A 72,089-nucleotide genomic window follows, 5' to 3' on the forward strand; every position below is an offset into this window, starting at 1 on the left:
TCCTTGAAAAGCGGAATTTCAATTATTAAGCTTTTCATTAAACATGCACTTTTGATTCTGAGCATCTTGCTGTGAAAAGGTTTGACTGCTACATTAAAACAATTGCTAAGTAAAGCACACACGCACACACTTATGTCTGCCTTATACAATACAGCAGGAGCGACAGGAGCAAGAACGCTCGAAGTGGCCTTTGTAAGCTCGACAGAACCGCCCGGCCCGTTTCCCAAGCAGGTTCCACATATGCTTACCCTGCAGTCTCCCACATTGCCCAAGCACTCGGCTCCCTGGCACGTTGACAGCTTCGTGATCTCTTAGGCAAAAGCACATCCTCAAAGTCTCAGGGAAGATCTTTCCCCTGTATCCTTTAGAAATTAAAAACTGGATGCCTTGGCAGCCCCGCTCCTTTCTCCTGGATCCTTGGTTACTGGCTGTGCTGGCTTCTGCAGGCACCTAGATGGGCCTGCTCACCCTAGACCATGCTCTTCACCTTCACCGACACTCTCCACATGACCCTCCGCCTCAAGACTAGGGGCCGTTTTAATGACCACAAAGGCCTCGCCATGGCTCTTATAACCCTGTGCTGGAGGGGGGCTGAGGAGTGAGATGGTGTCCAGGTCATTGCTTTCTCCCCTTGGGTCACTATGGACTAAAGGTCCACCGGGCTGCTTCCAGTCCATTAGCCCATATCCCTACAACAGCACAAACGCAAAGCTGCCTCAGCCTGTCAGACTCCCTCTTCTCTTCAACCCACTGATGAGGGGCTTCCTCGGGGCTGTCCACCTCCTTCCAACCCACCAAGAGGTGTACATATTTTTGTAGATATTAGACAAATTTCCTAGGCTCAATCATTGTGAAGGGCAGAAGACAAGAGCTCTAGGGACTCTTTTCCCCTTAGTTACCTTTGTCTATCCAACATCACATCTTGTTGATTATAAATGATTTTTTTATTTTTGGCAGCCAGTGCTCCTCCCCACACTTTATGGGGCTCCCTGCAGCAGCACGGAGCTCAATGTTCCCTGTATTTGGGGGTGTGTAGAAGTACTATTGAAGTGTACATCCTGCTTGGCTATCAGTATGTGACACCTTTGATGTGCTAAAAATAAGCAGCAGGCACTACAATGGGGTTGACTTTTGTGGTCTAAGGAGGAAACAATCTACCTGGCAGGGCTGGATGTGATATCGGGGTTTCTGTCATTTTCCTACCAGGATGCCTAGGCAGGTGCCTGGGGTGCTCAGTTGTCTCCTTTCTCATAAAATCAAAACAGGTCACCAAACAAACAAATAACACCTCCCACCACCACTGGGTATCAGAAGGAGTCAGCTGACTCTAGACATGTACAGCTGAGAGCACTTCATTTTAACAGCAAGCCTTCTGTTCTTTTTGAAAGACAAGTTTAGTTACTTTGTATCTATAAAGGGCTATAAGGGAATGGAGGCTGGTCAACGTATGTATTTAACTACATATTAAAATGAGAACTCCGTTTACTGCCCACTATCTCACATATTACCAATTGAAACTATAACCAGGACAAGGCTGGAGTTACCAAACACAGCCCAACTTCTCTTAATACAAATCCCTACTTCGTTAAAACTAGAAAATATAGGAGGGGGTAATGAACTAAACAGAACACTAGGATAACTGGGAAAATAGGAGCAAGCAGGGCAAACGCCAGTAAAGTCCCCGTGTGCACAAAGAAAAACCCAGGACTCTGTTTTCTACAGGTACATAAAATAGTCCTCATCAATGAAAACCGATTTTCACTACCTTCCCTAATGCCCCCAAGAAAAACATACTAATACATTAAATAAATGGATTAAAATACATAATTTGAGTCAATGTAACTAAGAAATGAAAATGAGCCTAAATAGCCTATTTAATGTCCAACCATTGTAATGGATGGATGGATGGATGGATCTACAGATGGTCGGTCTGAGGGACAGGTTGACCACCAATGATACATAAGTTGCTGCTCTGTTTAAAATGACCCATATAGAGAATATTAACTGTTCAGAAAGGTGAAGTCCATAAGACTACAAGGGGAATGATATTTGGCCATTTTTAACAATATCCTGGATTGCACAACCTTTTTTTTGTTGACCGCAGCCACAAAGCAGAGTCTGCCATTTGCTAGAAGTTACACCCGTTAAGGATATCATTTGGAATGTCCTAATGTTGCAAGGAATCTGTTATATTTAAAGGAAAAAGTTATTTTCATCTAATCCCTCCGCCCAGCCGAGGAGATCTGCGATGCATCAGAGCTGCCCCACCACGTTTGGGAGTGCGGACAGCTCTCTGCGGTCTCTGGCAGCAGCCCGAGAATTGAGCTCAAGGGGGATTGCTTTAAAACTAGCTTTCTCTTTATTTTTGTTGTTGTTTCTCCAAATCCTCAGCTTGCAGCAGCATCTGCTATCTGGGCTCCGATGGTCCAAACAGATGTGTCATTACCTCATGTGATGAGCAAGGCCTTGAACAAAGCGCCTGCTCCTCCTTGGCAGGTAGTCCTGGATGCTCTGTTTAAACCCAGTTGTAAAAATAGCCGGAGTCCACCAGGGAGTGGGAACTAATGAGAGGCAACTTCTCTGCGAACTTGGTGAGGGCGATAATGGGCTCCGTCTGAGTGCCCGGGTTTATTAGTATTTCCATTTCAGCAAAATGTGCCTTTGACACAGCTTTCCAATTATCACTGAATTTATCAAGCCCGTCTTACTTGATGTTGATCTTCTTGGTGAAGCAAATCAGGACATGACTTCAATTTTTCTAAATGCACAGTGAGTGTGAAGCGTGAGTCGTCAGACTGTGGTGTCTCCAGTCTTTGTGTCCTTCGGCATAAAGTCAGCGAGCAAGCAGGGCCCCGCACACTAATACCAGTCACAAGAGAAATTCTGCACTAAGGGCACTGTACTTAGTGCTAGGGATGCTCTTCTCTTCCAGAGAAGGGACAGTAAATGAGAACAGGGATAATGTTTCACTTTAACTGTTGAGGAAATAATCTGTTCCCACCACCATTCTCCCCTCTCGGGGTATAAGCCTCTCCCACAAAGTGGCCCAATATTTCCAGCCTTTTGGAAGCAGAGTAGTCGAACCTGAGCAATATGAGAAAATGGTTTGTTCTCTGTAGGCAATGGACCATGTGGTTTAGATACATTTTCACATTTAAATTTCATACAACCTAAGTTATATATTACGATCCAAATTTTACTAATGTGGAAACTACGCGTTCCCATCTAGCAGTCGGCAAAGAAATATTAAAATTCTGTTATATCTAACTGTAAATTGCATTTTCTTTCTACCATGCCATCAAACAGGAAAATAACTTTTGGTATTATAACTAACAACCTCTAAGACCCAAATTTTTTCTCCATAAACTGATTATTTTCTAGACTGAGTGAAAAGATAAACATGCATACGGACACATGTATACACACAGGTAAAAAACACAGGCCCACACACATGCACACACTCACATTGCTAAGCATAGGTCTGCAGCATGAGTGATCAATAGACAATATATTGTAGCTATATTCATTTTTATAGTATTCGTAACTTATTAATAATTATCAGCCACTGAACAAATCCATCCTGACAAAGGGTTATCTGAAGCTAAAATAAGTGGCCTAGAAAGAGCATTCTTTACCACAAATAATACCTTAATGATGCTCTCTTTGGCCACTTGGCTATTGAGAACATGAGCTTTGGGGACTCGGGGTATTCCCTGTAGAGGGCTCACTGTATACATCACTGCATTGTATTGTTGGCCTTCACACTGACACAGCACCACCAGGGGCCTTAGGCACGGAGGCCCCTTCTGCACATGTTAACAGAGGTTGTGTTGGTTGATGGTACAGTGGATAATTTATTTTCTGCTTGGTTTCTCTAGCCTTGTGGTTTTGATTGGGGGCTCTAAAGCAATTTGGTTGCTGTACAATCTTGAACAAGTTATTTATCCATGCTATCCTGAAACTCCTCTTTTATAAATTGATGAAAAAAAATCACTTGCCCATAAAAAAAGTCTAACATTATAATACCTCAAACATAACCAGTGTTCAATAAATGTTAGCTATTATTTTTGTTTACTAATATTACTATCACTACTGATATTAATTTTTTTAAATTTCAATGATATCTCTTCCTCCTACAGCTGTGGAAATTTCAAAGAAGGTCAAATACTTATAAATTTTTTAAATAGCCTACAAAGACAGAGAAATGAAGATTTTTCTATTATGGCAGACATAATTGAGATAAAATTGTTTGTAATGTTTTAAAATTATATATCCTGTGGCAAAAGGCAGAGTCAAAGCCCTGAACATTGCTAGAGGCAACAGACAAAAGTGCATAATGACACATATTCAGTAAGGAGAATTATTTAAAGCTTTGTATATGCACATTTTCTCTTCAGTTGGCCAGGAAAGGAGTCCTGTGGGCTGGGGTGGGAGGGAGGAAGGGAGGAAGGGAGGAAGGGAGGAAGGGAGGGAGGGAGGGAGGAAGGAAGGAAGGAAGGAAGGAAGGAAGGAAGGAAGGAAGGAAGGAAGGAAGGAAGGAAGGAAGGAAGGAAGGAAGGAAGGAAGGAAGGAAGGAACTTCTCTATTTTTCTTCATATTTCTTTGGTGTCTGTTTGACAATGTGTTTTGAATAATTTGCAGCTGTATCTTCTAGAACTTTAAAACTACAAGGTGTCCAAATAATAATTCCATTTAAAATGGTCTTTTATCCATTTTGAGTTTACTTTTGTGTATGGTGTAACTTGGTGGTCTAGTTTCATTTTTTTTGCATGTACCTGTCTGACTTTCCCAACACCATTTATTGAAGAGACTGTCTTTACTCCATTGTATGTTCTTGCCTCCTTTATCAAATATTAATTGAGCATAACGGCTTGGGTCAATTTCTGGGTTCTCTGTTCTGTTCCATTGATCTATATATCTATTCTTGTGTCAGTACCAGGGTGTTTTGATTGCAGTGGCTTTGTAGTATAACTTGATATCTGGTATTGTGATCCCTCCAACTTTGTTCTTCTTTCTCAGGATTGCCATGGCTATTCGGGGTGTTTTTTGGTTCCATATAAATTTTTGAAGTGTTTGTTCTAGATCTGTGAAATATGCTGTTGGTATTTTAATAGGGATTGCATTGACTTTATAGATTGCTTTGGATAGTATGGACATTTTAAAAGTAAACTCAAACTGGATAGAAGACTTAAATGTAAGACATGAAACCATAAAAATCCTAGAGGAAAACAGGCAGCAAAATCTCAGACACCACTCTTAGCAATATGTTTGCTGATACATCTCCTAGGGCAAGAGAAACTAAGGAGAAAATAAACAAATGGGACCACATCAAAATAAAAAGCTTCTGCACACCAAAAGAAGCCATCAACAAAATGAAAAGGGAGTCCACTGTATGGGAGAATATATTTGCCAATGACACATCTGATAAAGGGTTAATATCCAAAATATATAAGGAACACATACAACTTAACAAAAGGAAGACAAACAATCCAATTAAAAAATAGGCAAAGGACCACTTCTCCAAAGAGGACATACAGATGGCCAAGAGGCATTTGAAAAAATGCTCAGTCACTAATCATCAGAGATGCAAATTAAAACCACAATGAGATACCACCTCACAGTTGTCAGAATGGCTCCATCAACAAGTCAACGAACTACAAGTGCTGGCGAGGGTGTGGAGAAAGGGGAACCCTAGTGCACTGCTGGTGGGAATGCAGACTGGGGCAGCCACTATGGAAAGCAGTATGGAGGTTCCTCAAAAGATTAAAAATTCACCTTCCATTTGACCCAATGATCCCACTTCTCCATACCCTAAGAAACCAGAAACACCAATCACAAAGAATTTATGCTCCCCTATGTTCATAGCAGTGCAATTTACAATAGCTAAGATCTGGAAATAGCCCAAGTGCCCATCAGTAGATGAGTAGATAGAAAAGTTGTGGCACATTCACACCATGGGATACTATGCAGCTGTAAGAAAGAAGGATCTTTTATCCTCTGGCACAGCATGGAGGGAACTAGAAAGTATTATGCTAAGTGAAATAAGCCAGTTAGAGAAAGACAAGTACCACATGATTGTACTAAAATGTGGACTATAATAAACAAAGTAAACTGATGAACAAAACAGATCCAGACACACAGAAGCATGGAACAGACTGAGGCATCTCAGAAGGAAGGTGGGGAGGGGAGAGCAGGTGGGGAGAGATTAATCAAAGAACTTATATGTTTATGGGCATAACCCATCGACACAGACACTGGTCTGGGGAAGGCCTGGGGGTGGGGTGGATGTGAGGTGGAGGGGATCAATGGGGGTAAAAAAGGAACATCTGTAATATTTTCAACAATAAACATAAACTTAATAAAAAATAAACTGGTCTTTTAATAAAATATGACATAGCTGAAGCCCAAGGAACCGACTGATTTTCCAAAGTTATTTGTTTACAAGATAGAAAGGCAAAGAAAGAAACACTTAGCAGGGTGAAGAGATCTGGAGTGAGTTATTTTTAAGTGACTTTCAAAGTCATATGTAGATATTCGTTTCCTCATTATCAGAGCAAAGGGTGACACATATAATCAGTTTAAACATAAATTATGATACACTGCTGAGATTTTTGAAGTTAAATTGAGAAAAATACAGTGTTTTTCAGATTGAGATAATATGAACTTCCTTCACTACCAATAACTCCATTCAATGCAGGGAACAGTGTGAAGCCAATGTTTTAGTTTTGGTTTTGTAATATCTCTGGGGCAGGTTTTCTTCCACAGACAGTAATTAGAAATATTGTGGAAATCTGTCAGTGGCCAGCAGGCAATTTCACACTTCAAAAAGATTTTTTATTTAAAAAAATGAGATAATTTCCCCCTATTGAATATACCCAGTTTTTCCTTTTTGAGCCAAGTGGTGTGCAGAGTTATGAACATGGAGCATAATCACAATTTCTAAAAATGACTGTCTTAAGTTAAGCAAATCATACAAAGCACTTGTTTTTCCTCATCATGATATGCAAAGAAAAAACTGTCAGCTTCCACTAAAATAAATAAGAGAAAATTGACAAATAGTGTGTTTTTACAAAGATCCTGAAAGAAAGAAATGGTGCCACCAATTTCTATTTCATGATGAATTTTGTTTGATTTGATTTTGCACTTAAATCACACACCTATAATTTGTGGAATTTGTCATCTCAGAGAATAGAACATTTTGTCACTCAGTTTCAGCACACCAGATTTACCCTCTATGCTGGTTCATTCACTGTAAGCTTTTTCCTTAATGCAATAATAAAAAACATACTTATTTAATGTATATATTCATATTTGTATAAGTACAGCGTGCCTCTTCCTCTAAGGATTACACAGAATTTCAAACCTTAGTTCGGTCATGGATCTCGCTCATTATGAGGGAAAATTTTAAAGCAAAAATTTGTACTCAATTCAAAACAAAAATGTAAGACATTTCACATTAAATGATCCATTTCACCTTATCCAAGAAATTTAAAAGAAAAATGCAGATTAAATAAGTAGAAAGGATAAACACAGTAGGAATGAATAAAAGAATGAGAGATGGTTGAGGAAATATAAATCTTACAGTCAAAATTACGAAGGAGCCCGGCTGGGCGTGGCTCAGCGGTTGAGCATTGACCTAGGATCCAGGAGATAGGGGTTCGATTCCGGTCAGGGCACATGCCCGGGTTGTGGGCTCAAGTCCCGGTTGGAGTTGCGCAGGAGGCAGCCGATCAATGACTCTCATCATTGATGCTTCTATCTCTCTCTCTCTCCCCCTCTCCCTTCCTCTCTCTGAAATCAATAAAGACATATTTTAAAAAAGGGAAAACAGGGAAGGAGAAAAGGCCTGGCTGACCTTGTGGTGACAAATGCATGGATACAGGACAAGTTCTCTAATAGTCAATAACACAAGGAATAACAAACCTGGAGAGAAAGACAGCTGTTGAGCTTTATCTCTTTTAGTATTTGATGGTGGCAGAAAACATTCCTTTTTCTTGCAGCTTGCTGGTATCATTATGAAAATAATTTACCAGTTATCACACAGGGCATTTTCTTTGTGAAAAGAGCCTGACTCCTTAGACCTTTTTTACCAGCAAACTTTGATTTTTTTTCTGTCCCTGGGCTCTCTCAGGTACTACATGTGGCCAGTTCTTGTCTGTCCAGTTCCTCTCCTCCCCACACCTCTGTCTTCCATAAACGGGTGCCCTCCTTCAGGGAGCGAGGACTCCTTCCTGACATCACACCACATTCAATTACAGCCTATAAGCTACCAGGAGTTCCCTTTAGAAGTGAACATGAGCTAAAGTAAACTTGTCATGATATAATGGAAAGGTCACAAACATATTCAAATTCCAGTTCCAGACCTTGCCATCTGTGCAACTGTGGACTAGCTATTCAACCTGAGTTCCATTTTTTCATATCTGAAAATTAAGCATTGACATAAAAATATATATGAAGCTATAGACCAATATACATTCTATGATGTATAACATCATGCAGTTTCTTAATCAGTAGTAATAGCTACTAAAATTGCTATTAGTATTACCAATCCAAACAATACCATTAATAACAAAATTTTCTTGGTCATCAATAAAAGAGGATATTTTTGTTTAACTGCCAGAATTAAATGATATAATATATGCACCACACCTGAAATTATTAGTTACTTAATGAGTTTTTTATTTGTAATTATGTTATAGCTACTATTAATATTGCTTTCCAGTCATATTTCTCTAAAAATATACTTTCTTCTGCAAAAACACTCCTTTTGGGAGGGAAAAAAAAATGTAGGCAAAATCTTTTGCTGCCTCTTCAATACTCCTTCCATTTATTGAGAATCCAATATCAATACTACCCAGTGTCCCTTGCTTTTCAACTTTACTAAAAAAATTAACCATATTCATATTTCATTTTAATACCCAAAATAATGACTTTCACATGCATCGTGTCTTATGATGGTCTCAATGTAACAGGCGGTTATATTAATATGTTGAGACTGCGTAATTAAATACCACAGACTTGGTGGCATAAAACAACAGACATTTATTTTCTTAAAGTTGTAGAGGCCAGAAATGTAAAGTCAAGGTGTAGGCAGGACCACGTTCCCTCTGGATGCTCTAGGGGAGAACCTTCCTTGCCCCGCTCCAGGCTTTCTTTGGCTTGTGGCTACATAACTCTAATCTCTGCCCCTTTCATCTGACTTTCCTCCAGGTCTACATTTTCTCCTCTTGTCTCTTGCAAGGGCACTTGTTATTGGAGTTTGGGCCCATCTGAATAATCCAGGACAACCTCACCTCAAGATGTTTAACTTAATGATATGTGGAAAGACTCTAATTCCAAACAAGGTCACATTCACAGATTCTGGGAGATAACAAAATAGATATGTTGGGGGCCACCATGCAAAGCACTATAGCAGGTCAGGTAACAATGTAGTAGAGGGAACCAGATCCTCATAGAAGTGTCATGAACTCTCCTAGTTTAAGGTAACATGGTCAGTAAATGGTCAAAATGGGGCTAGAACCCAGGGTTTAATGCTCCTGTGATACTCATTACTGGATACTCATGAGAACTGGGAAAAGGCTGTGATCCGAATCCACAAAAAATGTTGTTTAACTCGACCTTTGTCCAAAGTGGTATTTTGCAACCTAACTCTGTAAGATGTTACAGAAAAGTCATGGAGAATGAGCTCTAAGTTCTAACAAGCTTGTAACAGGTGAGTTAAGTGATTTCCTTTATTTCAGAATGCAGAGTCTTTGACAGGCTACAGTACACTTACTAATATAAATGAAAACAAAAATCCTAGATTGTACATAGCATTTCCAAAACCTACTTAACCCTAGAATCGTGGTTGCTTTCTAGAATATCTTCTAAGACTGGTTTTTGTAGCACAAAATTTTCAGACAAGTTGGTATAACCTAAAAAAATAATACAAAATTATAGGATTTTAATGTCTGAAATTTGGGGCCAGGTAGGAAACAGAAGTCCAGAGAGAAGATGTATGAGGGGCGAACATCCAACTAGAGATAATACAACAAATATTCACTGATCACTTTCTGTGGGTTAGTCAAGCGCTATATTCTGAATAATTAATATAACCTCTGTGCTCTCTGTCTTCTTGTAGCTTACAGTGTGGGTAGAAAAACAGTCATTAAGCAATTAATTTGAAGAAGTATGATGAACTATATGCCAGTAAAGCTACACTGTGATATGGGTGTACATATGGGGAACATTGCTGCTCATGGGACCGAGGAAGCAGCGTTTGAGCCGACCCCTGGGCAAAGAACAGGATATAATAAAGTGAAAGGGAAAAAGAATTAATTCCTGTTTGCCAAGATTCAGAGCTCAGAAAGGCATCTAGACTCTAAGCCATCTTCAGGGAGAACAAATTTAATGTTACTCTTGATTTAGGAGATGTTAACAAATCTTTAAAAAAGTAAGATTTCACACTCAGTGTCAGTGTAAGTGATGACTGAGGCCGAACCTTCACTCCATCTCTGGACCATCGCCCTTCCTGGCTGCCATGCCATCTCAGTCTTCACTTCTGTGCTTCAGATAATCCCGTTCCCTGTTCCCAAACCTTGCCCCTATTTTATCCGCTCCCATTCCTCTCTTCCTGTGGTGGAATACAGTGGCTTAAGTCAAACAGTAGGCTTTTATAAAAATTACTAAGAATTTGCATTACAATTTGCACTCAGTACTATCATTGCAATTGTCATGTCCATACAAATTGTTATAAACAGCAGCAAGGAAGGGCCTACTTTTCCGAAAGAATTCTACGGTTATAGGCATTCTGTTAGTAGGTTTTCCTTAGGGGTTGCGAGGTTAAAACGTGACAGCAAAAGTTAAGGTATGAAAGGTTGAGAACTCACAACTAACTCAGAAGGAGATTAAGTAACTTTTTTCTAAGTCGAATTGTAAATATATAAGTTAATCAGATCTGAGATTAAATCTATCATTATTTCATGATTTTTAAAATTTTTTAACATAGCCCAGTATGCCTTCCTTTTACATCTGCCCCTCCACCCTTCCGACGCTGTCCTCTCCTCTCTGGTCACGCCAGCATGGGTTACTGCTGCTATTTTGCCCTCCCAGATTCATATATACTGCTGCTGAGCAATTTTCACTTTCCTACTTTAGTATATGCCAAGAATTGACATCAATAAGAAGAACTTCGGGCCAAAAATACTGTTCCCTAATGAAATACATACTCAAATGATATTTCCCAAAAATTCTCAGCTTGGAAAACCAAGAAAAATGTGAAGTAATTTATGGAAAGGAGACTCTCTAGTACTTGACATTGAACATTTTTATTATAAATGCATATGGGCCATATGTTATAACGATATTTCAATGTCCATGCAGAGAAACCACAGTATCTACTAGGATAGAAGTTGAAAAGAGGGATAAGTTGTCTTTGCATCTTTTAAAAATTCTTTAGAATCTCTAGAGAGAATATATACAGTCCAAGTAGATTGGGGTTGATTTAGTTGGACTCTTACATCTATATATTTTCTCAAACTTTTATGCTGCAAGTAAGGCCCTTCTATTCATATCTCCAAGAGGTTACTAAGTAATGTAGAGAGCACGATTCTTTCACATACAAACCTTAATGGATACAAACATGTTCCTGCCTATCAAAGCATCACTCAGAAAATTTATAACCTATGTTAATATGTTTGTGTCAATACAAACAGTAATCATCTAAAGTGCAAAAGATACAACTTCTTCATGAGCATCATAGTGAAACAGGATTTGGTAAGGTTTTTTGAATTTGAATTCTATCAAACCAACCTTGCATCTACTTGATGACATGCTAGCTAGCAGGTGGCATTGGAAGAACACTGGCTTAGGTTCTAGTAATGATTTCATGGTGGATCACTTTGAGAGAGTCTTCAAACTCTGAGATTCTAGTTTATCATCTCAAGTTTATGGTGTTATGCAGTTTTTGCCAAGATTCCTTTCTTCTATCAATTTCAATCAATTTATAAACATAAAAGTGTTTTGACATAACTGATGACTGCTCACCACTTGCATCAGAATTACCTAGCATAGTTGTTAATTTAAAAATAGCAAATTTTTCAGCCCCACTCAAACACATTAAGTTGGAGTCTTGAGAAGTGGGTTCCAAAAATCTAAATTTTTATATAAACACTCCAGGGGATTCTTTCCTATAGTGTGATAACTACTAATATATAGTGGATTATTTTGATAGTTATATAGCATTCCATCAGTATTATGTTTATTTTATAAATCAAATAAACAGTAAAAAGAATAGCTTTCATTTGTACAGAGACTCATAATTACAACTTCAAAGTTATTTTCTCCATGCCAGAGACTCTTTTCAACTTCATAGGAGAAGAGAAATTTCAAAGAAGAAACAGGCCACAGATCCTTCTGAAGTCCATTAGGGATGTTTGTATTAGCAAATTAGGAACAAATGTTATTAGAATAATAGAAACTCAGGTGAGAAATATTCTGTTCGTAGAATCTGATCTTAACGTAGTTGTTGCCAAAGAAAACAAGACTTTGAAGCTAGTCTAAAACAAGTGATCCACTTTAATAACCCATTCTGGTGCAAACCAGAATGGATTTCTGCATAGTGTGAGATAAAGAAAATAATTAGTGAACATGAACAAGCACAGAATATCCTATTTGATTAAAATTTTTACCAACTTTATAGTGAATCAATAGATCTCCCAAATATATTCATATTAATACTAGTTTGCTTTGCATGCATTTTATGCCTAGCAGATGAATAAAGTTGTCATATCCTAATCTGTGAAATTAGGCAATAGTTCCCCCTAGTGTTCTCGTCTTTGCTCTGAGCAAACAAGTCCATTACATGCCAACCAACCTTAGGACTCTTAACTGCCATGAAATATTGGGGAACTCATAAGTCAAGTATTTGGTCATAGTCTTTGATTTTCAAAGTCCCATAATAAAATAAATAAGTAATAAGCATGCACCCACGAACAGGGGTATACAAGGAACATGATATAATATCTGGTTTATGCACATGCTGGGGAGGAGGAGGGAGACTGATAAAACCTGAACACATATGGAGTCAGAGCTCCACAGGGGGCACCAATAAGAGAACTGGCTGATTTGGTTCAGCTGATGCAAGGGTAAGGCCATGAAGTCAAAAGGAGCTATGGTTGTATGAAATATCATACCTGCTTAACCCACACACACAGCACAAATGCAGGGAACGCATATCCAAGTACACAGGCTTGTGCTGAAAGGGAGCCTGTGCAATCTGGGAATAAAAGGGCTGAGACGGCTCTGCTAGATGAGAAAGACGCGTGCTTCATGCACTTCAATTATCTTTCCTAGGCACCCCACCCTCCCTCTGAAAGACCTGGGCCCTAGAATGGGAAGCTGTTTCCCTTCTTGACAGATACAGAGATTCGAGGATATTGAAGACTCAGTGCAGAGATTAACATACTAGAAGATTCTGGTACTGGTGTGAGCTCCAGCTCCCAAATGCATACTTCACCAAAAGCTCCTGAGCAGACTCAGGTGATGATGGGCAGCATGGCATCCAGGGACTAGAGCACGTGCCTCCCCAAATGTCCCTTCTGCAGGACAAGTTCCACGGCTGAGCACTCCCAGCCCAAAGGGGCCGTGCTCCTGGCACTGACCACCGAAAGCCCATCTGGCTGCAGCAGCACTTGGAGCAGCAGCATGGCGGTGGCAGCCTCAGTCAGAAGCAGCCTTCCCAGAGGCCAAAGGAGTGCCCGAGCACCCACAGCTGCTTAGCGGTGGAAGCCTTCGGGAGTGGATCCTTCTGCATCTCCGCCACAAGGCCATCAAGCACAGGTCCCTTCCCACCCCCCTCAGTACTACCTGGATCTGAAGCATGGGGACAGCTGCACACAGAGGCCATGGCACCTACCCAGGTGTATGTACCAGCTGGCTTTGTGCGGAGCCAGCCCACCAGTATCCTGGGGTGCAATTAGAGCTTTGTGTCCTTCTGGCTCCAAGGGCACCATACCCTGCACAGAGGTGAGTGCTCCTTTCAGGGACCTAAATATGAGAAGTGCAGCAGCTGAAAGGGATACCTGATCGGCCACCTGCAGCTCCGCACCCGGGAGAGGCCCTTCCTCCGTGCAAGTGCAGCCTAAGCTTCATATTCCAGAAAAGTTTGGTCAAGACCAGCAGAAGCACACCAGGAAGGCCAAGAAGGACATCAGTTGCTCTCCCAGCCTCCTGGACTACAGGCCAAGCCTGACCAATAGGGGCCCCCTAGGCAAAGCTACTTTGTAGGCCTCCCCATCCTCAGGGACCTCAATGTGGGGGAGGGGTCTAGCTCCTGGACATTCAGCCTGTCACCAAAAACTGCCATGAGCATCACAGAGCACCCAGAGAACCACAGTGTCCTTTACAGACATCCCCACACCTCACATCAGAATTGGAAATGCTGGGTCCCAAGGTAATAACCAAACTGTGGTTACCCATGACTCAAGGCCTATGCCAGCTGACTGAGAACCTGAGGGTCACCAAAGCATCTGTGCTTTGTTTTTTGTACAAATTGTTCATTAAAATGATTGAGGTAAATATGAAAAAAAAAACACCAAAAAGACAAGAAACAACTCCCCCTACCTATCCCCTTCCAGGAAGTGCTCACTGGTGACCTGTGACAATCAATGATAGCAGCTTTGGTGGACCCTCTAAAGGGCCATTTTCATCTTCAGAGCTCCCCGTGGTGGGGCCAGGCTGTCAGGCCTGTGCAACGGCCCGGCCCTGCTTCCTTTACCTCGCCGCCCTAAGTATTCATTTCTAAGGCTCTCCTTGGACAACATCTGCACATTTAACTTCATCTCAGGGTCTGCTTCAGGCAATGAGGCAGGTCACCATCGGGCAGGGAGGAACTCGACATCGGTGTAGGGAAACACAGGACGTGGTAGGAAAACACAGGACGTGCCCTGGCATGAGGTGTTGATCCAGTTATTAAAAATCACTTGTGAAGCAGAACAATATGCCAGCGAAAAGGAATGTACAATTTATCCCTTGTTTGAAACATGCTTGGAGGAAATATAGTACACCCCCCGCCCCCACCATCCACAGTTTTGTTTTCTGGCAAGGTTTCAGTTATCCTCGGTCAACCCCAGTCCAAAACGACTGAAAGGAAAATTCCAGAAATAAAACATTCATAAGTTTTTAACTGCTCACCGTTCCGAGGAGCATGAGGCCATGGCACTCCACCTGCCCAGGACGCGGCCCATCCCTTTGCCCGGCGTCCCCTGGCTGTACACGCTCCCTGCCTGGTCGCCACTCAGCAGCCACCTCCGTCCTCAGAGCCACCGCCTCGGGCCCGCAGTGCTTGTGTTCAGCGGACCCGCACTTTGCTCTGCAAGGGCCCCAAAGCGATGCCTGCGACTGGAGATGCCAGAACGAATCTTCCGTCCGCGGGACTGTGAAGAGGGAACAAGCAGCTCCAGCTAATTTGCTGTCCTGCCGCGCACTGCCAAAGTTTCGGCTACAGTGCATGGCACGTGTTTAGTTAAGTGGAAAGGGCGTTACGATTGCGGGAGGAAGGCAAACCCAGAGGCTGTGCTCTGATCGCCGCAACTGGCTGCACCTGAAGGCGCTGGGCCTGCGCAGAGACGTGGGCCAGGGGCCTGAACCGAGGGGCCCCGGCCCTGTGCCGCACGTGAGGGCGGTCCCGCAGGTTCAGGCAGAGGTTTGGACTGAAAAATAGAAAAATTACTGGAGAGGGACCACACCCACGTAACTGTTATTACAGTATATTGTTAGAATTGTCCTATTTTATTATTAGTTATTGTTGTTAATCTCTTACTGTGCCTAATCTATAAGTAAAGCTTTATCGTAAGTGTGTATGTCCAGGAAAAAGCATAGTATATATAGGGTTCGGTATTATCTGCAGTTTCAGGCACCCACTGCGGTTTGGATCATACCCCCCACAAATAAGGGGAAACCATGGTAGTGAATTTAGGGAAAATAGCATTGGGTGTACTAAACTCACTGTGTACTTGTGCTTCACAAGCAGGTAACAAACAGCTGGGGTCAATTAAGAGGCACCTGATTCAAGTGAAACCGCCATCCCCGCGCTCCGCCATCACAGTACACCAAAAGCAGCAATGCCTTGGAGGAAATTTTTGTCGGCACTGAGAATTTATAAGATGCAGGAGTGCGGGTTTCTCCAGCACTGTTAGTGGCCTGAGGAATTCAGAGGTGAAGGTCCCAATCATATCTGCATTTTGCCTTCCTCAGGGAGGCTTTCCCTAATCCTGTCTCAGCCAGCAGACCTAACTAGGGGCTCTATCACCCTGGTTTATTTTATTTCTACCGCTTTTCCCTATCTGAAGTATCTTAGCCGCCCAGATTCCCTGAGAATATCAGTTCCATGAGAGATATAGGTTTTATTTTCTTGTTCATAGCTACATTTTAAGTGTATACATCAGTGTCTACGGAATAGCAATGCTCATCACATGTTTTGGGGCACTGTGTAAATTAGATTAAGAAAATAATATAGGCAGTTAAAATGTAAAACATAGTGTATTCATCTTTCATTCCCCAGAGCTAGTAATTAATTTAATGATGTTTTGCTTTATCCCTTATTTGTAATTTACAGAAGTAAGTTGTATGCTTCAATAGCATTTTATATTGCACACCCTCACACAAAATAATATATTACTGCACAACAGTTATGCTTATGTTATCTGTTCATGTTATGCAGATGGGATAAGTTAACATGCAAATTCTATAAGGATTGAAGATAGCATTTTATTTTGCACTACCCAGAAATTGTGTCTCTGGCATTAAAGACTAGATATTCAGAAACCTTATATTTTTATTAGAATATTTATTATTCCCCATTATCGCTCACTTACATAACTATAATTTCTACTACTGCTCTCAGACAAACCAGCCTTCAACTGTGACACTGGGGGAGGAAATGTAGCTATATGCTTTTGCTGCTTAGAATTACAATGACTGAAAAACTCCAAGCAACATATCTATTAAATAAAATTCTTATTGTTACATTAAAAAGCTATAGCTACAGTGTATCAGTCTTAGAAAAATGCCATTCTTACCTTGTGGAAATAAGGGAAATGCAACACAAGAAAATAGAAAGAGATGAATATGAAAATGTGTGCTTTTAGTTGGAAATTTGAACAGAAAAGTCTCTCCTGATATAAAATAATGGATTTTGTATTGGGGAAGGGGAGCACTGTTACAGCCTTTAATGCAAAAACAGATTCCATAATGTGGACAGGCATCCACTGAATGAATTATAAAGCAACATTAACAGAGTGATAAAAAAGTAACTTCAGACAAAACAGACCACAAAAAGATTTCCATGTCCTCAGGTTATGCCAGGCAACAACCTTGAATTTAATGGATGGTGCATAATTTTCTGTATGTTGAATTGTATATGTTCCATGTTTAGCAAAAAGTATACGTGTGGGATGGCTATGGAATGTAACCTTCATATAAAAACAAAAGGACAGGTTCAGAGAGCCTCCAGGCTGGTGAACACGTGAAGATTTGGGGAGAGTGGTGTGTTTGGAGGGGGTATGGAAGCTACATGCCCTTTCCCCATACCTTGCCCTATGCACTTCTACCATCTGGTTATTTGTGAGTTATATCCTTTTATAACAAGCCCATAATCCAGTATGTAAAATGTTTCTCTAAATTCTATGAGCTGCTCTAGCAAATTAATCAAACCCAAAGAGGGGGTCATTGGAACTCTGATCTACAGCCCATGAGTCAGGAACACTGGTACAATCTGGACTTGAAATTGGAATCAGAAGAGGGGTGCACAGTCTTGTGGACTAAACCCTTAACCTGTGGAATCTGAAGCTATCTCCAGGTAAGTAGTGAGGATTGAGTTGAATTATACGACACCCGTCTGATGCCCAAAGTACTGCTTGTTTGGTGTGGGAACCCATACCACCGAGCTTGAAATTAGGATCAAAAGTTTACAGTTGTCTTTTCATTTTATTTTATAAGAATTTAAGAATAGAATTTGGTTCTATGTGAATTTACAACTTATACATTAGACTACCCAATATTAGATCTTATATTTATTTTGGGCTTGTGAATGGTTTTCAGATAAAAGTATATATAATATTTTTTCAAATATACATATTTGAATATAATAAACTACAAAGTCCCAACGTCAAGTTCAGATAGCAAAGAATACCACATTTGCTTAATCTATTGTTTCTCAAAATTTCATTCAACAGATATTGAAAGATATCCTAACAGAAAATGAGAATTGGGGGAAACAGTTTGGATCACAAAGGATACGGTGATTCTATTCTACAAGCCATGGTTAAGTTAAAAACAAAGACACTCTTAATTTGTAAGATGCTGAACACTCCATACTATTTCTTCTCAGTTTATAGCTTGAGCTCTTTTGTATTTTCCTGCTCCCTAATTGTTGACAGTAGGTTCCATCATCAGCCCACTTCTCTTTGCATGGTCTTCCCTTAGAATATCTTATATTTTCCTGTTGTGAATTAACACCTGTATATTAATATAATATGATGCCTGGTAAAACCTTGAAAAATAGGCCAGCCACTTCTGTTTCTATATGCGAAGAGGCCAAATGACCCCTAATCAGAATGTTTATTATTATTATACAAAAAATTATTTGAATGGTCTCCATTAATTACATAAAGATTAGCCAACTAGGAATTCATTGCCCTCATAAATGTTTGTTAAAGTTATGTATCTCATTTGGATATATATTTATTTATATATATATATATTATACACACATATATATTATAAACAGCACTCAAAACATTGCATTGAAAGATATGTATGTTATATGAAGTTTGATATTAAAAATAAAGAGATCTAAGGTTAAACTTTTGGCTAAAGTTCTTTCAGTTGCAAGTACCAGTAACTAAGTGGAGGTAGCACAGTTAGGATCATTATTGAAAGGATATTGGGTAACTTCACCGAATCCATGTAGCAGCTGATGTATTAAGCTTCAGAAGGGTAAACGCAAGAGTCATTTTAGAGCTCTTAGCTGTCCAAAGTCCTATACTTTCTCTTCGTGGAAAGGTCAGAGGCCTGCATTAGTCAAAAGTCATACCCAGATACTGCTCAGCAGAGCAAAACTCCACACCCCTGAGAGAAAGAATACGGTGGGCTCTGCTTGATTCAGGTGTTCCCTGCTAGAAGCAGCAGCTGGGCTGGTAAGGGTCATGTGCACAAACAAGGCTACCCCTGTAGGTCTGGTTGGTGACTCTCAGATTCAAGAGATTTAGCATAACAATGCTAAAGCTCTTCTTTGTTACTTGTATATTGATGCACCTATAAATCTCTACTGGAGCTAGCCTAGTGACACTTTCACAGTAGACCTATGTTAAATCCATATTGCTTCCCTTGCTTCCACTTTGTCCTAAAGACCTGTAACATATCACACAATCATTACTCAGCACAGAACTTGGGAATGCTTATTGTGCTGTTTTCATTTTAGAAAGTTCTCAAAATCAGTTAAAGTTAACATAATACAACAGTGGTATTTGATACCACTGTTATTCAAAAACTGTTGAGTTTATTTTTCAGGTTTAAGTAAGTTACACGCATTGGAGTAGGCGCCTTATAAAATTATTTAAATAATGCTATCAAAGTGACAGGCAGTGAAATTGAGCTCAACTGTTATGAAAAGAGTGTGTTCTTTGTTTTATTGTGTTCCAAACGGTTCTAATTGTACTCATTCAGGTCTCTCTGCCTCTTTTCAGGAATCACATAAATTGTGTGGGATATGAATGAAGTCTGCGACATATGACTTAAAATATGCAAATACTTCGAAAAATTTTAAAGTAGCTTATTTCTTTGGCTTTCATGCTTTTAAGAACCTAAATTTGTTCAGGAATATATTTATTTTTTATAAAAAGTGATGTCACACCATAGCTAGAATCAAACATAAGCATAGCCTGATCGGAAAACACTTTATTGCCACATTCTCTAAAGATTATACAAAATTAGACAGCTAGTTCATGAACACCAAGTACACTTCCAGTACTAAAGGTAAGTGCGAAAGCTTATTCTTGCTTCCCCCATCTTCCCCAGCTCACCACACTGTATATTTTCAAAGTGAAATGGTTTGATTTGAATTGCAAATCTTATCACATATAGTTTTTATTCTTTTTTTTTTATCTGGATGAGTGACAGTCGAATATAAGAGTTAACAAACCTTATCAAGTTTTAAATCCATTTCTGGTATTGAAAGCTAACAGAGCTGAAAGCTGAATGGGAGAAAGCTCGGCTCCTGTATTCATTCTTTTATTTGTGTCCTGAAAGGGCCTTATGGAAGGAACCTGATAGAAATGTCGTGGCAGCACTAAACAGATCGAAGGCCAAGGCGGGAAAACAAAAGGTTGGCTCTGCTGCGCCTTTTGTCATTTCGTACAGAATGGATAGTGCTTTCAGAACGAGGGCCCGAGGCTGTGCCTGCCCTTTAATTTCTCAGACCCTGAGAAGATGCAAGTCCATCCCTCAAGGGTCTACTGAAAAAGCCTTTAAAGAGACTCCGTGTTCCAAGAACACGCATGCCTTGTACAGATGAAACAGAATGGGGGGAAGTCTAAACGGAGGAGGCACATATCCCTGAACGTGGAAATGTCCAACTCCGCCCGCGAGCTCATCTGGAAGGTTGTCAGCGTGGCCGTGCTGAAACTTATTTTCTGTGGTTTGTTGTGCTTCGTCTCCCTGGGCATGAACATGGGGTTCATCTTTAAATTTGGTGTGAAGTACACTGATAATCTGGGTGTGCCAGGAGTTTACAACTAGCTACATTGCTAATATATGGCAAACAAGTAAAAATAGTACATTCTGGAAAGTTCCTAGAAAATTTAGCGATTTATTTCTCATTTGAGGCCACAGAGTCCTGTGAAAAAGCAGGGTCTTTCAAGAGATGGAGTCTGGAGTTCCCACCTTCACTTCCTCTCTAACTTTCTACCTTAGGCACAGTAGTCAACCTTTGGGTCTCAGTTTCTGCCCTTGTTAAATGAGGACAGTAATGTGGAAAATATTGGGCCCTCTGGAGGATTAATTGAAATAATATAGGTAAAACATCAGCAGAAATTAGACTCTCAGCAGGGATTAATTTCCTTCTACCCACTGAAGTTAATTGGGCTCTAATAGGGACGGTTGCATTTTTTGACAGCTTATCTTTAATGACAATAATTATAGAAAGTTAATTAATGTCCTTTAGAATAATTAAAAATGATCAATCATTTCTTTTTACATAGTAATATTTGTTAGTGATTAAGTAAAAATAAAGATTTGGAGCTTAATTCTTAGGCAGATAAATAAATGCACGTTATACCTCAGCCTTTCTTTTATCAGTGACGTTGTAAGGGGAAGAATACGCTGAAATGCCCTTGTCCTACAATAGGATACTATCTGAGAATACAGCATTATTTTGCCTTAGAGTGTAGCACTGCCATTGACAATAAAATGATAAAATATTTTAGACTGAGGAAACAGGACTACTATAGGTTTAACCTAGAGCTAAGAAAATAAAGTAAATGCTGTAGATGTTATCTCTATAATTTAAATAAAATAATACCTGTGAACAGGTAACTATATACCCCTATTTTCCTGGGACAATCCTGGGTTACATTTGAAACTCCAATGCTATCATTAATAGGGTCTGCTTCACTTTTAAAAGAGAACTGTTAATACAATTGTCAGAAATAAATGTATTTTTCTGTTACAAGCTGATTTGGGGAAAAACTTTTCTGACTCAAAATCCAGATGCAATAAAAGAAAATATTGATAATTCGCCTACTTTTTAAAAAAGCATTACATGGAAAAACACCATGAACAAGGCCAAAAGAAAAATAAAAACCAGAAAAGAAATATGTGCAGCATAAAAGACTAACATAAAATGACTCTTAAAAACTGATGAAAAAAGACCAAATTCTTAACTAACTACAATGGCAAAGAAATGAATAGTTTATGGAAAAATATATATACACAAAACACCCTTCAATACATTAAAAGATGCTCAATTTCATTCTTATGAAGAAAAATACAAATGAAACCTACCACAAGAGACCACCTTCACCTAAGAAATGAGTGAAAATTCAAAAGCCCGAGGCCAGGCTGTGCTGAGGAAGCTGCGGGAGGCAGGCGCTCACACGCGCTGCTGGGGGGCAGGTGGCACAGGCCGCTCCGGGCTTAACCGAATGTACAACTCCACAAACTTAAAACACCACCTGAGCACACCTACTCGCTGAGGCAGCATTTGCCATAACAAAAGATGGGAAACAACCTAACAAACGGATATCTATGGAAAAGTAAACAAACATGCGGAAACTCCGTTAACCGCTATCGAATGGTTTCCAAGATACAATGCCAAGCGAAAAACATAAAGTCTGAAGCAACTAGTGCTTCAGGCTCCACTGTCTTGTAAGGAAAATAAAAAATAAAAAAGGCAATGTATGCACTTGCTATTTGTGTGGAAAGAAACCTAAGAAGAATAAATCAGGACAATAAAAATAATTGAGAAAGTGGGAGGAAGTGGTATTAATGGGATGGTGCTCAGAGTGAGAATTCGTCGAGCATAACTTTTAATTCGGTTTTGACTTTTGAGCCGTGTTAATGTTTTACATATTCAAACATAAAATCATAAAGGTTAAAATAATCCACGACAAATTGCATCTTAGCAAAAAGAAATAAACCTAACTTTATTTCAAATTAGTAACATGCGCAAAAAATAGAATGAATCCAGTAACTTTTGGACACAGTCCTCTGATAATACACACTTATTGGTAGATATTCTAAGCACAAAAATCATCACAAAGGAATTCCTTGCCTGGTTTGTTTATTGTTATGGTATAGAGGTAAACATACTGCCATCCTCAGGAACCAGGGACTTGGTGTCAAAGAAAGAAGGCACAAAGATGTCATGTGAAAGATGAGGAAGAGCTCTGTGTGTGTGTGTGTGTGTGTGTCTCTGTGTGTGTGTGGGTGCGCGTGTGAGCGCCTTTGCGCGTGTTCTAGCTCTTTCAACTGGAAGGACCTAGAAGCAATGACGCATTAGCAATATGTTCATCTAGAGCTCAGGTCTTGATTTTTAAGTACCATTTCCTATGAAAGGGAACTAAAACTCCATAAAGAATGGGCTGGTTTCAGCCTGGAGTCTATCAGTTTGAGTTTGCATCTTAGGTACACATTTTCAGCTGTGTGACCTTGAATGCAATTTCCTTTATGATAGAAATAGGAATCCTTGCAATAGATAATTCTTAAATAACCTTTACTATGGGCCAGGCACAGTCCTCAGATCATTTCTGTTGCTGCATTGGCTTCTTGTTAAGAAAATCAGTAACAGAAATGCAGAAATTAATTACACATTAAAAATGATATATTTTACTTATATATTAAAATGACATATTTTACTTATATATTTAAATATATAACATAATTTAAAGAACATTTAAAATCATGACAGATAATACATTTATTTCCTTAAACTTCAAAGAGATTTTGCAAATCAAGAAAATACTATTAATGTCATTGAGGTAAAATGGCCAAGAAGATGAAGGAATTTTACATAAAATAAATTAAAATGATTAAACAAGTCAGGGGAAAGTTTAAACTGACTGAAAATCAAAGAAATACAATCAAAAAGGGGGTATAATGTGTCATTTTCAACTTAACAAATATTAACACAAAATAAAAATTAAAAGCTAGTTAGTGTTAAAGAGGGTTGATGTTAACAGCATGCTGTGTATTAGGCAGGACTCTAAATTGGTACAAACTTCCAAACAATTCATATGGGGACTTCAACAATGTGTATAACTTTGACTAAAAAATTCCATTTCTTAGAATTTATCCTAAGTAAATAATCATGGTTTGTACAAAGACACAGTTACAAGGGTGTTTTCCCCAGTATTGTTTATATTATCAAAAAACTGTAAACGGCCCTAATGTTCCACAGTAAAGTTGAATTAATCATTAAACATCAATACAGTAGAACACCATGCAGCCATCCCCAGTTACAGTCACTGTACATTTTTACATTTTAAAATATATTAAATTTCTAAAATATAACTCTATTCTTAAAATGTGTTTTATAATAATAGAAAAACACTAGAAATCTATATCACAAAATGAAAAGTACTTATCTCTAGATCATAGTTTTAAGACTACTTCTTTTGGAGCATGTGCACTTTAAAAAATTTTTATAGTATTCCTTTTATTGTAATGCATGTATAAATTCTGACATGATGAAGTTAGGAAGATACAAAAATAGATTCAAATTACTACATACTATTTTGGAAGCAAGATCACCTTCAGAAAGATACACTGAGGCTCTAACACTTCCTCTTCTTAATTATAATACAGTTAACTTGCTCAATGAACTTGAACTTCGTATTACAGCATCCTTTCCGAGAGCTGCCTTCACTGAGGAAACGCAACTGAGGAACTCGAAACCAGTTTTCAGGTTTTATAAGGAGAACTCACTCTATTTGAGATGGTTTTGAGCCAAACAAAACTGTTCCTGAAGATTAGAGAAACCATTTTGGAATGCTATTTTCCAAATCCTACAATCATACTGTGTCACTGTGCTGGCATCATTAGAAATGTTCTTTATCTAATGTGCCAGTCTTGTGAATGAGCAAATAATGAGCTTCGAAATGAGAGAAAAGAGCATACCCCACTTCCCTAGCGTTTTGAAAAACTACTCTTGCGAGATTGGATGAATGTAGCTCAGTATAATGAAAGTTTGTACCCAGAATAAGCGTTTGTTTGTTTGTTAGCTGAAGAAATTTGCATTGCCTGATTATGGAGGATTTCAAAAGGATGGAAGAATTGGAAAAACAAATATAAACAAAAGGTGCGATAAACAGCAGTGTAACAAGCTGGGCTGGGGAGACTCAGATAGAGCCAAAGGGCTTGGGGGAGATCAGGTCTTAGCATCTTCAGTGATTATATAAAACCAATAATAAATAGGGCAGAACTGAAACCTTCTAAGAATATTTAGATTTTAAAAATATTTTCAAATAAATTTGTAACAGAAATATATGCTACCATCTGCTTCTCTTATCCTACAGCTTAACTTTTTTTGTTGTTGATCCTCACTGGAGGATATTTTTTCCATTGATTTTTAGAGAGAGAGGAAGGAAGGGAGGGAGAGATGCAGGGAGGGTGGGAGGGAGGGAGGGAGTAACATCAGTGTGAGAAAGACACATCGACTGGTTGCCTCCCGCATGCACCCCGACCACAGCCAGGGAACAAACCTGCAACCCAGGTATATGCCCTTGACTGGGAATCAGACCCGTAGCCCTTTGGTCCACAGGCCACAGGGCCACAGGTCAACCACTGAGCCACACTGGCCAGGGCTTAACATTTCTTCATCGTCTTTGTTATGAAGCAAAACAGAGGCAAATGTAAATGAAGCAATTTAAATTTTAATGTTTTATTACGCTTAAATCTTGAAATACTCTTAAGCTTATCTGTGGTTCCAAAGCCACCCAGTATTTTAATGAAGGCTTTAATAATTTTAATAATGCCTACAGGTTTCAAACTACCCAAATTACCAAAACAGTGAGTAGCAGCATTTTGGGCAAGTTCAACATATGACTACTGATGCTTTTTCAAACTATCCAACTAGTGATATTTTTTGACTTTTGAATTAAAGCCAGAGTGGACTTTTAGATAATCTTGGAGAAACCAAAAGGCTACAGCCTAGAAGACTGACACCTCTTGGTCTATGAGAAGATGAATAACTTCCCCAAGAGTGAGGGTGGCAATGAGAGCATAAATCACAGCGTCCGTACGCGGCCGGGTTCCTACATTCTGGGCCCTCCACTCAGTCCTGGTACCATCCCTGCTCCTCCCAGCATCGCAGCCAACCCCCTGCCCCAAGGAAATGATCTGCTCATGGGGAGCCATGTACAATATTTTTCAAATGAAGTTTCTTCTAACATGAAATACGGTATTTTGATCCATCTTTCAGATGCAAAGAAGTTGAAATACATTCCAACATTTCCTTCTCCAAGTTAAAATGTTTAACCTGTTTCAGTGATCCTGTGTAATGGGTGAAAATAGGATTGGCCTCCTCGAAATACAGATCTACATGATAGGGCAGGAAATTCATCCTGGAAAAGGTTTTCCCCAAGAAACACCAACAAACTCCCCAAAGTTCAGAGTCAGGTAGATCTGGTAGGAGGTGTTTATAGCACGGGACATGTCACTTCCTCACTTGGGACACATTGGGAAAATTACCTGATCTCTTGGTGTCTCGGGTTCTTTATCAACAAAATAAGAATGGCAACCGTATTAGTTTTATATAGCTGTGAAACAAATTGCCACAAACGTGGCAGCTTAAAACAACACCCATTTAGTACATTATCTGGCACATGTTATATGATAAATAAATGTAGACAGTTATTTTTATTATTATTAAAGATTTACTTAGATCTAGGTACTGAATAAAGAAGTAATAAAAAAAAACAAAAAAAACCTGATCGGTCACAGTGCTTAAGCATGATTCATGTAATCAAAGATGTGGTGAGAGATTTATTTTCTAAAACAGGAGTTCAGAAACTCTTTCTCTGAAGGGCCAGATAGTATAGTAAATGCTTTAGGCTCAGTGGGCCATATGGTTTTTATCGCAGCTCCTTAGCTCTGCTGTGGTTGAAGCAAGAAAGCAGCCTTAGTAAATTCACAAATGAATAAGGGTGGCCGTGTTCCAACAAAACTTTATTTGCAAAAGCAGATTAGATTCATCCCTAAGACCGTGGGTTGCCCCATCCCTCTTCTAAAAGAAGAGATAACAGGGAATGTCTTCCCAGTTCCTGATTTTATCTGTACTAATTGATCTTTTTTGGAAAAGCTACCCTACCGATACATGTACAGCACATAATCAATTATCTAAAGCAGTGTGGATTTTGTAATTCATGCTTCTATCATAATTAGTTTTGGGGAAATGATTTTTGAGGAGGAAAAAAAAGAACATGAGAAGCTCAGAGATGTTAGTGGTACTCCTTTTACTGGCCAGAAATAAATTACCAGATTCCACTGAGGCATTTCCCGCCACCTAGAAGCTGTAGGTGAGAAGTTGCCTTTTATATGTCTCCCTGAGGGGTTGTGACTATAATTCACTGGGACAAATTGACATCTAAAGAAGAAATTACATCCCAAACAGAACAGAAGCCATGCCCTCATTCCATTAGAATCATCTGCACAAAAGTATTGTGGGGTCCAGGTCATGACTCCTTGAATTCTCTTGTCTGTAATGAACTCTCTGATTGGATGATGTTGTTAAAATCAAAATTAGTAACCCAGAAAAAAGATCACTTCATTTTGTTTTACTCTATTTATATTGACTTACAAATATGGCACAGCGTTGATTTTATACAATTGATTTGACTAACTGAAATTATCTGACTAGGTTTTTTTCCGCTTCTTTCTTAGCATTCAACGAAGTCAAAAGCAGAGTAGGGATAATAAAAAATGAAGTGAGCATTTAATTTAATTTAGTCAAATGTCTGCAATTGGGGCTAAATTCCATCATCTTTAAAAATCACTATAAAAAGTATATTAGTTTGTTCTGAAAGAATATATAACTTTTAATTGACAGGGCATTTAAAGTAGAACTCTCTCTTAGGACTTCTTATGTGTTGTTAATTGTAGAAAAAAGGAACTTTTTAAAAAAAATCGTGGGTCTTTTTCCCAATACATATGTTGATTGATATGTACACTGTTAAAATATACCTGTAAACATTTTAATCATAGATATAGCAGATTTTTATTTATGTCCTTCATTTATTCTAAAACTGTTATTCTTATAATAGCATATATAATTAAAATTATTTTCTCTCAACCATAAATAAAACAATACAACTGCCCTAACCATCACAGTTCTCGAAATGGGGAACAGTCTTTTGGTATGAGCACTGAAAAGTCTAAAAAAATGACAGTGGGGAATGAAAAATAATCCTAGGAAGTGAGACTTTGTAGGCAAAGACCAAAACTCTATTTCCATTTATTTTTCTAACAAACAGAAACAAAGATATACTGACAATGGATCAGGTATCGGGAAAACAAAGGGAAAACCCAGATTGGTGACAGAATGCAAGCATTGTAGAAACATTTAGGCTGATTCCACTACCTTTTTTCTTTTTTTTTACCTCTGACACAAATAAAATGCATCACAAGCAATCCCTCTAACCCTTTAGCTACATATCCAAAAACTGTAGAGATCCTTTGAAAAATGATATGAAGTGTCTTGTGCAATGCAGCAACTTGAAAAAGACAGCTGTTTCAAAATATTCCTTTTATTCTAAGCTAAAAAATAAAATAATGGGCTGAGCAGTTTCAATTGAACGGAACCCCCGGGAGACTTTGCTGAAGGAGGCCCCTCCATGGAGGGTGCGCACACAGCAACCCCTTCTGGGGTACACGCCTGCCAGGAGTGCCCAGCCTCTGAAATTCCTGCACCCAATTTGAATCCAGCCTCATTCTCCACGGCTCATTTACCAGTTCCTGTGCAGGGCTATTCATGTTCCTTGGGAAAAAGTGAAGGTGAATATTGTCTTTACAAAGGCCAAAGCCAGACAAAAAGGGATTTCTACTGTTGCTGCTACACTTCAGACCCCACGGCTCCCCTTCAGGCCATCTTCCCAACCTGGAGCTCAGCATCTGCATCCCTTCTTTCAAACTCGCAGCGACCAATGTCAAAATAGGATAGAGCTTCAAAGGAGGCAAAGGGGCCAGCGTCCTGGGTCTGAGGTTCTACGTGAAGAATATGTAGCGTATTTAGCGCTGCTTCAACTTTCCTATACTAGTTCTTGTTTGTTGGCTACTTGCAGAATCTCATTGGCTTTAATTGATGAAGAATTTGCTTTATTACTAAAGATAGCTCTCCATATCATAATAAGTAAATGCAGTTCAATCAATGGCTGCTTTTGGCAAAGCTACATTGTAGTGTTAAAAGTCAGGAGGGTGTGTACAATTTGGGGTGCATGGTGTCTAGAAGGGAACTGCAAGGAGACTTCTGAGAACTTGGCAACATTCTGTTTCTTGAGCAGAGTGCAGACATCACAGGTGTGCTCTGAGAAAAGGTTATCATTCTGAACATGTGGATTTGTGCAATTTCAGCCTTTATGTTTTACCTAAATAGTTTATGTATAAAACTGTTATATATTTAAATATTTTATATTATGTATAATTTGTTATATATAACATAAACACATGTATACAATGTTACATGTATAGTTTTAACCATACAAATAGTATATATAAATATCTACCAATATAGGTAGATAACAGATAGATAGATAGATAGATAGATAGATAGATAGATAGATAGATAGATAGATAGACAGATAGATATAGATAGATGATAGATTGATAGATGATAGATGATAGATAGATAGATGATATAGATGATAGATAGATAGATAGATAGATAGATAGATAGATAGATAGATAGATAGATAGATAGACAGATAGACAGAATGACAGATAGATATAGATAGATGATAGATAGATGATAGATAGATGATAGATAGATAGATAGATAGATAGATAGATAGATAGATAGATAGATAGATAGATAGATGATAGATAATTTCTCCAAGCACAGACAAGTCCCTTTCACTCTGATTTTGCATATGTATTTTTTGATGCAGCATAGTACAACTCATAAATGTATATAATGATCATATCTACATTAGAGATTATAACTTCTCTCACAAAAAAATTAGCCACCTGTCTCATTTAAAGCTAATAGCCTTCATTTTATTAACTCACTCAGTCATTCTGACTGAGTTAGAAACTGAGGTAGTAAGCAGCAGAAGGGGACATTAAGATTGAAGTAGCTACTGAACTGGGGCAGCAATGAGACGGTTGATGCACAGAAGGCCCCTGCGAGAGACTTCTCTAGATTTCAGGACAAATATGCCAAAACACTCAACATTTCTCCCAGAAAGTGGTAGTTATGGAAATACAATTATTTGCAAAGAATGTTTAACTTCTAGATAACAAAAAGCAGTTATAATGTTAGTTGGGATGCCTGTGTATCCCTATATTCTATTCAATTTCTATAACACTTAAAATTTCTTAAAATATGGAATAAAATTATTCAGATCTTATAACTCATTCTTTTCTGAAATATAACAAAAGGAGATGTGTACAATATGCGCTGCAAAATGAAACAATTGCTTAAACTTAAAATAAAAAAATGTTCTTTATTACTTAATTTATATCATTGAATGTAGAACATCCAGAATCATAGTTACAAAATATATATATATACACACACACATATATATACACACTGCAAATGTACTTGCTAATTGAATACATTTATTCCTTTAACATGAGAATGAAATATAATGAAACCATCATGGATGGAAATGTGAATAAAAAGTAAAACTATAGCTCTAAAACTTTATATATTTAATTTGGGGGGGGGGGACACGCAGTCTGCGTTAATCCAACATTGAACAAAGAGTGCTATTGTGCTTAATAAATATTTTACTTAAAGAAATTTTCTTTTAAAATTCTCATTCATGTTGAAAGTTAACTTGGTGTTTTCATGACAATAAGCCTATACATGAGTTCAAGTCTCCAATAGTGAGCAAACTCCTAGGCTACCTGAAAGTAAAGATGCCCCAGTGTGGTCTGCAATGGAAATGCATTTCTGTGCTTTGCTTCTGGTAAAATAATGCATGTGGCAATGTGGATAGGAGGTAGCAAACATTTACTACCTTTGGGTGAACAAAACTCAATAAATAATGTATTTTAAATCAATCTATAAAGATGGTATGAATTGAATCATAATTTAAATAAAATATGGAAGACATTTAAATGCGAAAACATTTACTGAGTACTCACAAATTGTCAGGGACCTCACTGGTCATTTTGCATGGGTCACAATTTGTTCTCACAATGAGCTATGAGTTTGGCACTGTAATCTTTCCCATATTCTACATAAGAAAAGTGACAGAAAATTAGGTATTTTTCCATGTTTACAAAGCTCGAAATTTTTAGTGTCTGGATGAACCCAGGCAGTCTGACTTACAGCTTTTGCTTTCCACTGTATTTCATGTTTGCAGACTTTGCTATGACAAAATCAAGCATTTGATAAACTATCTCAGCATATTACACACTCAGCAATTGAAATGCTCTAGAACAATTTTGTCTGATTTCATGTTTTTGGTTACAGACTTAATCACGAAGGAACCTAGAGACAGAATTCAGCAGCTATCTCGTAAAAACTGTAAAATAACACAACCAAATATTTTATTTACATCAATTTTACTTTTAAAAATAATATGTTGAAAAGGAAAACAAATAACTGAAAGTACACAGTTTCTAGATTTTAACTCTGTAGAAAGAAAATAAAGAGGGAAGACATAGAAAAGCCCAAGCTATCCCCTAATTCCACAAGAACTAAATTAAGGAGAATATCAATAACCTTAACATATGAAAGACATTCCATCTTTAAAAAAAAAGCTGTCGCCCGGCCGGGCCTGGCTCAGCGGTTGAGCGTCGATCTAGGATCCATGCAATCAGGGTTTGATTCCCGGTCAGGGCACATGCCAGGGTTGTGGGCTCGATCAATGACTCTCATCATTGATGTTTCTATCTCTCTCTCTCTCCCTCTCCTTTCCTCTCTCTGAAAACAATAAAGATATACTTAAAAAAAAAAAAAAAAAAGGCTGTCAAAACAACGACCAGGCGGACGGAGCCACCCTCACAGTGCCGGGGAACCACCTTCTGCTTGCCCGTGTGCAGTTTTCTGAACTTCATTTTTGTGCCTCAGCCATCTTTCCCTTTATGTTTGCTGAATTCTTTCTCGGGAGACTATTTGGTTTTCCCCCAGTTCTCCAGACATGCATAATTGAAACACGCAAAACCCCCGCACCAGGCTCCATTCCGCTTTGCCATAAACTGATCTCAGTTTCTGCTACTTGTGGCTTCCCGAAAACCATCGACACCCAACTGCTCTCACTCCTTCACTTTCATTTCCCCGGCAGCCCGGACGGCATTGGCTTCTCACCCACTGCCATTGACGCCTTCGCAGTGGATATAAAAATCTCAAGATGTTCACACACAAACAAAAACTTGGCCAATTAATGGGGGTAGTGAAAGATTTGAAAAAAAAAAAAAAATCAGCCTTAAATATGCTACAAAGAATACGTTGTAACAGTTTTGTTGATGGTTGCCCCTTAGAGCACCTTCACATTTTAGAAATACTTGAAACATTTTCAAAAGTAGTTTTCTCCTTTGCAACCTTAACCGACAACAATTTGATTCCTCTATTTATAATCAAGGGATTTTTCCATGGAGTCAGATGAAACGTCTCACAGTTATCATTACTGCTCTTGTCTTAATTGGAGAATAAATGCAAGGTTGTGGTCACGTGTCATTTTACAACCTCATCTCTTCTGTTCTGAAATGTTCTTGGATACAGTTGAAAGAAAAGGACAGCATATGGTCCATTAGTTTAAATGAGGTGGGGGAAGAGCAGCGCGGCTTATTAATGATAATAATTTATACTTCCCTTTGTATCTATATGCTGTTGCCTTGATGCGAATTTGGCAGGCCTCACAGTCAAATGAAGTTTTAAGGTTAAAGGTTGAAATATGACACAGGGTTTTTGGGACAAAAAGCAAAGCAAAGGAAAACCGTCCACGCTGGGTCTTCATGAACTCCCTATCTGTACTTCGCAACACAGTTCATCAGCCCTCAAGTAACATTTCTCGTATGAACTCGCAAATATCCAACGCCGCAGTGTGATCTGCAGTGGAAAAGCATTTCCATTATATTTATAAATTATATTTTGGGATTTATGTACTTCATCTTATTTTAGTTAAATGGTTGCTCCAAGTTTTATTAATTTAAAATGAAAATTTGGTATTTTCTACTGGGTATTTGGAGGCAAACTGTCTTTCAGATATGAGGAGACAGTTATGGGTGGCTGGCTCCATAGGTTGTCTGCACCTCTTGGCCAACAATTCTTGTTTTTATTGATTTTAGAGAGCGAAGAAGGGAGAGGGAGAGAGAGAGATAGAAACATCATGATGAGAGTCAATGATCGGCTGCCTCCTGCACCCCCCCCCCCCCCCAGGGATCGAGCCCGCAACCTGGGCATGTGTCCTGATTGGGAATTGATCTGGGGACCTCTTGGATCATGGGTTGACACTCAACCACTTAAAAATAGTAACTAAGTAGGTGTTTACAGACCGCCTTGGAGCATGCACATTTCAATGTCCTTATATCCTCATGTACATACAATACATGAAAGAATCTGTTCTTTAGCATTGTCCTCAATTTTTTATTCTCTATTAAAAGCTATAATTAAATTATCACGCTTACTGTCAATGCTGTTTCCTAACAGTCCACTCCAACATCGGTTCTTATGAAAACATTGTTGCACAAATGTCACCTGGAAAAGACCTGGGGTCCTTCAAACTAGTGTTGCTATTTTAGCAGTGGGATACTTGTTTTTCTAATGAAAAAATAAATATTATAAAGAACCCCACCCAGGTTGAGGTGGGAGGAGAAAACCCACAACTCTGCCACTCCTCACCACCCCTCCACAATGCTCCCTGCAGATGCCCGGGGGAGCTTCCCAAAGACCCGACAACCCTGGGAACTTGTTTTGAAACCTACTAGTTCATAAACAATGAGAATGCATCCATCCTTTACAGAATTAAAAACTGTTCTCAAGAATTAATTGGAAAAAAATAAAACATCACCAGGTCTTACGAGAATTTTTTTATTCTCTTAAAAATTTTCATTGTAAGTGGAAATATAAGGAAGTGTTTTGTCAGTGCAAAAAAAAAAAAAAGACTTGTCCAATAATATGGAACTGTGGTCCCTGACCCAGCAAGCCTGAGCAGCAGACTAATTTGCCTGTTTACTGTGCTCTGAACAATCTCTGTTTGTGTACTATAAAATAAAATGTGTGCATTTCCCGCAGCTGGGAAAGAGTGTGTGTCCTTCGGAAGAGCTGGCAGTGCAACTGAGTGTTCTAAGTATTAAAACTATAAATCCCTCTTTTCCCAGCTTTGTATTTAGGTGAGATGTAGAGGCCAAAAATATTGAAGTGGATTAGAACGCCTTACTGGAAAGCCCAAAAGATATAAATCATTCTTAGCTAAGTGTGACATTTGGAGGATACACTACAAATGTGTCAGCTCCTTTCGAGAGTAATAGAAGTGTGACCAATTTGAAAGAACGAAGACAACGATATGGGCCCTAATTTCTCCTTGGCTTGCAAATCGGTTCAGTTTTGCTGTTCCTCCTGGATTAGGAACGACGTCTCCCAGTAGCACAAGATTAAATGGCCTATCCAGGGTCAGTTAATAATGTGAACAGTAGCACAGTATCCTGTGCTTAAAACATAGAAAGCAGTTTGAATTATAAAAAATAGACTTATGAACAAGTTTATGAAAACTAAAATATATGGATCATGGGCCCTTCTGTAATTTTAACAACCTGTTCCTCATTCCATGTAATAAGTAATTCCTTTGTCAAGTTGGAAGTCTAAAATATCTGGGTGCTAATTTGTAGATTGATGGCAATAAACATGGCAAAGCACTTGGTAACAAGAGCAGTTATAAAATGTGGAATATTATAAATTGTTGACAGAAACATAAGCCTGGGAAATAAACTGTAATTACAGCGCAGCTCAGCTACGCATTAACTTTATTGATTCTGTGTAGCATGTACAAATTTAAAACGAACTTAGAATTGGGAAAATCATACAGTAACTCCATTTCCTTCAAAATAGTCACCCTGATTACAAGTACTATGAACCAAAATGCGGGTTAGACTTGCATTTTCCATGTAATTACCATCATTTTGTGAATTTTGAGATTTTTAAGGTGCATTTCAGCAGGAAAAAAAATAATTAAACCACAGCTTTGTATACAGAGAGTTCAATACTAGCAGGTGAAAAGGAAAAGAATTTTTAATTTTCATTTTCGCTATTCTCAAAAAAAAAATGGAATGTCAATTAGATTACAACACAGGTATGATTAAGAGTTCATTAACATCTGCTGAGGTAGTAAGGATATGAAACAATCACTACATTTAGAGTCAAGAGACACAGATTTAGTTCTAACTCAGCTACTGACTAGTAGGATTTTGGCAAGACAACGAAGTCCCTGTAGAATGAGAAAGGCAATGTCTGCTCAACTTGTCTCAGAAGATTGTGAAAATTAGAGTAAGAACTATAGTGATAGACATCAATACAATGGTCTTATAAACTGTTATAGACTTTAATGGTTATTAAAAATGAAAACTTGAAATAATTAATAGAGACATATGATAAGTCACCCTCATTGTTACTTTAATATTTATTTCATATTACACATAACACCCAGAGAGCAATTAACTGTGTGCCACACACTATTCTAAGTGCTTAACATTAATTAACTTATTAATGTGATAAGGGTCTACCTTTATCTCTATTTCACAAATGAAGGAACTAAGGCAGAGAGTGGATGAGTGACTTGCTAAAGCCCAGCCTCTGGTAAGTGACGGAGCTAAGTTCTAAACACATGTGCACTGACACAGGGTCTATGCTCAGAGCATCTGTATCTGGCCTGCATCTCTTAGGAGGTAACTTTTAAGAGGAAACCTGAGAATAAGAAGAGAATGGTGAGGAGAATTAGGGGCAGAACATCAACCAGACACAAATATCCTGAGATGGGGAAGATATTCATATACAATTTATAAATTATATGAACTTGTAAACATCCTCAGTCTTGAACTTTTTCTAATCTTAAATAAAGAGGGGACAGGATCTAGCTTCACTTTGTAAGCAGTTTGGAAGACATCACTCCAACAACAACAACAAACAACAACAACAACAAAAAGCTGGATAAAGTGACATTCCGGGACTTCTAGGAGTCATCAGAGAATTGAGGTTATAGGGCAAACTGCCACCCTGGAGTCTGGAGGGACAGGCTTACCCAGAGAGACATGACCAAGCTTGACTTACCTAGACTGGAAAACCAGTGAACTATGGACTAGTAGGAATACTTCACTGGTAATTTTTTATGAATTTCTGGAGACCAACCATAAAGTAGCTTGAGAGTGAAAAACTCCTAAGGAATATAGGCTTAGGAGCTCCACAATTTTGTTGGCTTTACCTCCAGTAACCCCACTAGGTGAATATCTGAGAAAGACTCCTTCTGGCTTGGGCAGAGGTAAGAGAGTAATCATCTGGAATCTTCGTAACAAAGGCATACTCTCCAAGAAGAAGACTTGTCTGGAGCCTTCTCCCAGGCAAAGAAAAGCCAACCTCCCACTCTAGCTCCCTCTAGGCTTCCTATCTCATCCAAGGGAAAAAGAAAATTAAGGAAACATCATTAACTGGGAGGGCGTGAGGTCTCAAATAGATAGACTGAAATTCTGAAGTCAGAAAAGGGTATATGGGGGTCAGGTGGGGAAAGCTATCCCACTGAAGAAACACTTGTCAAGATCACAGTTCTGAGACACAGGCATACTTAAGAACTGAGATATAATAGAAAGATTATCTAATGCCTTTTTTCCCCAAACTTTACCACCACACTAACAAGATCCAGTATAAAAACAGTGGATTAGAGATGAAGGAGCTTCAGTCACACTGATGAGGAATGCTTAGGGAAGCCCAAAGTCAAGAGGGGACACATAAAGAAGAATATGCACTCATTCAACACCTCTAGTACCTATAACTACAGCAAACACTAAACATGATCTAATCTCTAGCCACAGTAACAAAAAAAAACCATACTGAAGGTCTATTTACCTCAGTTCCTATTATCCAATGCAACATTTCAGGCTCTCAACAAAAAATTTTAAGATATGCAAAAAAGCAAGTAAAAAGGCAGTCTAAAGAGACAAAGCAATCATTAGAAATAGACTCAGAGAATGATACAAATGTTCAAATTATCATACAGAAAATTTAAAATAACTATGATTAATATGCTAAGGGCTCTAAAGGAAAAAGATGACAATATGACAGAACAGATGTGTAATGTACGTAGAGAGATGGAAACTCTAAGGAAGAATCATTAAAATGCTAGAAATCAAAAGCACTATAACAGAAATGAAGAGTGCTCTTGGGAGGCTCATCAGCAGACTTGACATGGCTGAGGAAGGAGTCAGGAGCTTAAAGATAGGTCAGTAGAAATACATTAAAAGTAAACAGATGGAAAAAGATATACCATGATAATACTAATCAAAAAAAAGCTGGAGCCTGGCTGGGTGGCTCAGTTAGTTAGAGGACCATCTTATACATCAAAAAGATTATGGATTTGATTCCAGGTGAGGGCACATACCTAGGTTGCAGGTTGGATTCCCGGCCTGCATGTGTACAGAAGGCAGCCATCAATGTTTCTCTCTCCATCTCCCTCTCTCTCCTTTACTCTCTGCCAAGGGGAAAAAAAAAAAAAAAATCAATAAAGGTATTCTTGAGTGAAGATTTTAAAAAAATGTTGGAGAGGGTGACATCAGCATCATGGTGGCATGTCATTCCTTTTTCACTCTCTCTCCTTTTGTTTACAACTAATCAAACATCCAAAACTGTAGAGGGGGAAATTGGCTCTGCACAGTGCACCAGGACATGGAGAGAGCCACCCATCTGTGCACCAGAAAGTGGGTGGAAGGGACAATGGCTGAGGCGGAGTCAGTATGGCCTCACTAGCTGTGAACACAGCCATAGGTACGGTCTTTCTTTTTCTGTTCAAAGTGAGAAATGTAAAACACAGAAAAGGCAATAAGGTGTCTAGTTACCGTGTAAACACAGGTTTTATGACAAAGAAGATTTTGGCTGCTTGTCCGAAGCATTCTGAAATTCCAAGCTTATAACAGTTTGTCCTGATAATTTAATCATAATATATTTGGAGAAATTCCCGATCACTTTGCAGTGACTGAAAATTTCATGCAGATAAAATTCTTAAGACAACTTTAAGAAATTAACTTATGGGTAGAAATGGAATGTGTTTTGCAGGACTACAGATGAAAAAACAAAACCTAAGAACTGACAGGTATTATATTTTAAGTTAGATGTTTTTCCTTCCAAGGTCATATTTATCTGGATCATAAAATAAAATTATGGAATTTTAAGAGAGCCAAATTTAAATTTAAAAAAATAATCTGAATTTTTAAGCCCTCTAGTAATTATCATTAATATCTGTGTGTAAAAATAAACATTGCTCTGAAATATATCTAAGTGCTAGAAAGACCAAAAGAGTAGTTTTAGTGGTATAACTGAGGATTATGTGTTCTAGGGGACTTAACAAAAGTTGCTATAAAATATCTGTGTGTGCATTTAAGTTTCATATTGAGAAAGCGTGAAAATATTTTTGTTACTATTTTATCTTAACTAATGGATTTTCAGCCCTTCAGCATGAAAAAAATTGAAATAAATTGTTTTTATGAGAGTGATAAAAATTGTTTTAAGAGACCTAAGTTGGAATCCTCACTGCCATAATTACTCTGAGTCCACTCATCCCTCACCATACCATATCCATCCATTTTCCTTAAAGGACCTAAGGATGGATTCATATACTATACACCTTCCTCACTGTCTGTCCCTTCCACTCCTGTTGATAAAACAGAAAGCTCAACCCCAAAGCACAGTGAGAACTTCTCTGAACCAGGAGGCTAGGTCAGGTCCCTGAAAAAACTCACCGTTTCTATTTGCTGTGAGGTAGTAAGTTGTTTCTGCCCATCACACAGAAGTTCCCCCCTTCCTTATTTGGAGATTTTTCATGAGGGACCTAAGACCTCTGGTAGTCTGTTCTGAGGCTCTACGAACAACCATCACTGTGACTTGGACACTGGGTTAGGCAACAGACATTTAATGAGTTAACGTTAGATACTTAAAAACAACAGAATCCCTAATATCTAGCACATTTGAGATCAGTCATTGGTAAGATCATTGCAAAAGGAAGCTAAATCTGGAAATCATAAAAAAGCAATATAGTCATAACTAAAATATTTAATTTTAACTTAAACCATAGACATGCTCGCTCATTCTCCATGGTAGGAATAAGGCCATTTATTTAGGAACAGGACTACAATGTTCAATTTCTCATCACTTTCCTCGCATCAATTACATGCAAAATGTACCATCTATTTTGCAAGTCTGGGTTTCTTTAAAAATAAACCAAAACTTATAAAAAGAAACACAAGGCAATTTGAATGCAAAGGCCTTCTAGTACTTTCCAATCCCTATCCCTCAGCAATCTTATAAATTTTCAGATACATAATTTTACTGCAACTAATTTATATTTCATCTTCTGAATCATGCCGCTTAGTTTTCTGCTCACTCTCATCTTCCACTGATTTCTGCAATATTCAGTTACATTTCCTTAATACAACAGATGCAAATGGTACAGAGTTTTTACAAGATACTACTGAGTCACGTCAGCACACAGCTAGAGCGGTAGCAGCAGAAATGCTGAGCTTTCAGTGCGCTCACGGAGACAACGCCAAGCTTCAGTTAATCGAGCTGTTGGGTAAGGGTAAGCCATTTAAGCTAAATTCTATTGCTCTTATCAAAGTCATCAGTTTATGCAAAGATTTGAAAAGGGCTTAAATTGTGTGCAATATGATCAGATATCCTAGGGCAGAACTTGATCCATTTTTCAAACTCTGGATTAAAGTAACTATTGTGTGTGGGGTTTGGGTTTGTTTGTTTTTTTTAGTTTTGAATTGAAGGAGGGAGAGGGGATGTGTAGTGGGGGGGGAAGAATATAAAATAGAAAAAAATGTTAAGTCCCATCTCCATCCTTTACAAGCCTTGGGAATAATAAAATTAAAAGAATGACCTATCTCCCAAAATTGAAATGAAAAAGATACAATACATGCTAAAGTATGTTTTAATCTTCCAAATATTGTCTGTATACTTTTTGAAAATATTATTATTCTGCTGTTTTGTCTGTTACTTAAATTCCCTAGCAGAATATAGGAAATGGTTGTTTAGAAATATTTATATCAATAAAGCTAATAAATAATTTGAAATACGGTACTCTCTACACATGAAAATTATTCCATAGAAAGACAAAATTTTGAAGCCAAATCCTAAAACATATTTAGTATAAACATTGCCAGAAATATTTTTAATGAGCATTGTTATTACAGCAAAATATAAGAAATAAGCAAAACTCACTATGCCCATACAAGGGTATGGCTTTTGGTTATTTGGAATTTACAACTGAATTAACCATTCCATATTTGAGTCATAACATTTACATTATTTCTCTGCCAACATTGGATTTATGCTCCTTCACCATAAGAGGGACATTCATTTCCATTGCATTATGTATGTTGGTAAACTCTAAAGCACAGAAATCAAGTAAACAGTGCTTCCATTGTAAGTCTTTTATCACATATCTGTACATCAGATTTCAAAATCCAAGGGCTCATGTTGAGATTGGCTAATAACCAAAACACTCACTGTCAAATTAACTGTTCCCATCTGAGGTGATAAATGGAGAGTTCATAACTATAAACCATGGCAGATGAAAAATAGCTCATTGACATCTGTTCTTAACATCTGGCTTTTTAATGGATGCGCCAAAGCAAATGGGATACGCAATTCTATTTTGCCCCCCAAAAATTAGGCTTTGTGATCATTCATGTCTGAATCATATGCCCTACGAAATGAAAGGGTTTAGTGTTATATTAACAAAGGCCCAGCATTCAGGTCCACGCACATTTTACACCTATCCTTTATTCAGCAATAACTCACTACCAGCAACATCACCAGATGATATTGCTACAAGCCCTCTTCCCCAGGAAAAACAAAACAAAGGCCACTCTTTTCTACTCCCTGTCTCCAGCTCTTCAGGAGAAACACTGTCTTGTTAATTTAAAATAAATAATAAGGCTCTAACTGGTTTTCTCAGCGGTTAGAGCATCTGCCCTCGGAGTGAAGGGTCTCCCGTTCGACTCCAGTCAAGAGCACATATCTGGGTTGCAGGCTCGATCCCCAGCCCTGATCATGCAGGAGGCAACCAATCGATGTGTCTCTCTCACATCAGTGTTTCTCTCTCTCACTTTCTCTCTCTCTCACTATCTCTGAAAAGCAATGGTAAAAAATATCCTCTGGTAAGGATTAAAAATATAAATAAAATAATAAAATAATAAGAAAAAAATACAGGTATACACACAAATATAGGTCCTCAAAGAGTTACTTTTTGGAAAACATCTTTAAGCCAATTATATATTTGTTTCCAGCAAACACTAAGAAGTGATTTTTCATAAGTTTTTAAAATTCACTTAAAATAAAACAAAAATGTCTACTGGGTGACTTTACTGCAATATTTATTACAGATGCAACAAAGTGATAAACAGATGTATGAAAATAAAAACTAGTTAAAGAAAGTGTTGAAAATGATTACATTGGTGACCAACGTGCCTGTGTAGGGAAAACACTCAATGAGTGTGAAGACAATCCTTAAGGAACCCAAAACAACACTTGGTTTATATGGCTCATTCATAAAGTGACTAATTCATGTAAAAATAATTTACATAAAATTTTGTGCAGAGGTTCAATGAATCAGATTGTCCCCAGTGTGCATAATGATGTCTGCATCCTTAGAAAATGGACTACAGAGCAGTCAAACCACAACTCTGTTCTCACTTTTAGGTGTATGATGATGGCGGGATTGTCAAAGTGGCCGATAGCTTGGGGTCTTCACTTGTCCTGCTTCAGTGAGACTGACTTGAGTTCAATGGAGTTATTGATGTATTAATAACTTGCAGTCCATACAACTTGCCAGACCCCATGCAAGTACCTAAGAATGCAGTAAGTGAATTTTCAGGGCCCTGGGCCTGATAGTTAAGCAAACTAACAATTGCCCGTGGTGTGTTCATTGATAGTAAGAGGAAGTACCCTGTCCTCAGTGAAGGACTAGCTCACCCAAACTTAGTCTTCCTCAAGGAGCGGACTGCTAAGCTGGAAATGGAAACAGAAGTAAAAACCAGGCAAGGAATGAAGTGATGCATGTCCAAGGTGGAGGGAAGACACAGGGATCAATCAGACAGCTAGAAGAACAACAGAAGTGGATACGGCAGACGCATCGCATGGCGAGGAGGAAGCGCCATACGAAGCAAAGCCAGGAAAGGAAGCAGGGTGTAGGGGACACGTAAGACCTTGAACACCACGTTAAGAATTTTAGACTTTATCAAAAAAGGAAATCAAAGATTTTAGCAGGAAATTTACAAGATAAGACTTGTGGGTGAGAGTGATTACTGAGGCTGCATGGCAAGGGGATAGGAGAGGGAAAGCGTGGAGGCAATGACGATCTTCGAGAACCACAATACTTTAGTAACACTTTTATTACCGCATGGGTGTGGACCCAGTCCCTTCTTGAGCTTAAATTAACTTGGCAAACTGGGTGTTACATTAATCTGTTTTGTGTCCCTCACTGGTTTTTTTATAGGGGGGAAAAATTGTCAGTCTACAGAAAAGTACTGCCTAAAGTTTATACAACTGTAACTCTCATTTTTTTCTCCTTAGGAGGCCTTATAAGAAATTTCCTTTCGGACTGCTGTATCCATTAGCTATTGCTGACAAACAAGCCACTTCAAAATTCAGGGATTTAAGCAACAATAATTTATTATAGCTCGCAAGTCACGAGACTGCGAATAGAGTGATTTGGGCCATGATCTCCCTCTTGCTTCTAGGGCGTCTCACACCCTCCTATTTGGACTACGGGGCTATCAAGGGCATGTCTTCTCATGGCAATGACAGATGTGCAAGGTAGAGCAAGTCCAATCACAAAAGCACGTTTCAACCCTTTGCTTATATTATGTATGTTGACATGCCATTGACCAGGGTCAAGGGTCAGCGAAGAATGTCAGCCCAGAGAGAAAAGGCTCTACAAAGTTAGCTGGTGAGGGGTATGGCCATGGGGACCATGAAGCACGAGGTGGAGAACTGGGGTTAATGATGCAATCCAGTACAGCTTAGCTCCAGAAAAAGGAGCTTGTCTTGTTTAGCACGTGAACACATTCACTGTAATAACTAATTATTATTGCCTTGGCCACTATAAAATGCAGAGGCATAGTTTTGTAGCCATCACCACTAATTGTGTGATATAGTTGATCCCATTTTAATCATCGGTGCTTAGCATAGTCTCTGGTATATACAAGATACTCATCTTAGTTTTTAAATGTTGTTAAAATTTTCTTGCACTTTACCAAGGTAAATATAAGTTAATAAATATATAAAACTCCAAATCACTGCTGAAGCCTAAAGAAAAAATTTAAATAAATGCAAAGAAATAATATTAATTTATTTTACTATCTGTTACTTTTTTTTTTAATAATACCACCCACTTTATTTGGGTCATTGTTAGCATTAAATGAGAAAGTGATAAAACATTTAGCATAGAGCCTGGCATATGATCAATAGTAGAATGTTAAGAGATAGAAAGAAACTCAGAGGCAATAGTGTCCCAGCCAATACAAAATATATATTTATCCTTACGACTTTTACTCCTTTCTGTACAGAGCATAATGTATTATGAAGTACACAAAAATTTACTTTTTAATTACTTTTAAAATGACTTTTAATTGGCTTATTACTCTTTACATCCACATATGCTATTTTTTTACTATAAGAATAAGAAAGCAGAGTATCATATACATTTTTTTATTTGAAAGAAATATAACAAAAAAAATTTTATTATTTATCTTATTTACTCTATTTTTTAAAAACGAAAATAAGGAAAGAAAAGAGTACTGAAAACTACAAGAAAGAAGGAATGACTATAAAAAATAGAGTGGTTGTGAAGATAATTATTTGGTACCTTTGTTGGCATTTAATTGAATATGCAATAATAAGTATTTTGTATTAATTTCTTTCCCAATATCTGTTCAGATGTGGCAATGATAGAAAGATCAGATTACATTATGTTATACTTTGAAAAAATTGCTTTTGAAATTAGATTCTCTAACATTAGTAACTGATCTCCAAACCAATAAACAGAATTTAATAGACATCTTCCCCAAAATGAACTTCTGCCAGGAATTTTGTGCCCTCAAATATTTATAGATACTTAATTTGGAATGAAAACCAAGCAATAAGGTCTCTTCACTTCACACATTTTTGGTGTAGATTTATATTAATCTACAAAGTGTAAGCTTTATATTAATTCTTTATTAAAAAACAATAATTCAAATAATTTATAATCCAGGAGAGGTGAAATACCACACACACACACAAAACTATACATTAAGGAGGAATTTCAATGAAACCAAATGCTAAGCATAATGTTTCCGCAGCTACATCCTCATGCACAAGCCATACTCTGCATCTGTGCATGACGTGTTCTTGAGACAGAGTGAGGCGAGAAAGTGGCAAGAAGCCAACCAATGGACTTATATGAAATTAGTGGGTTTTGTTATCAGAATAAAAGATTCTGGACACAATTTTAATAATGCACTGATACTACCTCATATGTGCCCTTAATTTTGTTATTTTCCTTCACATTCCTTTAGTTCAATGCTCATCTCAACAAAGCTAACTATTTAACCAAAATAATTATGCTGAAACATAGGAAATTGCTGTTTCTGAAAGGCAAAAGAAACTATTTTACAAGGTTGAGCCTAATTCATGTCCATTTTAATTTTGCTCAATTAATATTTCATTCTCCTTAATACCAAAACTCCAACACTTAGTACTAATAGTTATCAGAACCTCATGTCTATTTCCTACTTATTTTTATGTAAATTAATTCAATACTCAGATACATTAATAAGTGGGCTCTGTAGACAAGAGTAATGCAACTACCTTCTGTCTCTACCTGTTACTGGTGGAAGTGGAATTATTTCGATGTCACTAGGAAAGGATTTCCTGAGGCTCCATAGGAAGATGAGGGATCTTTATTTCTATGGAATTAAACCCTTGGGTTTCCAATGTTCCATTTCCCTCCGTCCCACCTTATCTTCAGCAGGGCTAGAATTAAGGCCACTGCCCAGAGTCTCTGCTCCATATTAAATCACAGTCTAATTCAGCATCTGGCTAGCTTAACTTGTGTTCCCAGTTGCTGTCCATTGCATGTGGGGTCCACATGGCCATAGGCCAGACAGCTACTTAAGGCCACATGGCAGGCAAATGTGGGTCATGGAGCAAGTGCACCAGAGCACAAGAGCAAAACAAGAGAATGGAAACTCTTTGTCTGTGAATTATGTATTCCCAAACTTTCCCAGGCTCGGGGTCCACACCCCTAGCCAATCCACCATTCCCCAGCCTATACTGACAGACAAGCACCTTCCCTATGTCACCACAACTTCACTGTGCATGCGCCCATCTCCTCCTTTGTTGAATCCCTTCCCCTAGTGATCTGCAGGAAATGGACCTGTGGTTTTTTGGGGAGTGTGAAATTGCAGCTTCTTGGTGAAGCTGCCCAGATGATCATGTTTATAATGTCTGGCCTCCCCTTTGCTCTCTCACTATTATTAATATTAACTAGCTAATTACAATAGTAACAAAACCATTACTGCCAAATGATTGGCTGGAAGGAATCACAAGGCAATATTGCACAATACTCCTTCTTTAGCTGAGGTACAAAAGTGTGAGCCTGATACAGAAAAACCATTGAGGTGTAGTACTTAATAATATATAGGTACAATGGAAATAATCCATATACTACTTGATTATTTTGAGGGAGCACATTATTTCACATTCAGTGTTCCCAGACTGTGGGACTCAGTCTCTGGTTTGGGCCATGCACAGCTAGTCATATAAGTAGCAAGAAACATTGGGAGGAGCATTGGGTTTAGAAGGCCTGAGGCTACCTTGACTCTAGGTACCTGGAGGTGGTCAGGCTTCTATGCTAGAAAGTCTCAGACTTCTTTTAGCAGACTGTGTTAACATTATGCTTCAGCCCCATCCCTTCTGTATCAAACTTTTAACAAGGTGTCCCCTGGTGTCATCCAATAGGCACTTACATACACTGCTTAGGAGAATGGAAGTCAGGTCAACATTTTAGAAAGCAATTTGGCAATTTTTATTAACAACCTTAAGCATTTTCTTGCACTGTGACCCAAGTAAATGGACTTGCAGGAATCTGTCTTCCAGGGGGTGTATATGTATAGCATGTAAAGATTTCCTCACAACAATGCTTTGTCAAAACCATACCCACACTAAGAAAACAGTAAAAAGTTAACCTAACTCTCTCCAAATAGAGAAAAAGTTAATATTGACCAAGAATATTCATGCAGACGGAGGAAACAAGATGGCGGCCTAGGTAACAGCTGCACCCGCCGCCTCCCGCAACCGCATCAAAATTACAACTAAAACACAGAACCACCATCACTCAGAGCCTCCTGAGATCTGGCTGAACAGAAGCCCCACAACCAGGGAACGGAAGCCCCGAAAGCAGGAGGAAGAGCGGAGACGCGGGTAGAGACGCGGTAGAGACGCAGCAGAGACGCAGCGAATCGCAGCTGAATCTCAGAGACCAGCCTCAGGCTCGCACTGGCTGCTACAGTCGAAACCCGGGAGGGAATCTCAGAGGTGGAGGTTTCCCAGAGGAGCGAGGGGTCCCAGCCCCACAGCAGGCCCCCAGCCCAGGGCTCCAGGGCCAGGAAGAGACGTCCCCACAGCTTCGGGCTGTGAAACCAGCGGGGACTGTCCCTGAGGGTCGCGGAGGCTGCGGGAGCCCCAGCAGCTCCTCTAAAGGGCCCGGCGCGGACTCACTCGGACGCTCCCTCTGAGCCCAGCGCCGGGCGGCAGCCTGAAAGGACCCGGGACACTCGGGGAGGAACTAACCTGCCTGAAATTGGGGCGAGAGCTGGAGGGGCGGCTTCCTCCCAGGCAGGAGGGCTGGCAGAGGCCATGGCTCCTTTGGCGAGTCCTCCCCGCACACAGCCGGCAGGCAGGCGCCATATTTGAATCCCCAGCACCTGACTCACCTTTGGCCCCGCCCCGTGACTCCCGGAGGCCCCGCCCCTCCCCACCTGCAGGCTCCTCCAGGCCATTTCCAGGGGCTTTTCTGTGCAAGTGGCCTCTGGAGCCTCATGCTCAGGACTTTCCTAAAATCTCTCAAACAAGCAGCAGCGGGCCCCATACGGCTTGATAAGTGGCCCCAGGCCTGGCACTAGAGGCAGCCTGCACTGGCTCACAGCTTGGCCTCTCCTGGACAATGCCAAGCCCAGCACACGTAGCAGCCAACTACGGTTTTCTGTGTAGATCATGCAGGGTGGCCCTGGGCAAGGCACAGTCACAGGCTGACTTTGCACTTCCTAGGAGGCCCCAGTGACAGTGCACCTGGTGATCAGACTCGACCACGCTGGATTACAACCCTACCACATCCACGAGTGACACTCAAAGGGCGCACTTGGTGAACACCAAAGCCCCACTGAAGTAAATCCTGCTCCATAGGGGTGTCTCCAGCACAGCAGCTCTTTGGCTGTAGTTGCAGCTGGTCCTCACAGCTGGTTGACCTGGGGGTCAATTCCTCCCAGTGACACCAACAGCAACCAAGGCTCAACTAGAATAGGACAGTGGATACAGCCCTCACAGGGCAGCACCTAGAAGGCCCAGCTCAGGTGAGTAGGGAGGCTGAGCCACTGGACCCTACAGAACACATACTACACAAAGCCACTCCACAAATTCCAGGAGACACAGCAGCTCTACCGAATACTTAGAAACAAACACCTGGAAGTAGCCAAAATGTGGAGGCAAAGAAACATGTCACAAAGGGAAGAACGGAAGAAATCTCTAGAAGAGGAACTAAATGAAAAAGATCCAAGCAAGCTAATAGATACAGAGTTCAGAATTTTGTTTATAAGGATGCTCAGCCATATTAGTAAGAGTTATACAAAAATAACTGAGAAAATCAATGACATAATAAAGTACCAATTTGAAATGAAGGCTACACGAACTGAAATGAAGAATAATTTACAGGGAATCAACAGTAGAGTAGGGGACACTGAGAATCAAATCAGCAATTTGGAACATGAAGAAACAAAAAACACCCAACCAGAAGAGCAAAAAGAGAAAAGAATCCAGAAATATGAAGGTAGGATAAAGAGTCTCTGGGACAACTTCAAGAGGCCCAACATTTGCATTATTGGGGTACCAGAAGGGGGGAAAAGAGAGCAAGAAATTGAAAACCTATTTGAAAAAATAATTACAGAAAACTTCCCCCACCTGGGGAAAGAAATAGACTTACAAGTCCAGGAAGCACAAAGGTCCCAAACAAGAGGAACCCAAAGAGGCCCACAGCAAGACACATCATAATTAAAATGCCAAAGGTTAAAGACAAAGAGAGAATCTTAAAAGCAGCAAGAGAAAAGCAGTTAGTTACCTACAAGGGAGCCCCCATATGACTGTCAGCTGATTTCTCAACAGAAACCTTGCAGGCCAGAAGGGCCAAGTGGCAAGAAATACTCAAAGTGATGAAAAACATGGAACTACAACCAAGATTGCTCTACCCAGCAAAACTATCATTTAGAATTGAAGGTCAGATAAAGAGCTTCTCAGACAAGGAAAAGCTAAAGGAGTTCATCACCACCAGACCAGCACTACAGGAAATGTTGAAGGGTCTTCTTTAAGAAGAAGCTAATGAACAAAAGAATCTGACATATGAAGTAGGGGGATGTGAGGGGTGCCTTGTTATGCACTGGTCTGTGTTGAACAGTCCACTTCTGAAGGTGGACAGTTGAGTTCCACTGAAGTATCTGCCCCTAAGGCTCACCCATTAGGTGGCATGGGGAAGTGAATTATAATTAGCACATCTGCTGTGCCTTGCTCAGAGCAGACAGTTACAGTGAACTGAACGGAATCACTCTTGCAGTCGGCATAACAGGCCAGGGCCAAGCTGCTCTTTATCTCCCAGGACCACAGCCGCTATGGAAATCATCATGATGCCTGCTCTCTTCCCATATTTCCAAGGAGGTGTAATGACAGAAGTAACTTCCCTCACGCAATTGCATGTTACCACTGTACACAGGTAGAGCATGCGCACTCACAAATTAAGTAAAAGCCTACTCAGCCAGAACCTCATATGTCAGATTTTCAGAAAGTTTCAATGCCATTTCTGAAATATATATATATTAAAGAAGCTGGGTGTCTTTCTTCTAATGAACATTTAAAACATCATTGAACAGCCCAACAAGCTGATTCATTTTCCTCCATGCAAAATGTCATGAATGGAATCAATAAAAAATGCTCTTAAAGACAAGTAAAGGTGTAAGCAGCCCATGCAGACTTGGCTGCATCTTAGCCTCTTTGTTCTGTGGCTATCGTGTGTACTCTGCATTCCTGCCATCTGCACATGTATGCTCGTCCTCAAAATGAGAATTGGATGAAAGGGTGTGGATGAGTCAGTGTAAATCCATTACAGTTATTGGAAAAGCAGCTAAAGACACATGGCCAACTGATGCTGGGTCAATAAAATCTTCTCCATATGTGCCGGGCATCCCACTTTCAAGCTGATTCTTTTCTTTAGTCAAAACTCAAGTCTTATTCATTTTGACTCACATTTGTTATGTGAGGTAGGAAAGTTTCATCATAAAAGATTTAAACACAAATATCCAATGGTTAGAGGTTGCAAAGTCCAAATTTCGTAATTACAAAAAAGGTGTAAAAGGGCACTATTACTATTCAGAAAGTTGTGCGAGTGCATTTTAACATGTAAAATAGATTTAAAATGACATCTTCCACTTTAGCAGTTAGGGAAGGTTTGATGCCATATGAAAATTCATTATAAAATGCATTAAAAATAGTCGTTGTAAATTTCAAGTTCTGGTAAATCTGTGTAACTAAAAATGCCATTAAAGGGCAGCATAATAGAAATGAATGACTGATGGCCTTCTTTGGGTCGCATAAAACTTTAGGAGTTTGCAGCATGTTTGATCTCAGATACCAGTAAACTTAACAAGACCTCGAGACTTCAAAGATTACAGGGCAAAACAAAGTGAAATAAAAGAAAAAATGAAATATATAAAGTATGTCAAGGCTGCAAAAAGTGATGGATTTTTGCTCTTGGGAAGGAAAAGCTACATAATATAACAGATGTTGTGTTTCAAGATAAGATAATATTGATTCTACTTGAGCATATGTTTAAAGTCACAAGTACCAATGAGTATCTTGAATGTCCTTACTACCTAAAATATAAATAAAAGGAGTCAAGAGTAATTTAGTGTCTGCCTAATTTTCTTCTAAACCTTATAATTGTGGCTATGTGCTTATTTGCATATTTATAATCAAGTTGAGGGCTAAAACCTCCTGAGACCAATTTCTGTATTTTAGAAACCAGCTTCAAACATCCAAGCTCTTAGATATACTATGTTATGTACTACTTATTATCAATGGTTTTATTCCATTATACAGTATTACATATAACACTTTTCAGTAGTCTACAATAGTAACTTGTAGAATCAGTACATTAATAATGCTGTTGTACGATGAGTGTCCTGATAAAATAAAGCGGTGACAAATTTCATATCAATGAAAGAATTAGTTACTTTAAAGAAAACAAATTAAATGAAAAAGTAAACAGGTATGGTAAAAATAGATTTCTGTTTTACCTAGATAATCAATAAGATGCCATCAAAAATTATTTCCATATAGTACTTATCACTACCAAGATTTATCTCATTTACCTATCTGTTTATTGCTCCTGTCTTTCTCCCTCCTTTACTCCTTCACACAAAAATATACTCGGTGTGAGTTCCACGACAATGTGGAAATATTTTTCTTTCCACTGTGTGTGTTTGTTTTAAACTACATCCTGTGTACCTAACAATAGGGCCAGGAATATAACAGATACCAGTGATTACCTCAAAAATTGCAAACATACTCAAAGTTTTTAAAAAACATACATATAAAACATGCATAAATTTTGACATAGTTTTTAGTTTTCATTTTTAGTTTTTATTTTCTCAGTAATAGTACTTCATAGGCTTAGTTTTGTAAAGAAATCACTTTCCTATAAAGATATAACATGACATCACTTGTAATAAAGAATGTTGTAGTTGATTAAGAAAAGAAGATATCAATAAAAATGAGAAATAAATATTTATATATTTAAATTATTTATTTGACAAAAGCATCAATATTTTTTCTAATAATTCAAAGGTAATTTTAGAAATTGATTCTTTCACTCAGTTAATGTCTATTCCTACTGTTTACTAAATACACGGATGATCACAATCAATCTAGCTGATAACTGTTAAGAAATCTCATAGAAGGCTACTTTGGAATTATAGTATTAAATAGAATCAAATTATAAATGTATGTAAACTACTTAGCATCCTAGAAGACAAACCTCATATCCCTTGAAATATTTCAAACTGAACATGTTATTATTAAAAGAAATGATTTCAAGGTCAATTGCACATAGTAATATGGCCATAATCTTCTATCCACAAAATTTATATTATTAAAAATGTAACTTAAGGTCATTTTTTAAAATGCCTTTGAAATTCAGAAACTTTCTCGCTTTCATATTTTAATGCTGTTGGTGAATTCACAAAAGCTTTTCATGAACAAAAATTAGCAAATGGGAGGCAATTTTGCACCTCCAGGAAATATGCAGAACATTACAGATCGTCCAGCAAAAATAAATCTAGCAAGGCCTCGCAATACCAACATTAACAATGAAGAAAACCCAGTTTGGTCTGGAGCAAAGTGAAAATGTAGGAAATGCTAAGAAAATAAAATTGATTTTCTTTGAGTTTCTATATTTTGCTAACTTTTTATATTAAAGCAACAATGTGATAATATAGCAAAGAAAAACTGCCAGAAAAGAAAAAAAATTACAATCTAATCACTCTACTACAACTTCAGCTTCCTAAATGTGCCAACTGTTCAGTTCCATCACAAGCATATTCTCTTTTCATTTCTCATATAAATATAACTTCATAAAATAATATTTTTATATAAAAAATTAGAGATTTTTACATCTTTGTGAGTTATTGTTAAAAATTAAGAATGCGGTTTTAGACATATAAATGTGTTTGTTACTCAATCCTACTATTCTTAAAATTTCACTATTCTAATATTTCACTCTGGGATTATGCACGTTTCCTGTTTACTTCTGTTTTTCTGTCCAGTATAGTAGGTTGGACAGATTATGATGACAGTTATTCCAGATTTCTATGGTTGTCCATGACACTGTGCCCTTAAACTGGAGTGACCTACCATATATTGCACAACCAGTGCCCGCTGAAACAACTTCCCTGAGGCTTTTCCCTTCAATTCTTGACATTACTGTGTGTCCCATGTCTATTTGTCTCCAAACAATTTAACTTTGAATTTGTCTGTCTTTTTCTCTTTAGATTGAATGACTCTTTTGGTATTTCACGAGGGTTAAAACACCTCATGTTTGTGATTTGGGCAGGGCTGGGAAGGAACAACTCATTTCCACTCCGCATTGTTTCAGACCTCAGTTGGGCTGGTTCTAAGGGCTGGTGGCTAGGACACTAGGGACTGGCCAGCATTTACCTTTTTCTTCATGTCACCTCAGGGCTCCTTTGTATGCTAACTCAATATGGTGTGTCCATCTTGAGGGCCTAAGGGTAGCCAAATGTCTTACCTCTTACCTAGAGTTCCAAGAGCTAGTGTCCCAAGGGGCCTGGGAGAAAGCTGAAAAGGTTCTAATGACTTTGCCTATGAATTTCCAGAACATCATTTCTGCTTTAGCCTATTGAGTATGTATATAAGTCACTCCTACCACCCCAGGTTCAAGGGGAGGGGACTTAGACACTATTGCAGAACTGGGAGCAGCAGCAAAGAACTTGCAAGCCTCTTTGACCTATCACAACTATAGACTTAAAGTATGGATCAGTTCATCCAAAATATTTCCACTTGGACCAGTGCATCTCTCTATTACAGTATTGAGACTTACAATGTTTTATTTATTTCATTATATGATCTTCAATAGTAGGAACTACTTCAGTTCTATTTATTTTCATAGCACGCAGGAAGAAGTCGGCATTTTGTAAATATGTATTTATCGAATGAATGATATTAAAAGTAGCTGCTTGAGACACAAAATTGATCTTGAAATTCTTCAAAATAAACAACACCATTAGTTCTGTGCTGTGCATAAAATGAATTCGAACCTCCTTTACCCTCGAGCTCCTTCATAACCCGGACTTTCGTGATGTCTCCTGTTCCAGCGTCCATCACCCCTTGGCTTCTTCCCCTTCTCCCTGATTTGGTGGATTTGGTGAGGTCAGGCTGCCCACAGTTATTCACACTATGCCTCTGCCACCTCTCTTCATTTGTTTAACATATGCTTGGGATTTCCTCTTGCTCTTTTGCTTGGTGAAATTGTATTCATCTTTTAACCCCAGGCTCAAATATCTTTCTGTGAAGACTTCACCTAATTTCTCAGTTAATCTCTCCTACTTTATATTCCTACATCTCTTATTGATCATCATGCCTCTGAATTTTAGTTGTTCACTTAAGAACTGCCTTGGAGTCATACTTCACTGCAGGTGTAATTCCACACAGTATTCACAGGAGGCCCAAAGGATGAACTGACTTGGCTGTGAAACCTGGCAGAGGAGCCAAGCTAATTGAGCTCTGTCTCCAGCTCTGGTTAGCTCTGGCCGAGGTCCAGGCTGCGCTTCCTTTCTAACAAGGCTTGCGAGTGGGATGGGATGCGCCTGAAGCTGAGTAGGTGTAAGGGGAGCTAACAACCTGGAAAAAGCTGCATGAGTACTGGCACATCAAAGAAAGTTTCCATTACAGGGAGCCCCACTCACTCAAACTGAGAACATATCATCAGAGATCCATTTGGGAGCTAATTCAGAAGGCCATTATCCTGTATCATGCATTTCCTGGCTCCCCACTGGAAATGGTCTCACGTGGTAGTAAATCCACAGCCCCCTCAACAGCTAGAACATGATTCACTAATCTTCACCTCTCACTTCCACAAAACATTCCATATTCATTCATCTAATAACCTGAACTAGACCCAGTTCTGCATGCAGAGCATTTCCTAGTGAATGGGATACATAGATTTGCTGGTCAATAGCTTAAATTTCAATGGAAGAGATTTTTAAAAATACATACAAAAAAGAAAAACCCCACAAGAAAAGATAAGAAAGGCTTAATGCTGTAAACCAAGCAAAACTTAGAAAGTGATGGGGTAGGAAATGTTCTAGAGAGGGTGGACATTTGAAGTGCAGCCCAGGCAAGGAAAGGCCTGCCTGGGGAAACAATATTTTAGACAGAGGTTAACAGTGAGCGACAAAGGACCAGAGACAGGAATAGCTTGATACATTTCATGATAGCAGTGTGATTGGATATTAGAAAGTGAAATCTAGGTAGTAGACTGTCAATCCTTTCAGGGCATGGTAAGGAGGTTGATTTCAAAGAATATTCAATGGAAGTCACTTCAGAGTTAAGCAAGGAAATGACATGATCTAACTTATATTTGTAAAAGGTCTCTTTGTAACAAGTAGTAAATAAGCCATAGAGGTCTAATGCACTGTATAATGAATAGATAATAAGATTGTACTATAATTATGTAATGTGATAAATGTCACCATATCAGCCACCATATTACAATTATAAAAGTATCAAAGTAACAGGCTTACATAATGTTACATGTCACATTTATTCAATTAAGAAAATGGAAGATCTCTTTGGCAACTATGGGAGAATGGATCATAGAGAAAGTAAAAGAATAAATAAAGTAATTAAAGTCATGAACATGGGCAAACTCCCTAGCAGCAGAACTTCCAGCCCACTTCTAATGAATATAACAGAATATTTGAAAAATTAATCAGCTAGAGGTTTTGCTTAAGGCCCAACAAAATCTATTCAATTTTGAATTGTTGAATTTGAGTGACAGTTACCCTAGGTCATCAAGATTTCCTATCACAGTGAACTCCAGGGCAGTGACAATGTCAAGGGGTTATACTTATAGAGAATGGCACCTATTGCCTATCACATTGCAGAACTACATGTAACTAGACATTCCCGGGTCCTTAATTTTCAGCAAAGTCAGTCACTTCTGCAGTAGTTTGTAGCACATAATTCTGGGCCCCACACAAGTGCTTGTCTCTCATTTTAGTAAACACAAATTCCACTTATTTTTATTTTTGAGGAGAATATTTGCCCTTTCCATAGACATACTACCTCCCACAGAGGTAGACTAGGTCTCCTTCCAAAAAACAGTCACATTCCCCTAATTAATGAACCAAGTTTTCTGAACCAATTGTATTTCATTTCCCTGCATCGTCAACCATCAATACAACTGCCTACACTGTGGTTATACCTTGGTCTTTTCTTTAAGTTTGACAGAGTTTTCTATTTCTCACTGCTGGGACCTAAGTTTTGCTATAATTATCATAGAGAGTTCTTGGAAATTAGGAAGAGAAATTAACTGTGTTCAAAGTAAAAAAAATGAATTTGTTGGAAAACTATCACAGTCTCACAGAAATAATAGGAACCTGGAATATTAGTGTTGGAAAACTAATAGGAACCAAGGACTTCTGAGAAGATGAGGCATTAAAAAAAAAAAAAAAAAAAAAAACATAGCAAAGTTTACACAGATGGGAGAGGCTGGCCCAATTCAGACGCTGCCTCTGGATAAAACATGACCTCCATCCATGCCCGGGCTGGGCCTGAGGTCTGGAAGGCTGAGCCACACCACCTGCTCAGCCCGGATTCACGGGGATGGGAAGAGAATCTGCCCCTTTGGTTTCCACGTGGGAAGCAGGCCTCACCTCTCACCAAGGCAACACCCGATACAGTTTTCCTGAAGGGAAAACAAAATACCAGTGGGGAGAAAGGTGAGGTGGAATGGTGTATGGCCAAACAGAACAAATGCCGTTATGTTTTCATATCTCGGTTTATTCAACAGCTATTTATTGAACCATGTGCTGGACACTGAGAGATGCTGGAACAAGAGCAGGTGAGGAACGTAGATAGGACGATGTCATTGGAATTTATACGCCTGTAAGCCCTGGTGAGCAGCCTGCATTTTATTCCTGGGGCAACTTAGCGCTTTCAAGAGAGGAATAATAGTCATTAGTCTTTTTAAAAGGCCGCTGCGGCTGCCAAGAAGAGATACAATGTCAAGGGATCAAGAGTGGAAGCTGGCCAGGCCGGGCGTGGCTCAGTGGTTGAGCATCGATCGACCTAGGATACATGTGATCGGGGTTCAATTCCCGGTCAGGGCACATGCCCGGGTTGTGGGCTAGGCAGCCGATCAATGACTCTCTCATCATTGATGTTTCTATCTCTCTCTCCCTCTCCCTTCCTCTCTCTGAAATTAATAAAGACACATTTAAAAAAAAAAAAAAAGAGTGGAAGCTGGAGGACTATTAATGTTCTTGGCTGCAAGTATCAGAAACATACGTTGACTAACTTGCATAGGAAAAGAACTATTTGGAAGAATATCAAGGAGCCCACAGAATCACCCAGAGGCTAGAGGATCAGATACAGAAGCCAAGAAATGGTGGACAAGAGAAAACACAGCCAAGTGAAGACAAAGACATAATCTGGAGGGATGCCCTCCCACACGCAGCTGCTGCTGGTTACTCAAAGTCATGTGCTAAATTCTCAGGGTCTTTGCTGGATTCTTGGTGCCTCCACGTTGTCATAGGCATTTTCCCAATTCTTCCTGCCTCTGTGAAATCCTTCTCTTCAAGTGCAAACTCCTGCATCGACCACAGGTCTGAGCTTTGTCATGTGCTCATGCTCAAACTTTCCAAGAATGGAAGAGAAAGGACCCTGTGGTTTCTATAGTGAAAACCAGGGGAGTGCCTCCAATCAGTTTTCCCACAGTAGAATCAAAGCAGGGATGTTAGAAGGTAGCATTTCCCCAGATAAATGTCCACAGAAGGAAGCTAGTATTGGTGCTTTGGTGAGACATGGAGGGGCCTTCGACCTGGGCTTAAAAGAGAATGAAATGGAACGAATGGTTGAGTGCAGGCTATGGAAGGAAACTGTCAGATCCCTTCTCTGCCACCTACTATCTGTGTGACACTGAACAAGTTACTGGACCCTTCACTTCTCTAGATAATTTATCACTTAAAAAAAAATAAAACAGTATTAGGAATTATAGTAGGATTGTAAGAATTGATTCATGAATGTGCTTAGCATTGGGTTTGGCACTTAGTAGAAATCACATCATGAGTCTTAACTATCATTTTTTAGAGTGGTAGTAGTGAGTATGGGGAGACATAATCAATGACATGATAAATATTGGAAAGAGTGTTGTTAGGAATTGCTCATCGGTTGATAAGAGAGGAAAGGAAGGGGATCGTGGATAAAGTCTAAACTGGTTAAAGCAAGTGTGTGGATTATAGTACCATGTACTGAGATGAAACCAATCTCTATTCCACCAGTTGCCCGAGTTTGATCCACCCCTGCACCCCCAGCATGCCAATGAATTACTTTGTATAAAAAGTCTCTTGGTTCTACTCAGCTTTAGGGGTATTCCAACACAATACCCAACCTTAAGGACAGTTTCACACCTGCCCCAACACACAGAATGCAAAATTACTGACTTTATATCTGTTCACCTAGTATCTACATCCATCTAGTATCAGTATCTATAGCAATGACTCAGAAAATATTGGCATTTCAGGAACTTCCCAGAGAGTTCTATGTTTGAATGACCAATATCCAGCTAGCTCTTTCCAAAACATAAGGTGGTTAACTCATATTTGATAAACATAATCTAATTGAGTCTATCTCAAGCTTTGACTCTTTCTGACTTTTTCCATATGATGTCACATGTTCACAGGTTCTATCTTTGGGAAACCATTTTACTCACCACGCTTCTAAAGAGCAATATAGAAAAACATAATTAGATGAACCAAAAATTGCCCTAATAAGATTTAGACTCTGTACTAATAATAGTTTCATGTGCAAGGTAATATACTTCATACTTTTTTGTAGTTAATCAAATTTCGCCTTCAATATCACATCTCTTCTTTGTTCAAATATTTAATTAGAGAGAAATAAAATTTCAAAACTCCAAAGAAATTAAGAAGTATAAACTGTGAGAGAAACAAGAATCAAAATTCACCAGAAAAAAGATACTGTTAGATTGCATCCTAGACAAGTGTCATAAATATAGAAAAAAGAAAGAACACCTTTCTTAAAAACTATGCACCCAGGAAAAGGCTTTTTTGTAAATGTACTAAACAAAAATAGTTGAGTGAGAGAAAATTATTTTTTAAATCAGGTGTGTAATTTAAACAAAGATTAAATATTATAAAATCTTTAAAGTTTAGACTATAGAAAATATTAAAATTTCAGGAAAGCTTCTCTCTCTCTTTCCTTTGACTTAGAAAACATTTTTTTCCCCACAATGCTATCAGCCAAATGAAAACAGGAAAAGCCATGGAAATAGCCCAATCTTTCCCAAGCTTCAGGATAGGGCAGAGGGTTAATAAAAATTACTATAAAAACAAGATCAGCCCCCCAAACCAAAACTAAACAGGACTCCCTCTTATTTCCCCAAATTATTTTTTCTTTTGTGACTTAATATCTAATGAAAACTTACATGAAACAAAAATTTGGCATCTATTTATCACATGAGGATATGTCGTGGAAAACCATATATTAAACGCTTAATTCTTCCACTGAAATAGGGAAGGAAATATTGGCCCGTCATCAATCATATCAAAGCAGTATATTACTCCCAAACAGAAAAGAATGTTCTATAAAGGCAATATTAGAGTGGAAGCCAAAGTAATTACAATATGCTTTTAAGTACAAAACCTGCAACAGAGGATCTACATGACCTTGTTGGAGATAAATTCAAGTACTAAGCTGCACTTTGAATAAGTTAAAACTTTGCTTTGTGGACATGTGTGTGTGTGTGTGTGTGTGTGTGTGTGTGTGTGTGTGTGTGTGTGCGTGTAAGGGCATGAAGGAACAGAAAGTTCCAAACACAGTCATCTCAGTTCACGCTCTGTCCCTAAGGAAGGAATTCCTGAAATGACCTCACTATGAAAATTCACTGCTCCTTATGCTCCTAATAAGCGAGCACCAGAAGAGTAATCTGTTTACAAACAAATTCAAGGATGAATAAGGCAATATTTGAACAGGAGCCATGCAGCTGCAGCACCTAGCTCTTTGCCTTAAGTAAATAGGTAGTCAAAGATATTTGTTGAACAACAACGTAAGAAAAATGACCCTGGGTGGTTTATAGTTAAGTCACCACCTCAATAGTGTAACAGAACCAGCTGCCGCGTCGCGCTTGCGCGTTTCGTGCCAATGCTCTCGCTGACACCTGAGCTTGGGTGTAAATCGGCCAGTGTCCCAGGGAGAGGCAGAGGCAGGTCAGAGTAAAAGGGGAGACTTCAATGAGGGGCTTATTTATAAAGCTGTGGGCAGCGCAACAGTAAGATGTGACATTTTAGCAGGTAAATTTGCACAGAACTCTCTGCTCCAATTCCACCATTCTAATTCCTCACCTCTTTCAAGACTCCTGTTGTTAATTTAACAGGAAATTCCTTGAAACTTGATTCTGCCTGGTTTATGCTCCTTATGTCACTCATCTGTTAGTGCTAGTTTGGACATGTTAAGTTTGATGTTGAATTGAAAATCAAGAGTTACATTTTCTCCAATAATAGGATAATCTATTGTGATGATTTACACGAGATAATTCTATTCACTGAAAAACTTTTCAGGATAATGACAATTTATTTCAAAGTCACTTGAAGGATTCACCCACCTTTAAAGAAATGGTAACTTAAAGAAATAATGGGTATCACAGCAACATTTTGCTTTTTATTTTTTCTTTCAGGGATTTTGCAAAATGTAGAGTAAAACTCCACAATATTGGATAAAGAAAATTAATGAGTTTGGGTCAGTTGATGTATTGGGACAGCTGTGTGACATGGAGGGGAAAGAAAGAATTGTGGCATGATACAATTCATTCCATTTAAGTGAAAAGTGGGGGTTTGTTTTTGAAGGATGTCCCTGTCAAATAGCAACTACCATAAGCTACACAAAACCCCCCTGATTTCTCACCTCATCACTCTCTCCATAAAGAGTCTTCATTTCAGATTTCTTTTAGGTACCAACATTTCCAGTGAGTTTGGCTCTAGCCCATGGCCCTTATCTGACCCCCCAAAAAGCCCTTAAGCACTTATGATTCAAAGACAGCATATATTTCTGGGAGAGCCAGACCAGCCTAGAGCTAGTAATAGGTTGTTAAGATTTAACAAGGAAAAGTAAGGGTCCATTAGGAGGTTAGAATGGCTTGGCTGGGAAGGGAGAGGGTGGAGATGGAATCCAAAGTTTAAATAGATTGGAAATAACCATGCTAAAAATCATTTTAACAATCGGGTTTAAAAATAGACTTTATTAAACTATTTAATAAAGCATACTGCAGAGGCAAAAATAAAAAATCCAAAATCATTAATCGCATATTGTAAAAATGAAACTGATATAAGATAATTTTAACACCACTTGTATTGAGGCGTCTATGTGAAAGTCTGGGCATATATCCACAGAAAATAATTGGCTGTTCATGTCACAGAAATAGCACATTTAAATTAAATGTGTAAGACTGTCCATGAAGACTGCCAGTGTCAGCTCATCCACCTCTTTCTAAAAATGGAGGTGAATTGAGCTTCTTAGAGGAACATGAAGAATAAAACTCAAGGAAGTTCAATCAAAACGTTCCACTTATATCCCATGCTAAGCTAAACTTCTTATATATTACACTGAAATAAAATATGTAAGAAGTTTATTTTCAACATATTTCTTGTACTGTTTAATTCAATGAATTATGAAACTGATAGCTCTAGTGACAGTGAACAGCTGACATGTTCAGAACAATGATGCGTCCCTCCACAGTTTAAAATAGGTAGAGCGATTTTCTTACCAAGGTTTAATTTCCTCGAGAAAAATCCACCCATTTTAGAGCACAGTTGTGCAAGTTTTGACAAATGCATACAGTCGGGTAACAGGTACCACAGCTGAGATATAGAACAAACTTCCTTTAATAACAGCTACTTTTAAAATAACTGTATTTTTTTATTGATTTCAGAAAGAGGAAAGGGAAGGGAGAGGGGGAGAGAGACAGAAACATCAATGATGAGAGTCACTGATCGGCTGCCTCCTGCACGCCCCCTGCTGGGGATCGAGCCCCAAACCGGGGCATGTGCCCTGACCGGGAACCGAACCAGTATCTCCTGCATCCTAGGCGGGTGCTCAACTGCGGAGCCATGCCATCTGGGCGACAGCTACTTTTTAAAAATCTCATCCATGACAAAAATTCATATCTTGCTTTGTTTACTTTGGCTCTGATTAATAGAGGACATTCAGTTACAGAATTACTAGACACAAAGTCAAATACAGTTATTGGACAACTCAACCGGCTTGTCCTTCAGAAGAGGGACATGTATTCTGCCTCTCTCTTTTTCTCTCTCTCTCCCCCTTTCTTTTAAATCACCCCCCCCCCCCAACACACATATACCCTTCCCTCCTGCTTTCCAATATAAATCAGGGCGTTATATTTTTATTTTTGTTTTTCTTTACTTTCTACAGACAGCCACCTTTCTGATTTATATTAACAGGAAAGAAAATCTCTCCAAACAACATTACCTCACAAGCAAGAATGCAGAACTACATTAGTTTTCAATATTGGATAAAGCATGTTTGGGCTAAATGTGGACATCAGCAGTTTAAATCCCAAATCTGATGCATCTGGCACTCTTTATTGTCTTAGAGGTTTCATCACTGGATGCTTAAAATCTTTCTCCTGGCAGAAAAAGTCTTCAGTGAGGTTTTTATATGATTTGCTAAGAAATGCCTGGTTTCAGAAGTCATTCCTTTTGATCCCCGGGGAGGCATGGCTGTTAGAGTAACTCTGCCCTTGAGCTACCTGCTAGATGACTTCGGAAAATCTTCTAATACAGAAGCAATATTTAAATTAAAAAAGACAGTTTGAAAACCTGTTTTTACTTTGTGCATGGTAAGAGTTCAAACTCCCTCGGTTTTGTTAGCTGATAACTGTTTCTGGTTTTTGTTTTAACTATTTTTCAAATTAAGGATGGTGAAGGAAAGTTGGAGACACAACTTTCCATATTTTTTGGAAGTAATGAAGCATGCCCTTTACCATAATTAGTCTTTGGGTGGCTGCAAAGCTGGTCTCCCTACCCCCACGCCCCTCAGTGCAAGGTGCTATTCCCGAGTCCACAAGGGATCAAAGCCGGGGAGCTTAGCAGGGATCAGAGAACAGGAGTTGCTCGGGGCTGCGCAAGGTTACTCGGGACACATGAATTTTAAAGATATCATGGAACTGGACCAGCCATTTGTGTGGATTAATTCCCTTCCATGCCTCAAACTTGCCATTTTTACAAGAGCGTATGTATAAAAACTAGACAAATTTGCTTCAATTCCTTTTCGTATCTTTGTATTGTGAGTGCCAGCTACTTCTGCAGTAGCTCAGGCACCGGTCTTCCTACACCAATACTCTGCAAGATGCAAAGTTCAGCTGGCTCATTTCCTTTTAATTTCTCAGCCTGACCCAGATATTTTTGGACAGGATCTCAGTCATTTTAGCCTCTAGTAAGATTTCATAAAGCTTCAAGCGTTCTTTACCCTTTCTAGAATTAAAGTAATACAGAATCCTCCTTTCAAAAACTTTATACCAGTGGTTCTCAAAATTCAGTGTCTATTAGAAATATCTTGGTGAGCTTTTTAAAACTGAAATTGCAGGACCCCATCTGCAGAGCTTCTGATTCAGTTTTTCTAAGGAGGATGGGCAATAAAGCAAGATCCCTAATATGATCCAGAGGAATTCAGGTGACATATTGATTGAGATTCTTAATAACAAAGGTGTGATAATTATGTCAAAACCTCCAAGCTGAGTTCTATTTACTAACACATTCTAATAAGTAATAGGAAGAAGTTTTATTCAAATTAAAATAAGTTGTTATTTATCTCCTCCTATTGGCCCCCAGATAAATTATTAGAGTATCCATGAAAGGCTCTGTGCTAATTTTATGATTGGAAGTATGAGGATGAAACTGGATTCCATCCCACAGTGACTGGGGGGAGGAGGGATTTCAAAGAAAAACAACCAGGCCCAGCCGGGCATGGCTCAGCGCTTGAGCATCAACCCAGGATCCAGGCGATCGGGGTTCGATTCCCGGTCAGGGCACATGCCCAGGTTGTGGGCTGCAGCCGATCAATGACTCTCTTATCATTGATGTTTCTGTCTCTCTCTCTCTCCCTCTCCTTTCCTCTCTCTGAAATCAATGAAGATATATTTTAAGAAAAAGAAAAACAACCAGTATTTTTTATGGAAAGGAAAGCAGGAACTCCAGTACTTGGAGGGAAGAAGGGGTATTGCCAAAGAGCAGGTTGACAAAGCAAGCCTAGGCTTTATAGGAAGGGGACCTGGATGTCCCAACAGATCCTCATTGCGCCTCTCCTGGCAGCGGTCTGCTCATTCCTTCCCACCAGTGTTTCCCCTGCAGGACACTTTACCCACCTAGGAGGGCGCCCGGTAGCGAGGTGGAGCTGAAAGAATATGCGGATACTGTAAGATTTCAATATTGAACTCAGACCGTTTTTAAATTCTTTAACTTAAATTAAGATATCGTTTCAATGAAAGCTCTTTTAAAAGTTAAAATTCACAATAACAATCATTAGCCTTTAATTAAATCTCTTAAATTTTAACAAAAACTCATTTCTCATTGTTTCATTTTTGTGTCTAGATTCTGGAAGTTGTAAATAAATTTGCAAATCAGTCCTGCAGACACTTTGCCAAAAAAGTTCAAGGAGAGCAAAACATAATGACAACCAAAAGAAATCCATGAAAGATCTGGTTGACTTCCTGTGACGAAATAGATATGAAAAGAGAACCTCCTGTTGCAGTAAACGTAAGGGATGTAAACAAAGGGAACTGGGTGGTCCCCCGGTGGTCGGATCCGGGAAGCAGCCGCTATAGTACCACTCCTTAAAGTTAAGACTCTTCCTGTTGAGGCTTGTTCCTCTTTGGGGCTAATTAAATTTGGAGACTATAACCAAAAGGCAGCAAAGCATGTTTTTCTTTAAAAAAAAAAAAATGGTCAGCCAGTCAGCCAGTTCATCTCTCTTGAGACCCACCCATGTAAGTACAAAACCAATGTCGTAAGTTAGGAAAGACAAATTATGTGTTAGCTGTAATGAAAGGTTTATGGCAGAAATGCCAAGATCACATGCATGTTTGCGCATCTTCTTAATGAACTAATTCGGTAATGAGAACTCATTAGACACCTACTGTGAATCCAGACTAGAAGCAGCCCCGCACATTGCTCAAGTCCTAAAGGAAATGTTTAGAACCACTGGATGCTCCACTGTTTATACTTCTGCATATTTTTCCCCAATGCTGACTGCCAAGTACCTAAGTGACACAGCCTTTGCCCATGGTCAAAAGCTCCCGCATTTTATGTCACATGCCCCAGAACAGTCCTATTCCCATCTCTAATTACTCTGCCCATCTTTACTCTCGCCATACTTCAGCCATTCATCTAATGAGAACCTACAAGGTGTGGACGCTAATTAAATAATTCTTAGTAATAAAAATGCCAATAGTAAAGAGGCTATCCTTGCTTTTAATAAGACAAAAGTTTAAAAGGCACCTACCAAATAATGTGATGAGTACTTAGGAAGGAAGTAGTCCTAAGTTGGTAGCAGAGTGAGTGAGGTCAGGGAATGTAAGGAAATGTCTCCTGAGCTAGATCTTGAAATAGGTATTATTCAAAGGAAGAAAGAGTGCAGTGATCACAGCCAGAACTGGAAAAATGTTGCAAGATCCCAAGGCATGAGGAAACAAGTATCAGGTGGCTTCTGGTACTACTCCCACCAGTCCACTGTCACCTCTGCCTCACCCCCGTGGATGAGGTGCCAGACAGGGAATGGGGTCCCAGCCACCACAGTCACCATGGGCAACTCTGCTTGCCAGTGGCCACCACAGAAGGAAGATGGCCTCAGACTTACCCCTATGTTCAAAGTCTCATGATGGGACATCTCTGGGTATCGTAAGTCTATCCGTTCAATGAAACCCAGGAAACAGACAAAGAAAAAATTGAGAATAGATGGATGCCACATGCCTAACAGGGTGCATTGTCCAGTGTGGTATCCATGAGCCACATGTGGCTATTAAACACTGAAATGTGGCTACCCTGAATTAAAATATACTATAATTGTAAAATCCACACCAGAATTCAAAGACCTAGTATATAAAAATATATACAATAGTATGTCAATTAGTTTTATACTGATCAAAAATTAAATATTTAATCAATACACAGTATATAATCAGTCAATACATATTAAATGGTAACATTTGGATGCATTAGGTTAAATAAAATATTATTAACATTAATCTCATCTGTTCCTTTTACTTTTTTTAATGGACCTACTAGAAAATTTAGAATTATATATGTGGCTTACATTATATTTCTATTGGACAGCACTGCCATAACATAACATTTCTTAATTAAAACACAAGGTTTCAATCAAATACTTAAGTTGTTTTTCCATAGCAAATAATAAAACTGCTCACCAACTACTTTTTGGGTCCAAATTATAAAAATGCCATAAAAATTAAAGAATTTTAATTGACCAATTAATTAATAAACTATGAAACATACACTATTTGATATTTGCTTCAATATGTATTTTATATTCTAATATAGATAATAAGTCTTTTATTTTTTTAACAAATGGGGAGAAATAGTAAAAAAAAACCTAGAATTTTATATTCTAAAATACCTATATTAAAAACTGCAAAGTCTCTTAAATTTCCATTATAAGTCACTCTTCCAAAATTGAGCCTAAGTGTAATTTGAAGTAATTTACATTTTACTTAAAACATCATTTATTTATTACTTTCCATATAAATAGGCTGTAAAATTTTCTCATTTAATCTTACCTTTATATGTTAGCATGTCTGTTCATTTTGAATATTTTTAACCAGTGTCCAAAGAAAAATCTTTCCTTATTAATTTTATTGATCTCTTTCATAGTTTTGAAAGGTTCAGCAGCTCATCTTTTCCAAGAATAATATTTCACTTGCCATCCATCATATTTAATTATGACTCAGATATTGTATTACTGATGTCAACTGCTTGCCCCATCAGAATGATTTTGTGTAGAAAGACTCTTCCGTGAGCAGAGGCGGCCGAGGGGACCCTACTGTGGACCCTCTGCCTACATCCCCCAGCACCAGTGTCTAGTACTTGCCCCTGAGACTCTTCATCCAGAACTTTCTTTCAGCCAGAGGCAGCTCAGCCATGCTCAAGAGTTAATTTCCTCCCAACCCTGAGCTGAGAAAGAAACAAAAACACTCTCCATACTATCATGCCATTTGTCCACCAATCACATATAATTTTCTCTTTCCTTCCACTCAACCAGTCCTCACTATGGCACCACTGAGACCCGTAGTGAATCGTGTTCAGAACACTGACATATCTGGTTAATCGAACAAGCACACAGATTTAATATCGCAAACATAAAAATCATAAAACTATAAGTTTTCAAAGAACTTCCTAGGTTAAAAATGCAAAGTAAGAGAGATTTTTCAAATATGGTAAAAAGTTTCCTTCTACACCTATCTAAAAATAGAATTCTTTGTCAGTGAGTTTCTGAAACCAAAGTAGTTTATGAGATATTGATGAATCAGTATTTTAGAGATAAGAGAATGGTTGGAACTCAAATTAAGATATCTACTCTCTGACTCACCAAGCACAGCTCCCTACTGTATGCTTCCAACATATAAATCTATATTAACCTAGCTTCCTTGGTGAGATCATGGTGGACTGTCTCCAGTCTGTTACCCATTATGATAATTCATAAAGACATTATAACACACCACTGTCATCTGACATCATCTCCTGGGTGGCTAAAGGATACAAATAAATCCCAGCTCAAAAAACAAATAATGGAGAAAAAGAAAGTGAGAGAAAGTTTTTAAGAAGTTTTAGTGAAAATTTCATTTTTTTAAAGCTTCTTAAACACTCTGCACCTCCTGATGTATAACGAGCCCTTTAATTTGGCTTTCCTGCTGCACTCTCTAAATTCAGAGTAAACAATTATTGAAAAAATAATAAGGTTCAGATTAAAAGTCCACAAACAATAGCACAATTAACTATCTTAATAAAATCTTGGAAATAAACACCGACCCAGATGCCAAGGAGCATAAGGTGAAACTAATGAAGACCTGAGCAAAATCAGGCACTAGCTCGTGGGAAATGCAAATTTACCAGCCTCTCTTCTGTTTCCCTAGTTTAATCTTCTTCAGAATGAGGTCCCTGGGGCAATTTCAAGTATGTATTCTAAAGTTAATTGCTCTTTATTTTTATTTTTTTTTTAGACTTAATGATTGGAGGATAGTGGAAAAAATACAACTAACATTTTTAAAATGTGGAGAAATTACTGATTATCCACGTTCAAATGTTGTTTTCATGCACATTAATGGATTTACTAAAACCACATTTGAAGCAGTAATGTACCCAATTCAATTTTACTTCTAAAGCCATTATCCACTACAGTGATAACGTTAGAGTCATAGTATACGCTTCATTTTAGAGTTCTAAATTAATATTTCGTTTTATCCATGCTGATGATGGAAAGCTAGAGAAATACTTGGAGAGTATAATTTATGCTATAAATACTCACGTTTCAATTCAATGAATAAATAATTTAATTACACAGACATATAATAATTTTAAAAAACAAGTTTAGTAGCTTGAAAGAATTCACTGATCTAAAATCATGAACATCAACTTCTATTTTTCTGAATATTTTCCCACACAAATGAATCAAATTAAAATTAGCACCGAATTATTTGGAAAAAAAAGTTTAATTTAAAAACAGTACATGAGGCAAATTAGGTAAATAAGATGACTTATTGTAACATATTAGATCGGGAACAAGACTGGGTCGCAGTTAGTACTGGGTTCTAATGCTTTGGGCAAATTACTTAAATGACCTAAGAATCATTTTCCTCTTCAAAATGAAGATTTGGAGTAGATGATTTTTAGGGACTTTTCTAGCATTAAAAATGTTTAGGTATTAAAAAAAAAATCCCCACACTACACCTATCAGATTGCAGACAACAAAAGTCCTTCCAAGTGTATGGAGAAGATTTTGGGAAACAGCTCCCATGTGCTGCTTAAGAAAATGCAAATGTGTAAGACCATGTTGGAGAAGAAATTCTTAATATCTAGTAGACAAATATTATATGCATAATCTATATATAATATGTATACATTTTATGTGTATATAATTATTATATATGTACATAAATGTTTTGTATAAGTAAGACAATGTTAGGCTAAATATGACCAAATTATTTATTAAAACTAGATCCTCTGTCGCCTGACCGGGCGTGGCTCAGCGGTTGAGCGTCAACCCAGGATCCAGGCTTCGGGGTTCGATTCCCGGTCGGGGCACATGCCTGGGTTGCGGGCTCGATCCCCAGTCGGGGGCGTGCGGAAGGCAGCCAATCAATGACTCTCTCATCATTGATGTTTCTATCTCTCTCTCTCCCTCTCCCTTCCTCTCTCTGAAATCAATAAAGATAAAATAAATAAATAAAACTAGATCCTCTGTAAGAGTAGAATTTACTATATTAACAATGAGGGATCCCAGAGGGAAGACAGGGGTGGGGGAGTGGGTGGGGAGAGATTAATCAAAGGATTTATATAATTATATGCATAACCTATGAACATCGGCATTCGTATGGGGAAGGCCTTGGTCGGGGGGGTTGTAGGGGGGAAGAGATCAATGGGGGAAAAAGGGGACATCTGTAATATTTTCAATAATAACGATAAATTTAAAAAATAAAAAAATAAAATAACAATGAGAAAAAATCTCTAAATTTAAAAGAATTTTCATAGTTATCTATCACTTTGTGACTCAGTTTTCTCAGCTGTGAAACACAGATTCTTATGCCTGATATAAAAAATGAAACATGTAAAGTATCCAGCAAATCTGGTTCTCTACAAAGCCAGGCAGCAACTTGGGGGGAGGTAAAAGCAGCAAAGACCTTAAAGTTATCTAACCAGCTAAGCCATACATTATTTTCTTTATCTTTAAAGATAAGATGACTCTCATTCTTTTCTTCAAAGTAGGCAGATCTTGGCTAATTTTCTACCAGCAAGTACCACCTCAGTGCCACCTGGCTCAAGTCAGCCAGATGCCACCAGTGTCTACTGTGATTGTCCAGCGCTTCAGTCCTGCCGGCTGTTCATTGTTTAGATATTTTGATTATCATCCATTCTTAATCAACACTGGTATAATCAACTTTTCATTATCTTGGGGCAGACTGGTTTATGGATAAGTCAGGGTAAAAAGAAAATATAATAAACCATGCAGGTAAAAAAAAAAAAAAAAAATTCTACAAGTCTGTAAAAACATCTGCACATTAAAGGTCTTCCCTGGGGGGTGGAGGGGAGCAACCTAATAAATCACACACATCACAATAGGGGAATGGCTCTCCTGTTGCCAGAGACTGGGGCTCTGAAGGTACACCCTCCCCTCTCCCTTGGCCAAGCACCCCTTCTGAGAAACAAGGAGCCACCTGCTCCTTACAGGGAGAGAAGGGGAGCTGGGGGACATGAGCCCATTAGGGAGGGAAGGGGGGAGAGGGGATCACAGGAGTGAAAAACTTCAGATTGGTACAAATAACGATTTGTTTTATGATTTTTGTTAACTTTTTCCTCAGAAATACAAGAATTTTACTCAGATAGTCAAACTTAACTTATGAATTACAAAAAAAAAAAAAAGATAAAGTAAATACATACATTTACCTAGACTCACTGATGGGTGGTATTTTACACCACTTTTCTTTTTGTTCTCTGCCAGCCTACCTATCTATACATACACACACGTGTGATGCTATGTGTGTGTGCGTGTACACATACAGAAGCATATTTTTTTCTGCACCATCTAAGAGTCATTTCCTGATACCACTGTCCTTTACTTTTGAGCACTTCAGCGTATAGTTCCAAGAATAAGAATATTCTCTTACATAACCTCAGCACCGAACTGTCTTTATTTTTACTTTAACTTTTATTTAACAAAACCCCTATCATACCTAGTCTGGAGAGGTTCACCTGAAGCCTGGCTGCGCCAGCCGTTTGACCGCGTGACCTTGTACCAGTGACGTGGCTCTCGGTGCCTCAGTTCGCTCACATGCAAAATCAGGAGAATTACAGCACCGACTTCAAGTGGTGCCGGTGCACAGTGAGTATTATATATGCTGCTAAATCCAATTTAAGTGGTAAAAATAAATGCAGTTTTTACTGTGCTTGCAGTGAATAGTCCCTATGGGTGGCCCTGCTCTCCTTCCTGACGATCAGGTCCCGGAGCTCCCCTCTGCCCTCAGGCCACGTCATAGAGCATCCCTGGGGAAAGTGCCCCAAACCGAGTGTTCCCGGGCTCGTTCCACTGACTCTGCTCCTGCCTCTAAATGCTCACAGCTTATTTATACTCTCTTCATCCCCACATATTAACAGTGGCATGTAACTAATCATGTGTCCCTTTTAAGTTACATTGGCACAAAACTATATAAATTTGTTAAGCATGTATGTCATTACAAATAGTGATGGAAATCATGAGGGCAGCAAGGTATGAAGATTAAGGAAGGCATCCTATAACTTTCTTTTTGACGTCTAACTTCTGTCAAAATATCATTTATCTCATTTAACAGTTTATCCATTATTATTTCTATTACTATTAGTGTGTATCATCTGTGGCCCCTGTGAGTCAGCAGGTGTTCTGAAGGAGGATGCCTTATTTATTGTTAACTGCATCTGAAGTACCTTTGTACAATACTGTGTCATATGAAGATGAGAGGGACAGTCTAAGGAATGAATGCAGGCAGAGGGGGATGTTCTAGCAAACAGACAGGCTTGAAGTTTTGAAAATCTGGTAATGCACAGGGAGAGTTGGGAAGTAGGAGGTGGAATGAAAGATGCTCAGATTATCGGGAGAGGGTTATTGATGATGCACTGAGGTCAGGAATACAAGTCGGATATGACGTTGCTTGAATAGCTGTGGCCCTTCCAAGTGGGCAAGTCCAACGAGGAGTCAGATATAGATGGAGAAGCCAATGGGGACAGGTACAGAGACTTAGGCATCCTCAGCATCTAAGAATGATACAAATTCTGGAAGAATATAAACATAGCAAAGCAAGTCCAAAAGATAAACATCCACCAGCTATACAGGGTGTCCAAAAAAATGTATACACACTTTAACAGCTAATAGCTTACCTTGAAAATGAAATGTATTTTAATAAACATTGCCTTTATAATTATTCCAAGTGTGTGTATACATTTTTGGGGGACACCCTACATATGAAGACAAGCTAATAAAGAGATGAAATAGTGAGAGAAAGGAAACAAGACAAATTGAATAGGAACAGAGGTGGGTGCAGAATCAGTTTAGGAGAAAAGTGAGCCCTGGATGGACACGGCTGTAGAGCTGGGCTGGCAGAGGCCTCCGTGCAGGGCCGCTCAGGAATAGCTCTACCCGGAGACTAAAGCTCCACTGAGAAGGGAAAGCCACACACGAGATGTGTTTGTGTTTTTATAGTTTAGCGTGTCTGTAAAACATTTCTCATTACATTAATTTCCAGTGGAAAATGTAATATACCTTTCAAAACACGAGATTTGTAAATGCCCAGGAAAGTCTCATTTCTGCCATCCTTGTAATGTCCTGTAATAAAAGATGAAAAAGAGGCCTTTTCAAGATGTTTAGAAATAGAATAAGCAGTGAGGAGAAAATTTCCTTTTCCTTTTAAACAAATCTGAAAGTGGGCATGCTTCCAGCTCATAGAAGAATGTGGACTTCCCCTGGGCCCGGCCAGAAGACCGTGGCGCAGCCCTTGGCAGGCTGACCAAGCAGTCCCTTGTCTGAGGAATATTTCATGTCAATCAGTGATACTGATAAGATGCACAGGAAAGCATGCCTGCAGATAAGCACAGGACCCTCAAAAATAGGACCAAGCGTGGGTATGTGTCCCATATCTAGTAGTATCCCAAGAAGATCCACTTCTACTTATGAGAAGTAAATGTATCCAAAGTGGCCTGGTTATGATCCAGGATCCATCCACAAACAAGAATTAGGGACACCATGAAAGAAAAGGGCCAGGGCTTACTTTTAATTCATTACCAAATACATCACATTCATT

The sequence above is a fragment of the Miniopterus natalensis genome, chromosome 4, assembly GCF_054644295.1.
Source record: "Miniopterus natalensis isolate mMinNat1 chromosome 4, mMinNat1.hap1, whole genome shotgun sequence".
Taxonomy (NCBI): domain Eukaryota; kingdom Metazoa; phylum Chordata; class Mammalia; order Chiroptera; family Miniopteridae; genus Miniopterus; species Miniopterus natalensis.